The sequence below is a fragment of the Dermacentor albipictus genome, chromosome 6 (assembly GCF_038994185.2).
Source record: "Dermacentor albipictus isolate Rhodes 1998 colony chromosome 6, USDA_Dalb.pri_finalv2, whole genome shotgun sequence".
NCBI lineage: Eukaryota > Metazoa > Arthropoda > Arachnida > Ixodida > Ixodidae > Dermacentor > Dermacentor albipictus.
This window is the reverse complement of record NC_091826.1, coordinates 71,452,599-71,524,687: the sequence shown is the minus strand read 5'-3', so window position 1 is coordinate 71,524,687 and position 72,089 is coordinate 71,452,599.

Here is a 72,089-nt window from a genome sequence, read left to right as displayed (position 1 = left end):
AGGCACGTGCAGAGGCCGATTTGTGCGTAATGGAACAGATATGCGCACATTGGCTTGCTTGAAAAAAATGAAAAAATGGTAAGGCTATAGCCCATCATATTTTTGCTTCAGCCAGGTCCAGTCACTTCTCTCAAAAGCATTCTTTCAACGTATAGGCAGATGCCGAGGCATGTGCAGAGGCCTATTTGTGCGTAATAGAATAGATATGCGCACATTGGCTTGCTTGAAAAAAATGAAAAAATGGTAAGGCTATAGCCCATCATATTTTTGTTTCAGCCAGGTCCAGTCACTTCTCTCAAAAGCATTCGTTCGACGTATAGGCAGATGCCGAGGCACGTGCAGAGGCCGATTTATGCGAAATGGAACAGATATTTGCACATTGGCTTGCTTGAAAAAAATGAAAAAATGGTAAGGCTATAGCCCATCATATTTTTGTTTCAGCCAGGTCCAGTCACTTCTCTCAAAAGCATTCGTTCGACGTATAGACAGATGTCGAGGCACGTGAAGAGGCTGACTTGTGCGTAATGGAACGGATATGCGCACATTGGCTTGCTTGAAAAAAATGAAAAAAATGGTTAGGCTATAGCCCATCATATATTTGCTTCAGCCAGACCCAGTCACTTCTCTCAAAAGCATTTGTTCGACGTATAGGCAGATGCCGAGGCACGTACAGAGATCGATTTGTGCGTTATAGAATAGATATGCGCACATTGGCTTGCTTGAAAAAAATGAAAAAAAATGGTAAGGCTATAGCCCATCATATTTTTGCTTCAGCCAGGTCCAGTCACTTCTCTGAAAAGCCTTTGTTCGACGTATAGGCAGATGCCGAGGCACGTGCAGAGATCGATTTGTGCCTAATAGAATAGATATGCGCACATTGGCTTGCTTGAAAAAAAATAAAAAAATGGTAAGGCGATAGCCCATCATATTTTTACTTCAGCCAGGTCAAGTCACTTCTCTCAAAAGCATTCTTTCGACCTATAGGCAGATGCCGGGGCACACGCAGAGGCCGATTTATGCGTAATGGAACAGATATGGGCACATTGGCTTGCTTGAAAAAAATGGAAAAATGGTAAGGCTGTAGCCCATTATATTTTTGCTTCAGCCAGGTCCAGTCACTTCTCTCAAAAGCATTTGTTCCACGTATAATCAGATGCCGAGGCACGTGCAGAGGGCGATTAATGCGTAATGGAACAGATATGCGCACATTCCCTTGCTTGAAAAAAATGAAAAAATTGGTAAGGCTATAGCCCGTGATATTTTTGCTTCAGCCAGGTCCAGTCACTTCTCACAAAAGCATTTGTTCGAATTAATAGCAGATGCCGAGGCACGTGCAGAGGCCGATTTGTGCGTAATTGAATAGATATGCGCACATTGGCTTCCTTGAAAAAAATGAAAAAAAATGGTAAGGCGATAGCCCATCATATTTTTGCTTCAGCCAGGTCCAGTCACTTCTCTCAAAAGCATTCTTTCGACCTATAGGCAGATGCCGAGGCACGTACAGAGGCCGATTTGTGCGTAATTGAATAGATATGCGCACATTGGCTTGCTTGAAAAAATTGAAAAAATGGTAAGGCTATAGCCCATCATATTTTTGCTTCAGCCAGGTCCAGTCACTTCTCTCAAAAGCATTCGTTCGACGTATAGGCAGATGCCGAGGCACGTGCAGAGGCCGATTTGTGCGTATTAGAATAGATATGCGCACATTGGCTTGCTTGAAAAAAATTAAAAAAATGGTAAGGTGATAGCCCATCATATTTTTGCTTCAGCCAGGTCCAGTCACTTCTCTCAAAAGCATTTGTTCGAATTAATAGCAGATGCCGAGGCACGTGCAGAGGCCGATTTGTGCGTAATTGAATAGATATGCGCACATTGGCTTGCTTGAAAAAAATGAAAAAAATGGTAATGCTATAGCCTATCATATTTTTGCTTCAGCCTGGTGCAGTCAATTCTCTCAAAAGCATTTGTTCGACGTATAGGCAGATGCCGAGGCACGTACAGAGATCGATTTGTGCTTAATAGAATAGATATGCGCACATTGGCTTGCTTGAAAAAATTGAAAAAATGGTAAGGCTATAGCCCATCATATTTTTGCTTCAGCCAGGTCCAGTCACTTCTCTCAAAAGCATTCGTTCGACGTATAGGCAGATGCCGAGGCACGTGCAGAGGCCGATTTGTTCGTAATAGAATAGATGTGCGCACATTGGCTTGCTTGAAAAAAATGAAAAAAATGGTAAGGCTATAGCCCATCATATATTTGCTACAGACAGAACCAGTCACTTCTCTCAAAAGCATTCGTTCGACGTATAGTCAGATGCCGAGGCACGTGCAGAGCCCGAGTTGTGCGTAATGGAACAGATATGCGCACATTGGCTTGCTTGAAAAAAATGAAAAAAATCGTAAGGCTATAGCCCATCATATATTTGCTTCAGCCAGACCCAGTCACTTCTCTCAAAAGCATTTGTTCGACGTATAGGCAGATGCCGAGGCACGTACAGAGATCGATTTGTGCGTAATAGAATAGATATGCGAACATTGGCTTGCTTGAAAAAAATGAAAAAAAATTGTAAGGCTATAGTCCATCATATTTTTGCGTGAGCCAGGTCCAGTCAATTCCCTCAAAAGCATTCTTTGGACGTATAGGCAGATGCCGAGGCATGTGCAGAGGCCTATTTGTGCGTAATAGAATAGATATGCGCACATTGGCTTGCTTGAAAAAAATTAAAAATGGCAAGGCTATAGCCCATCATATATTTGCTTCAGCCAGACCCAGTCACTTCTCTCAAAAGCATTCGTTCGACGTATAGTCAGATGCGGAGGCACGTGCAGAGCCCGATTTGTGCGTAATGGAACAGATATGCGCACATTGGCTTGCTTGAAAAAAAAGAAAAAAAATGGTAAGGCTATAGCCCGTCATATATTTGCTTCAGCCAGACCCAGTCACTTCTTTCAAAAGCATTTGTTCGACGTATAGGCAGAGGCCGAGGCACGTGCAGAGGCCGATTTATGCGTAATGGAACAGATATGCGCACATTGGCTTGCTTGAAATAATTGAAAACATGGTAAGGCTACAGCCCTTCATATTTTTGCTTCAGCCAGGCCCAGTCACTTCTCTCAAAAGCATTCTTTCGACCTATAGGCAGATGCCGAGGCACGCGCAGAGGCCGATTTATGCGTAATGGAACAGATATGGGCACAATGGCTTGCTTGAAAAAAATGGAAAAATGGTAAGGCTGTAGCCCATTATATTTTTTGCTTCGGCCAAGTCCAGTCACTTCTCTTAAAAGCATTTGTTCGACGTATAGGCAGGTGCCGAGGCACGTGCAGAGACCTATTTGTGCGTAATAGAATAGATATGCGCACATTGGCTTGCTTGAAAAAAATGAAAAAATGGTAAGGCTATAGCCCATCATATTTTTGTTTCAGCCAGGTCCAGTCACTTCTCTCAAAAGCATTCGTTCGACGTATAGGCAGATGCCGAGGCACGTGCAGAGGCCGATTTATGCGAAATGGAACAGATATTTGCACATTGGCTTGCTTGAAAAAAATGAAAAAATGGTAAGGCTATAGCCCATCATATTTTTGCTTCAGCCAGGTCCAGTCACTTCTCTCAAAAGCATTCTTTCAACGTATAGGCAGATGCCGAGGCATGTGCAGAGGCCTATTTGTGCGTAATAGAATAGATATGCGCACATTGGCTTGCTTGAAAAAAATGAAAAAATGGTAAGGCTATAGCCCATCATATTTTTGTTTCAGCCAGGTCCAGTCACTTCTCTCAAAAGCATTCGTTCGACGTATAGGCAGATGCCGAGGCACGTGCAGAGGCCGATTTGTGCGTAATGGAACAGATATGCGCACATTGGCTTGCTTGAAAAAAATGAAAAAATGGTAAGGCTATAGCCCATCATATTTTTGCTTCAGCCAGGTCCAGTCACTTCTCTCAAAAGCATTCTTTCAACGTATAGGCAGATGCCGAGGCATGTGCAGAGGCCTATTTGTGCGTAATAGAATAGATATGCGCACATTGGCTTGCTTGAAAAAAATGAAAAAATGGTAAGGCTGTAGCCCATTATATTTTTTGCTTCGGCCAAGTCCAGTCACTTCTCTTAAAAGCATTTGTTCGACGTATAGGCAGGTGCCGAGGCACGTCTATACGTGCCTCGGCACGTATAGACGTGCCGAGGCACGTCTATACGTGCACGTGAAGAGGCCCAAAATATCTGCACGTGAAGAGGCCCATCATATTTTTGTTTCAGCCAGGTCCAGTCACTTCTCTCAAAAGCATTCGTTCGACGTATAGGCAGATGCCGAGGCACGTGCAGAGGCCGATTTATGCGAAATGGAACAGATATTTGCACATTGGCTTGCTTGAAAAAAATGAAAAAATGGTAAGGCTATAGCCCATCATATTTTTGTTTCAGCCAGGTCCAGTCACTTCTCTCAAAAGCATTCGTTCGACGTATAGACAGATGTCGAGGCACGTGAAGAGGCTGACTTGTGCGTAATGGAACGGATATGCGCACATTGGCTTGCTTGAAAAAAATGAAAAAAATGGTTAGGCTATAGCCCATCATATATTTGCTTCAGCCAGACCCAGTCACTTCTCTCAAAAGCATTTGTTCGACGTATAGGCAGATGCCGAGGCACGTACAGAGATCGATTTGTGCGTTATAGAATAGATATGCGCACATTGGCTTGCTTGAAAAAAATGAAAAAAAATGGTAAGGCTATAGCCCATCATATTTTTGCTTCAGCCAGGTCCAGTCACTTCTCTGAAAAGCCTTTGTTCGACGTATAGGCAGATGCCGAGGCACGTGCAGAGATCGATTTGTGCGTAATGGAACAGATATGCGCACATTGGCTTGCTTGAAAAAAATGAAAAAAATGGTTAGGCTATAGCCCATCATATTTTTGTTTCAGCCAGATCCAGTCACTTCTCTCAAAAGCATTCTTTCAACGTATAGGCAGATGCCGAGGCATGTGCAGAGGCCTATTTGTGCGTAATAGAATAGATATGCGCACATTGGCTTGCTTGAAAAAAATGAAAAAATGGTAAGGCTATAGCCCATCATATATTTGCTTCAGACAGACCCAGTCACTTCTCTCAAAAGCATTCGTTCGACGTATAGTCAGATGCCGAGGCACGTGCAGAGCCCGATTTGTGCGTAATGGAACAGATATGCGCACATTGGCTTGCTTGAAAAAAATGAAAAAAATGGTTAGGCTATAGCCCATCATATATTTGCTTCAGCCAGACCCAGTCACTTCTCTCAAAAGCATTTGTTCGACGTATAGGCAGATGCCGAGGCACGTACAGAGATCGATTTGTGCGTTATAGAATAGATATGCGCACATTGGCTTGCTTGAAAAAAATGAAAAAAAAATGGTAAGGCTATAGCCCATCATATTTTTGCTTCAGCCAGGTCCAGTCACTTCTCTCAAAAGCATTCTTTCAACGTATAGGCAGATGCCGAGGCATGTGCAGAGGCCTATTTGTGCGTAATAGAATAGATATGCGCACATTGGCTTGCTTGAAAAAAATGAAAAAATGGTAAGGCTATAGCCCATCATATTTTTGTTGCAGCCAGGTCCAGTCACTTCTCTCAAAAGCATTCTTTCAACGTATAGGCAGATGCCGAGGCATGTGCAGAGGCCTATTTGTGCGTAATAGAATAGATATGCGCACATTGGCTTGCTTGAAAAAAATGAAAAAATGGTAAGGCTATAGCCCATCATATATTTGCTTCAGACAGACCCAGTCACTTCTCTCAAAAGCATTCGTTCGACGTATAGTCAGATGCCGAGGCACGTGCAGAGCCCGATTTGTGCGTAATGGAAAAGACATGCGCACATTGGCTTGCTTGAAAAAAATGAAAAAAATGGTTAGGCTATAGCCCATCATATATTTGCTTCAGCCAGACCCAGTCACTTCTCTCAAAAGCATTTGTTCGACGTATAGGCAGATGCCGAGGCACGTACAGAGATCGATTTGTGCGTTATAGAATAGATATGCGCACATTGGCTTGCTTGAAAAAAATGAAAAAAAATGGTAAGGCTATAGCCCATCATATTTTTGCTTCAGCCAGGTCCAGTCACTTCTCTGAAAAGCCTTTGTTCGACGTATAGGCAGATGCCGAGGCACGTGCAGAGATCGATTTGTGCCTAATAGAATAGATATGCGCACATTGGCTTGCTTGAAAAAAAATAAAAAAATGGTAAGGCGATAGCCCATCATATTTTTACTTCAGCCAAGTCAAGTCACTTCTCTCAAAAGCATTCTTTCGACCTATAGGCAGATGCCGGGGCACACGCAGAGGCCGATTTATGCGTAATGGAACAGATATGGGCACATTGGCTTGCTTGAAAAAAATGGAAAAATGGTAAGGCTGTAGCCCATTATATTTTTGCTTCAGCCAGGTCCAGTCACTTCTCTCAAAAGCATTTGTTCCACGTATAATCAGATGCCGAGGCACGTGCAGAGGGCGATTAATGCGTAATGGAACAGATATGCGCACATTCCCTTGCTTGAAAAAAATGAAAAAAATTGGTAAGGCTATAGCCCATGATATTTTTGCTTCAGCCAGGTCCAGTCACTTCTCACAAAAGCATTTGTTCGAAGTAATAGCAGATGCCGAGGCACGTGCAGAGGCCGATTTGTGCGTAATTGAATAGATATGCGCACATTGGCTTCCTTGAAAAAAATGAAAAAAAATGGTAAGGCGATAGCCCATCATATTTTTGCTTCAGCCAGGTCCAGTCACTTCTCTCAAAAGCATTCTTTCGACCTATAGGCAGATGCCGAGGCACGTACAGAGGCCGATTTGTGCGTAATTGAATAGATATGCGCACATTGGCTTGCTTGAAAAAATTGAAAAAATGGTAAGGCTATAGCCCATCATATTTTTGCTTCAGCCAGGTCCAGTCACTTCTCTCAAAAGCATTCGTTCGACGTATAGGCAGATGCCGAGGCACGTGCAGAGGCCGATTTGTGCGTATTAGAATAGATATGCGCACATTGGCTTGCTTGAAAAAAATTAAAAAAATGGTAAGGTGATAGCCCATCATATTTTTGCTTCAGCCAGGTCCAGTCACTTCTCTCAAAAGCATTTGTTCGAATTAATAGCAGATGCCGAGGCACGTGCAGAGGCCGATTTGTGCGTAATTGAATAGATATGCGCACATTGGCTTGCTTGAAAAAAATGAAAAAAATGGTAATGCTATAGCCTATCATATTTTTGCTTCAGCCTGGTGCAGTCAATTCTCTCAAAAGCATTTGTTCGACGTATAGGCAGATGCCGAGGCACGTACAGAGATCGATTTGTGCTTAATAGAATAGATATGCGCACATTGGCTTGCTTGAAAAAATTGAAAAAATGGTAAGGCTATAGCCCATCATATTTTTGCTTCAGCCAGGTCCAGTCACTCCTCTCAAAAGCATTCGTTCGACGTATAGGCAGATGCCGAGGCACGTGCAGAGGCCGATTTGTTCGTAATAGAATAGATGTGCGCACATTGGCTTGCTTGAAAAAAATGAAAAAATGGTAAGGCTATAGCCCATCATATATTTGCTACAGACAGAACCAGTCACTTCTCTCAAAAGCATTCGTTCGACGTATAGTCAGATGCCGAGGCACGTGCAGAGCCCGAGTTGTGCGTAATGGAACAGATATGCGCACATTGGCTTGCTTGAAAAAAATGAAAAAAATCGTAAGGCTATAGCCCATCATATATTTGCTTCAGCCAGACCCAGTCACTTCTCTCAAAAGCATTTGTTCGACGTATAGGCAGATGCCGAGGCACGTACAGAGATCGATTTGTGCGTAATAGAATAGATATGCGCACATTGGCTTGCTTGAAAAAAATGAAAAAAAATGGTAAGGCTATAGCCCATCATATTTTTGCGTGAGCCAGGTCCAGTCACTTCTCTCAAAAGCATTCTTTGGACGTATAGGCAGATGCCGAGGCATGTGCAGAGGCCTATTTGTGCGTAATAGAATAGATATGCGCACATTGGCTTGCTTGAAAAAAATTAAAAATGGCAAGGCTATAGCCCATCATATATTTGCTTCAGCCAGACCCAGTCACTTCTCTCAAAAGCATTCGTTCGACGTATAGTCAGATGCCGAGGCACGTGCAGAGCCCGATTTGTGCGTAATGGAACAGATATGCGCACATTGGCTTGCTTGAAAAAAAAAGAAAAAAAATGGTAAGGCTATAGCCCGTCATATATTTGCTTCAGCCAGACCCAGTCACTTCTTTCAAAAGCATTTGTTCGACGTATAGGCAGAGGCCGAGGCACGTGCAGAGGCCTATTTATGCGTAATGGAACAGATATGCGCACATTGGCTTGCTTGAAATAATTGAAAACATGGTAAGGCTACAGCCCTTCATATTTTTGCTTCAGCCAGGCCCAGTCACTTCTCTCAAAAGCATTCTTTCGACCTATAGGCAGATGCCGAGGCACGCGCAGAGGCAGATTTATGCGTAATGGAACAGATATGGGCACATTGGCTTGCTTGAAAAAAATGGAAAAATGGTAAGGCTATAGCCCATCATATATTTGCTACAGACAGACCCAGTCACTTCTCTCAAAAGCATTCGTTCAACGTATAGACAGATGCCGAGGCACATGCAGAGGCTGACTTGTGCGAAATGGAACAGATATGCGCACATTGGCTTGCTTGAAAAACATGAAGAAATGTTAAGGCAATAGCCCATGATATTTGTTGCTTCAGCCAAGTCCAGTCACTTCTCTTAAAAGCATTTGTTCGACGTATAGGCAGATGCCGAGGCACGTGCAGAGGCCGATTTATGCGTAATGGAACAGATATGCGCACATTGGCTTGCTTGAAATAATTGAAAACATGGTAAGGCTACAGCCCTTCATATTTTTGCTTCAGCCAGGCCCAGTCACTTCTCTCAAAAGCATTCTTTCGACCTATAGGCAGATGCCGAGGCACGCGCAGAGGCAGATTTATGCGTAATGGAACAGATGTGGGCACATTGGCTTGCTTGAAAAAAGGTAAGAAATGGTAAGGCTATAGCCCATCATATTTTTGCTTCAGCCAGGTCCAGTCACTTCTCTCAAAAGCATTCGTTCGACGTATAGACAGATGCCGAAGCACATGCAGAGGCTGACTTGTGCGAAATGGAACAGATATGCGCACATTGGCTTGCTTGAAAAAAATGAAAAAATCGTAAGGATATAGCCCATCATATTTTTGCGTGAGCCAGGTCCAGTCACTTCTCTCAAAAGCATTCTTTCGATGTATAGGCAGATGCCGAGGCATGTGCAGAGGCCTATTTGTGCGTAATAGAATAGATATGCGCACATTGGCTTGCTTGAAAAAAATGAAAAAATGGTAAGGCTATAGCCCATCATATTTTCGCTTCAGCCAGGTCCAGTCATTTCTCTCAAAAGCATTCGTTCGACGTATAGGCAGATGCCGAGGCATGTGCAGAGGCCTATTTGTGCCTAATAGAATAGATATGCGCACATTGGCTTGCTTGAAAAAAATGAAAAAATGGTAAGGCTATAGCCCATCATATATTTGCTACAGACAGACCCAGTCACTTCTCTCAAAAGCATTCGTTCGACGTATAGTCAGATGCCGAGGCACGTGCAGAGTCCGATTTGTGCGTAATGGAACAGATATGCGCACATTGGCTTGCTTGAAAAAAATGAAAAAAATGGTAAGGCTATAGCCCATCATATATTTGCTTCAGCCAGACCCAGTCACTTCTCTCAAAAGCATTTGTTGGACGTATAGGCAGATGCCGAGGCACGTACAGAGATCGATTTGTGCGTAATAGAATAGATATGCGCACATTGGCTTGCTTGAAAAAAAAGAAAAAAAATGGTAAGGCTATAGTCCATCGTATTTTTGCGTGAGCCAGGTCCAGTCAATTCCCTCAAAAGCATTCTTTGGACGTATAGGCAGATGCCGAGGCATGTGCAGAGGCCTATTTGTGCGTAATAGAATAGATATGCGCACATTGGCTTGCTTGAGAAAAATTAAAAATGGCAAGGCTATAGCCCATCATATATTTGCTTCAGCCAGACCCAGTCACTTCTCTCAAAAGCATTCGTTCGACGTATAGTCAGATGCCGAGGCACGTGCAGAGCCCGATTTGTGCGTAATGGAACAGATATGCGCACATTGGCTTGCTTGAAAAAAAAGAAAAAAAATGGTAAGGCTATAGCCCGTCATATATTTGCTTCAGCCAGACCCAGTCACTTCTCTCAAAAGCATTCTTTCGACCTATAGGCAGATGCCGAGGCACGCGCAGAGGCCGATTTATGCGTAATGGAACAGATATGGGCACATTGGCTTGCTTGAAAAAAATGGAAAAATGGTAAGGCTGTAGCCCATTATATTTTTTGCTTCGGCCAAGTCCAGTCACTTCTCTTAAAAGCATTCGTTCGACGTATAGGCAGATGCCGAGGCACGTGCAGAGGCCGATTTGTGCGTAATGGAACAGATATGCGCACATTGGCTTGCTTGAAAAAAATGAAAAAATGGTAAGGCTATAGCCCATCATATTTTTGCTTCAGCCAGGTCCAGTAACTTCTCTCAAAAGCATTCGTTCGACGTATAGACAGATGTCGAGGCACGTGCAGAGGCCTATTTGTGCGTAATAGAATAGATATGCGCACATTGGCTTGCTTGAAAAAAATGAAAAAATGGTAAGGCTATAGCCCATCATATATTTGCTTCAGACAGACCCAGTCACTTCTCTCAAAAGCATTCGTTCGACGTATAGTCAGATGCCGAGGCATGTGCAGAGGCCTATTTGTGCGTAATAGAATAGATATGCGCACATTGGCTTGCTTGAAAAAAATGAAAAAATGGTAAGGCTATAGCCCATCATATTTTTGCGTGAGCCAGGTCCAGTCACTTCTCTCAAAAGCATTCTTTCAACGTATAGGCAGATGCCGAGGCATGTGCAGAGGCCTATTTGTGCGTAATAGAATAGATATGCGCACATTGGCTTGCTTGAAAAAAATGAAAAAATGGTAAGGCTATAGCCCATCATATATTTGCTTCAGACAGACCCAGTCACTTCTCTCAAAAGCATTCGTTCGACGTATAGTCAGATGCCGAGGCACGTGCAGAGCCCGATTTGTGCGTAATGGAACAGATATGCGCACATTGGCTTGCTTGAAAAAAATGAAAAAAATGGTTAGGCTATAGCCCATCATATATTTGCTTCAGCCAGACCCAGTCACTTCTCTCAAAAGCATTTGTTCGACGTATAGGCAGATGCCGAGGCACGTACAGAGATCGATTTGTGCGTTATAGAATAGATATGCGCACATTGGCTTGCTTGAAAAAAATGAAAAAAAAAATGGTAAGGCTATATAGCCCATCATATTTTTGCTTCAGCCAGGTCCAGTCACTTCTCTGAAAAGCCTTTGTTCGACGTATAGGCAGATGCCGAGGCACGTGCAGAGATCGATTTGTGCTTAATAGAATAGATATGCGCACATTGGCTTGCTTGAAAAAAATGAAAAAAAATGGTAAGGCGATAGCCCATCATATTTTTGCTTCAGCCAGGTCCAGTCACTTCTCTCAAAAGCATTCGTTCGACGTATAGGCAGATGCCGAGGCACGTGCAGAGGCCGATTTGTTCGTAATAGAATAGATGTGCGCACATTGGCTTGCTTGAAAAAAATGAAAAAATGGTAAGGCTATAGCCCATCATATATTTGCTACAGACAGAACCAGTCACTTCTCTCAAAAGCATTCGTTCGACGTATAGTCAGATGCCGAGGCACGTGCAGAGCCCGAGTTGTGCGTAATGGAACAGATATGCGCACATTGGCTTGCTTGAAAAAAATGAAAAAAATCGTAAGGCTATAGCCCATCATATATTTGCTTCAGCCAGACCCAGTCACTTCTCTCAAAAGCATTTGTTCGACGTATAGGCAGATGCCGAGGCACGTACAGAGATCGATTTGTGCGTAATAGAATAGATATGCGCACATTGGCTTGCTTGAAAAAAATGAAAAAAAATGGTAAGGCTATAGCCCATCATATTTTTGCGTGAGCCAGGTCCAGTCACTTCTCTCAAAAGCATTCTTTTGACGTATAGGCAGATGCCGAGGCATGTGCAGAGGCCTATTTGTGCGTAATAGAATAGATATGCGCACATTGGCTTGCTTGAAAAAAATTAAAAATGGCAAGGCTATAGCCCATCATATATTTGCTTCAGCCAGACCCAGTCACTTCTCTCAAAAGCATTCGTTCGACGTATAGTCAGATGCCGAGGCACGTGCAGAGCCCGATTTGTGCGTAATGGAACAGATATGCGCACATTGGCTTGCTTGAAAAAAAAAGAAAAAAAATGGTAAGGCTATAGCCCGTCATATATTTGCTTCAGCCAGACCCAGTCGCTTCTTTCAAAAGCATTTGTTCGACGTATAGGCAGAGGCCGAGGCACGTGCAGAGGCCGATTTATGCGTAATGGAACAGATATGCGCACATTGGCTTGCTTGAAATAATTGAAAACATGGTAAGGCTACAGCCCTTCATATTTTTGCTTCAGCCAGGCCCAGTCACTTCTCTCAAAAGCATTCTTTCGACCTATAGGCAGATGCCGAGGCACGCGCAGAGGCAGATTTATGCGTAATGGAACAGATATGGGCACATTGGCTTGCTTGAAAAAAATGGAAAAATGGTAAGGCTATAGCCCATCATATATTTGCTACAGACAGACCCAGTCACTTCTCTCAAAAGCATTCGTTCAACGTATAGACAGATGCCGAGGCACATGCAGAGGCTGACTTGTGCGAAATGGAACAGATATGCGCACATTGGCTTGCTTGAAAAACATGAAGAAATGTTAAGGCAATAGCCCATGATATTTGTTGCTTCAGCCAAGTCCAGTCACTTCTCTTAAAAGCATTTGTTCGACGTATAGGCAGATGCCGAGGCACGTGCAGAGGCCGATTTATGCGTAATGGAACAGATATGCGCACATTGGCTTGCTTGAAATAATTGAAAACATGGTAAGGCTACAGCCCTTCATATTTTTGCTTCAGCCAGGCCCAGTCACTTCTCTCAAAAGCATTCTTTCGACCTATAGGCAGATGCCGAGGCACGCGCAGAGGCAGATTTATGCGTAATGGAACAGATGTGGGCACATTGGCTTGCTTGAAAAAAGGTAAGAAATGGTAAGGCTATAGCCCATCATATTTTTGCTTCAGCCAGGTCCAGTCACTTCTCTCAAAAGCATTCGTTCGACGTATAGACAGATGCCGAAGCACATGCAGAGGCTGACTTGTGCGAAATGGAACAGATATGCGCACATTGGCTTGCTTGAAAAAAATGAAAAAATCGTAAGGATATAGCCCATCATATTTTTGCGTGAGCCAGGTCCAGTCACTTCTCTCAAAAGCATTCTTTCGATGTATAGGCAGATGCCGAGGCATGTGCAGAGGCCTATTTGTGCGTAATAGAATAGATATGCGCACATTGGCTTGCTTGAAAAAAATGAAAAAATGGTAAGGCTATAGCCCATCATATTTTCGCTTCAGCCAGGTCCAGTCATTTCTCTCAAAAGCATTCGTTCGACGTATAGGCAGATGCCGAGGCATGTGCAGAGGCCTATTTGTGCGTAATAGAATAGATATGCGCACATTGGCTTGCTTGAAAAAAATGAAAAAATGGTAAGGCTATAGCCCATCATATATTTGCTACAGACAGACCCAGTCACTTCTCTCAAAAGCATTCGTTCGACGTATAGTCAGATGCCGAGGCACGTGCAGAGTCCGATTTGTGCGTAATGGAACAGATATGCGCACATTGGCTTGCTTGAAAAAAATGAAAAAAATGGTAAGGCTATAGCCCATCATATATTTGCTTCAGCCAGACCCAGTCACTTCTCTCAAAAGCATTTGTTGGACGTATAGGCAGATGCCGAGGCACGTACAGAGATCGATTTGTGCGTAATAGAATAGATATGCGCACATTGGCTTGCTTGAAAAAAAAGAAAAAAAATGGTAAGGCTATAGTCCATCGTATTTTTGCGTGAGCCAGGTCCAGTCAATTCCCTCAAAAGCATTCTTTGGACGTATAGGCAGATGCCGAGGCATGTGCAGAGGCCTATTTGTGCGTAATAGAATAGATATGCGCACATTGGCTTGCTTGAGAAAAATTAAAAATGGCAAGGCTATAGCCCATCATATATTTGCTTCAGCCAGACCCAGTCACTTCTCTCAAAAGCATTCGTTCGACGTATAGTCAGATGCCGAGGCACGTGCAGAGCCCGATTTGTGCGTAATGGAACAGATATGCGCACATTGGCTTGCTTGAAAAAAAAGAAAAAAAAATGGTAAGGCTATAGCCCGTCATATATTTGCTTCAGCCAGACCCAGTCACTTCTTTCAAAAGCATTTGTTCGACGTATAGGCAGAGGCCGAGGCACGTGCAGAGGCCGATTTATGCGTAAGGGAACAGATATGCGCACATTGGCTTGCTTGAAATAATTGAAAACATGGTAAGGCTACAGCCCTTCATATTTTTGCTTCAGCCAGGCCCAGTCACTTCTCTCAAAAGCATTCTTTCGACCTATAGGCAGATGCCGAGGCACGCGCAGAGGCCGATTTATGCGTAATGGAACAGATATGGGCACATTGGCTTGCTTGAAAAAAATGGAAAAATGGTAAGGCTGTAGCCCATTATATTTTTTGCTTCGGCCAAGTCCAGTCACTTCTCTTAAAAGCATTCGTTCGACGTATAGGCAGATGCCGAGGCACGTGCAGAGGCCGATTTGTGCGTAATGGAACAGATATGCGCACATTGGCTTGCTTGAAAAAAATGAAAAAATGGTAAGGCTATAGCCCATCATATTTTTGCTTCAGCCAGGTCCAGTAACTTCTCTCAAAAGCATTCGTTCGACGTATAGACAGATGTCGAGGCACGTGCAGAGGCCTATTTGTGCGTAATAGAATAGATATGCGCACATTGGCTTGCTTGAAAAAAATGAAAAAATGGTAAGGCTATAGCCCATCATATATTTGCTTCAGACAGACCCAGTCACTTCTCTCAAAAGCATTCGTTCGACGTATAGTCAGATGCCGAGGCATGTGCAGAGGCCTATTTGTGCGTAATAGAATAGATATGCGCACATTGGCTTGCTTGAAAAAAATGAAAAAATGGTAAGGCTATAGCCCATCATATTTTTGCGTGAGCCAGGTCCAGTCACTTCTCTCAAAAGCATTCTTTCAACGTATAGGCAGATGCCGAGGCATGTGCAGAGGCCTATTTGTGCGTAATAGAATAGATATGCGCACATTGGCTTGCTTGAAAAAAATGAAAAATGGTAAGGCTATAGCCCATCATATATTTGCTTCAGACAGACCCAGTCACTTCTCTCAAAAGCATTCGTTCGACGTATAGTCAGATGCCGAGGCACGTGCAGAGCCCGATTTGTGCGTAATGGAACAGATATGCGCACATTGGCTTGCTTGAAAAAAATGAAAAAAATGGTTAGGCTATAGCCCATCATATATTTGCTTCAGCCAGACCCAGTCACTTCTCTCAAAAGCATTTGTTCGACGTATAGGCAGATGCCGAGGCACGTACAGAGATCGATTTGTGCGTTATAGAATAGATATGCGCACATTGGCTTGCTTGAAAAAAATGAAAAAAAAAATGGTAAGGCTATATAGCCCATCATATTTTTGCTTCAGCCAGGTCCAGTCACTTCTCTGAAAAGCCTTTGTTCGACGTATAGGCAGATGCCGAGGCACGTGCAGAGATCGATTTGTGCTTAATAGAATAGATATGCGCACATTGGCTTGCTTGAAAAAAATGAAAAAAAATGGTAAGGCGATAGCCCATCATATTTTTGCTTCAGCCAGGTCCAGTCACTTCTCTCAAAAGCCTTTGTTCGACGTATAGGCAGATGCCGAGGCACGTACAGAGATCGATTTGTGCGTAATAGAATAGATATGCGCACATTGGCTTGCTTGAAAAAAATGAAAAAAAAATGGTAAGGCTATATAGCCCATCATATTTTTGCTTCAGCCAGGTCCAGTCACTTCTCTGAAAAGCCTTTGTTCGACGTATAGGCAGATGCCGAGGCACGTGCAGAGATCGATTTGTGCGTAATAGAATAGATATGCGCACATTGGCTTGCTTGAAAAAAATGAAAAAAAAATGGTAAGGCTATAGCCCATCATATTTTTGCTTCAGCCAGGTCCAGTCACTTCTCTCAAAAGCCTTTGTTTGACGTATAGGCAGATGCCGAGGCACGTGCAGAGATCGATTTGTGCGTAATAGAATAGATATGCGCACATTGGCTTGCTTGAAAAAAATGAAAAAAAAAAATGGTAAGGCTATATAGCCCATCATATTTTTGCTTCAGCCAGGTCCAGTCACTTCTCTGAAAAGCCTTTGTTCGACGTATAGGCAGATGCCGAGGCACGTGCAGAGATCGATTTGTGCTTAATAGAATAGATATGCGCACATTGGCTTGCTTGAAAAAAATGAAAAAAAAATGGTAAGGCGATAGCCCATCATATTTTTGCTTCAGCCAGGTCCAGTCACTTCTCTCAAAAGCCTTTGTTTGACGTATAGGCAGATGCCGAGGCACGTGCAGAGATCGATTTGTGCGTAATAGAATAGATATGCGCACATTGGCTTGCTTGAAAAAAATAAAAAAATGGTAAGGCGATAGCCCATCATATTTTTACTTCAGCCAGGTCAAGTCACTTCTCGCAAAAGCATTCTTTCGACCTATAGGCAGATGCCGAGGCACGCGCAGAGGCCCATTTATGCGTAATGGAACAGATATGGGCACATTGGCTTGCTTGAAAAAAATGGAAAAATGGTAAGGCTGTAGCCCATTATATTTTTGCTTCAGCCAGGTCCAGTCACTTCTCTCAAAAGCATTCGTTCCACGTATAATCAGATGCCGAGGCACGTGCAGAGGGCGATTAATGCGTAATGGAACAGATATGCGCACATTCCCTTGCTTGAAAAAAAATGAAAAAATTGGTAAGGCTATAGCCCATGATATTTTTGCTTCAGCCAAGTCCAGTCACTTCTCACAAAAGCATTTGTTCGAATTAATAGCAGATGCCGAGGCACGTGCAGAGGCCGATTTGTGCGTAATTGAATAGATATGCGCACATTGGCTTGCTTGAAAAAATTGAAAAAATGGTAAGGCTATAGCCCATCATATTTTTGCTTCAGCCAGGTCCAGTCACTTCTCTCAAAAGCATTCGTTCCACGTATAATCAGATGCCGAGGCACGTGCAGAGGGCGATTAATGCGTAATGGAACAGATATGCGCACATTCCCTTGCTTGAAAAAAATGAAAAAATTGGTAAGGCTATAGCCCATGATATTTTTGCTTCAGCCAGGTCCAGTCACTTCTCACAAAAGCATTTGTTCGAATTAATAGCAGATGCCGAGGCACGTGCAGAGGCCGATTTGTGCGTAATTGAATAGATATGCGCACATTGGCTTGCTTGAAAAAATTGAAAAAATGGTAAGGCTATAGCCCATGATATTTTTGCATCAGCCAGGTCCAGTCACTTCTCTCAAAAGCATTCGTTCGACGTATAGGCAGATGCCGAGGCACGTGCAGAGGCCGATTTGTGCGTAATAGAATAGATATGCGCACATTGGCTTGCTTGAAAAAATTGAAAAAATGGTAAGGCTATAGCCCATCATATTTTTGCTTCAGCCAGGTCCAGTCACTTCTCTCAAAAGCATTCGTTCGACGTATAGGCAGATGCCGAGGCACGTGCAGAGGCCGATTTGTGCGTAATTGAATAGATATGCGCACATTGGCTTGCTTGAAAAAAATGAAAAAAATGGTAATGCTATAGCCTATCATATTTTTGCTTCAGCCTGGTGCAGTCAATTCTCTCAAAAGCATTTGTTCGACGTATAGGCAGATGTCGAGGAACGTGGAGAGGCCGATTTGTGCGTAATGGAACAGATATGCGCACATTGGCTTGCTTGAAAAAAATGAAAAAAATGGTAAGGCTACAGCCTATCATATTTTTGCTTCAGCCTGGTGCAGTCAATTCTCTCAAAAGCATTTGTTCGACGTATAGGCAGATGTCGAGGAACGTGCAGAGGCTGATTTGTGCGTAATGGAACAGATAAGCGCACCTTGGCTTGCTTGAAAAAATGAAAAAAATGGTAAGGCTATAGCCCATCATAATTTGGCTTCAGCCTGGTGCAGTCACTTCTCTCAAAAGCATTCGTTCGTCGTATAGGCTGATGCCGAGGCACGTGCAGAGGCCGATTTGTGCGTAATAGAAGAGATATGCGCACATTGGCTTGCTTGAAAAAAATGAAAGAAAAATGGTGAGGCTATAGCCCATCATATTTTAGCTTCAGCCTGGTGCAGTCAATTCTCTCAAAAGCATTTGTTCGACGTATAGGCAGATGTCGAGGAACGTGCAGAGGCTGATTTGTGCGTAATGGAACAGATAAGCGCACCTTGGCTTGCTTGAAAAAATGAAAAAAATGGTAAGGCTATAGCCCATCATAATTTGGCTTCAGCCTGGTGCAGTCACTTCTCTCAAAAGCATTCGTTCGTCGTATAGGCTGATGCCGAGGCACGTGCAGAGGCCGATTTGTGCGTAATAGAAGAGATATGCGCACATTGGCTTGCTTGAAAAAATTGAAAAAATGGTAAGGCTATAGCCCATCATATTTTTGCTTCAGCCAGGTCCAGTCACTTCTCTCAAAAGCATTCGTTCGACGTATAGGCAGATGCCGAGGCACGTGCAGAGGCCGATTTGTGCGTAATTGAATAGATATGCGCACATTGGCTTGCTTGAAAAAAATGAAAAAAATGGTAATGCTATAGCCTATCATATTTTTGCTTCAGCCTGGTGCAGTCAATTCTCTCAAAAGCATTTGTTCGACCTATAGGCAGATGTCGAGGAACGTGCAGAGGCCGATTTGTGCGTAATGGAACAGATATGCGCACATTGGCTTGCTTGAAAAAAATGAAAAAAATGGTAAGGCTACAGCCTATCATATTTTTGCTTCAGCCTGGTGCAGTCAATTCTCTCAAAAGCATTTGTTCGACGTATAGGCAGATGTCGAGGAACGTGCAGAGGCTGATTTGTGCGTAATGGAACAGATAAGCGCACCTTGGCTTGCTTGAAAAAATGAAAAAAATGGTAAGGCTATAGCCCATCATAATTTGGCTTCAGCCTGGTGCAGTCACTTCTCTCAAAAGCATTCGTTCGTCGTATAGGCTGATGCCGAGGCACGTGCAGAGGCCGATTTGTGCGTAATAGAAGAGATATGCGCACATTGGCTTGCTTGAAAAAAATGAAAGAAAAATGGTGAGGCTATAGCCCATCATATTTTAGCTTCAGCCTGGTGCAGTCAATTCTCTCAAAAGCATTTGTTCGACGTATAGGCAGATGTCGAGGAACGTGCAGAGGCTGATTTGTGCGTAATGGAACAGATAAGCGCACCTTGGCTTGCTTGAAAAAATGAAAAAAATGGTAAGGCTATAGCCCATCATAATTTGGCTTCAGCCTGGTGCAGTCACTTCTCTCAAAAGCATTCGTTCGTCGTATAGGCTGATGCCGAGGCACGTGCAGAGGCCGATTTGTGCGTAATAGAAGAGATATGCGCACATTGGCTTGCTTGAAAAAAATGAAAAAAAATGGTGAGGCTATAGCCCATCATATTTTAGCTTCAGCCAGGTCCAGTCACATCTCTTGAAAGCATTTGTCCGACGTATAGGCAGATGCCGAAACACGTGCAGAGGCCGATTTGTGCGTAATGGAACAGATGTGCGCACATTGGCTTGCTTGAAAGAAATGAAGAAAATGTAAGGCTGTAGCCCAGCATTTATTTGCTCAGGGAGGACCAATCACTTCTCTCAAAACCACTAGTTCGACACAACGGTGGCGTCCCAAGCATGGTAAATGTAAACTGATAGCGAAGCTTCAATAGAAGCCCAGATGCCAAGAAAATGGGGCACTGTCGCCATCTACGTATCGTGGGAACAACTATCAGCAAGGAAAAAATAAAGAAAAGGAAGAAGTGACGTGCAACCAGAAATGGCGGTGACGTCACGATCTTATGCTGCTTGGCGCGAATGGTAGAATCTTTTCCGTCGGGCATTACTTGCGCTACGACAACAGTGATTTTTCTTTTGAGGCTTAGGCTAGCGTGCGACTCGCCTTAGCTGAAACGCCAGCGATTCCTTTAACGATTACGAATTGATTATCTCTTAATGTGAACGTAGTTGGGCTGTTAATGACGGCGATTGCTCCATTAGCTTCCTCAGGACGGTGAGCGAATAGGATGTAAATAAATGACACTGCCAAAGAGCTCTCGAAATCAACTTCAATTTTATTTGTCTTGAATAATGCAACCAGTGTAACTGACCAAACAAAAGATGTTTCAATGATTAAAACACTATGGCCAGCAGACAGTCGTAATGCATAGCAAGCCATGCGAATCCTTTTCACATTATCACTTGCAATTCCGCGCCACACCATGTATACATATACACGAGTTATCAGACAAGACAACACTGACGCACACTATCATTTATAAAACATCCCACTTACTAGTTTTGCTGCCCGTAGGACACTCAGAGGCTGTGTTATGGAGAGTAAACGAACATAGCTCGACATTTCTTCACGGGGCGTTCCATAGGTATTGTCACGGGGAGACAAGCACGTCGGATCCGTGAACTTGCACGATAACCAAAACCTGCACTCACACCTTTCGCCAATGAATGCAGTGCATTCGGGCTCGCAAAATTTGAACTGAAGCGCACGCCACGCTTTGAAGAAACACGCAACAAAATAATCGTAATAAAAAAAGCTCGGAGAAAACTACCGCGTTCAAGTGAGCAACGACATTACTCGCGACGTAAAAGCTGGCTTGCACAGCCTTGACAAGTCTTGAGCCAGAATCGCTGCTTGGTCGGGATCGCCAAGAAGAAACCAATAAATTGTTCAATAGAAAGAAAAATAAACATTTGTTCTTTTAGGGCAGCCAATATATCTGAAACGGAAAATTTACTCGTATGCCAGTATTCTCATTAAAAATTTTCAAACATTTTCTTTTTCGCACAGGTTTTCTAGTTTCATTGTTTGTCCCCCTCTCACCTAGTCGGACTTTAATCGTGCACCACGAACTGATATCTCTGGCCATCGGTTTTGACAAGCTTTTTGTCACAATCTTCGCGACTTATTTAGATGGACCATGGCCCAAGTACGTGCAAACGCCTATTTATTCAGTAATTAAACAGATATGCGCTGACTGGCTTGCGCGAAGAAAAACAACGAAGATAAGGTAATGCTATAGTCCATTATAATTATAATGCCCGGGAGGACGTTTCTAGTCTGTACTAGAAGAAGAATAAACTTGAACTTGAACTTGTCCAAGCGAGGTCCAATCAGCTCTCAAAAGCGCTTGTTCGACGTAAGGGCATGTGCCCATGTACGTGCAGACGGCTATTTGTTCGGTAAATAAACAGATATGCGCAAATTGGCTTGCGCGAAAAAAGATAAGATTATAGAAGGTTATAATTTTTCTCCATCGTGGTCCAATCACTTCTATCAAAAGCATTGGTTCAACATATAAGAAACATAGATCGCTGCCCAGGCATGTGCTGACGACGATTTGCGCTGTCAATAATCAGCTATCCGCAGATTGGCTTGCACGAAAAAAAAGGGAAAGCAAGGTTATACAAGATTATAATTTTGCTCCACTGAGGTCCAATCGCTTCTATCCAAAGCATGTGTTCGATATATCTGAAATATAGGTTGCTTCCCAGGTACGTGCTGACGTCGATTTCGTGGCAAATAATCAGATATGGGCAAATTGGCATGCCCCACTCCCTACATAAAAAGAGATAAAACAAGTAAGGCTATAGTTCATTTTAATTTTCCTCCAGGTATATGCTGGAGATACGCACTGACGTCGATTTGCGCGATAGTTAAACAGGTATGCGCAGATTGGCTTGCCCGAAATAAAGTGAAACAAGGTAACGTTAAAGAACATTAGAATTTTGCTCCATCGAGGTCCTATCACTTCTATGAAAACGATTGGTTCGACATATTTGTCGTTGCCAAGGTATGTGCTAACGTCGATTTGCGGGGTAATTATACAGATATGCGCAAATTGGCTTGCTCAAAAGAAAAAGAAAATGAGGTATGGCAACAGACCACCATCATTTTACTCCAGATGCGTGCTAGAGGTACGTGGTGACGTGGTTTTGCGCGGTAATTAAAGAGTTTTGCGCTGTTTGGCTTGCTCGAAAAGAAAGAAAATACGTAACACAATTTGAGCAGCTGACTTTATGATTTGAAAAGTTATGACGCATATCTAAACGTTATGATTTCAAGTTAGATGAGTTTGTCTGGCTCGTTGTTGAAATGGGGCATCTTATTCTTGGGCGTAACAAGGCCTGGAGGCGTCTGTAAATAAATAAATAAATAAGTAAGTAAATAAATAAATAAATAAATAAATAAATAAATAAATTAATAGCGTTCTTTTCTAATCTAAAACAAGCTTTGCCTTTGTAGCCCGCGTAGATATCAAATTGTATAACCATATTGCGGAAAATTATTAAAATTTACGCAGATTCAACGCACATGTTTGAACATGCGCAGCGTATCTCTAGTTAAGCGGTTATTTAAAGCGTGTGCAACTGATGGCGATGCGTGCAATTCATTCAACATAAATCATTGTTCACGTTCAAGAGCCGTAATCTACATTGACTTTAAGAGCATTTCTTCCGAGTTCATTGGTGAACGACTGACTCAATGCAAAGGGATGGGAGGCATATCAAAGAGGAGAACTCATGGGGACGGATAGCTGTTATCCTTTCTTTAAGCAAAAATAATGATACAAATGTTGAATTGGATCGCGAGTTGCTTGAAAGTGGTGCTCTTGGCGAGAATTCCGGCATCCTGGATTTCGAATACGTATCTTCTAAGCAAGATCAGTCCTTAAACCCGTACATTAAAAATCGCCACAGTCGTTGGCGATGACACGGCAACATCGCGACGTTTCCTACGTAGCGGACTCACGACCGAATCCATGTTGGCGACGAAACTTCTTTTCTGTTGGCTCTCTTAAGTCTTGATAACAAGATTGCGGCAAATGTGAGCATGATATCTGTAACAGATGCCACAAAATTGCCAATGTAGTAACTTTGTGAGGTAGCAGCGTAACACTTACGTGAATCTGTGAAACATCTGTAAATATTAATCCAAGCCTCCTTTAAGGCACGGTAACAAGGAATAATACGTTCACCAGATTGAGATAAGCGTGCTTTTACAATAACGAAAATAACAGCGGTAAAACAACAGACAAATAACTTTAGCCGCTCCGGAGTTCCCGCACAGGCCCGCATTGACGCCATGGATTTCTACCATATCTATTCATTGGTGAAGAAGTACTACATTGCATTCTATAGGAATGAAAGATGTCAACATGGGACGGTTCCGGAGTCGTTCTTTCGACGAAACGAACCAAAGTACAACGAAATACTTTGCTATGCATGACGTCATACAGCACGTGTACCTCTTTTGAGGCATTGTCGCTTAATTCAAGAAAAGGGTGTTTGACCCTCGCATTTCTCACGTAATATTCGAACATTACCAGCCAGATGTATAACAATGCAGTTTTGAAGGGATGTATTACGAGGCAAAGCTTCTTCAGTGTAGACTTTTAAACAGTGTCGCAGGAGTTTTTGAGTTAGTTGGTCAGACGGGCTGTTAGAATGATCGAGTAGTCGTGTTGATGTGTCTTCTTGGTGTTCGTTTTTTCGAGCCATAATTCTTCTAGCAGCCTTCGTCGCGGCCATTTAAATAATAATAATAATAATAATAATAATAATAATAATAATAATAATAATAATAATAATAATAATAATAATAATAATAATAATAATAATAATAATAATAATAATAATAATAATAATAATAATATAATAATAATGTTTATTGCCACACAATATACAAAACAACACAAGCAGGCCGGTCTAAGCCTTAGTTGGCTTGTAGGACCGTGCCAATGAATATGATAGACAAGGCAAAAGATGTACAAAAATTGATGAGAGATGAATAAAAGAAAAAAACAAAAAAATTAAAGGCAAAAAAAATTAAAAAAGAACAAGATAACATTTGTTTATCTACATATACCAAAAATTGAAGCGGTAAATATTGCGATGCAAAAAAAAAAAACAAAAGCAACGTACAAGAGGGTACTTTTACTCTAGATGTTTTAAGATGTGTTTGAGCGTTCTTCTTGATGTCGCGTTAAATATCTCTTCTGGTAGTTTGTTAAATATGTCAGGCACATAAGCACAGCGTCTGGCCGCGCCATACCTTAAGGCTGAACGTGGAACAACATAACGGACGTGTTTTCTTAGCTCCCTTGCGGCGGCACGTTTTTGTTTGAAATCGGAATTCCAGAAATGTTTAACGACAACTGTTTCTATAAGTAATAAATGGAAGTTTGGTAGTCCAAGTTCACGGAAGATGTTTGCAGATGTTACTATTGGGGAATTGTACGCAACGTTTTTAAGAATGTTTTTTAGAATCTGGTCAACCCTACATCTCCAACGATCCGAGCAAAAGCCAAAGACTGTAATGCCATACCTTAACACACTGTAACCTAGTGCCTGTGCTATAATCTTTTTTACAGACAAGGGTGCAATACTTTTGATATTAAATAACAGCCAGGCTACTGACCTCAGTTTGGAACAAATAAGTGATAAGTGATGTTGCCACGATAAATTACTATCGAAATAGATTCCGAGATATTTCACACAATCCACGTATGGAATAGGGGCGCATTTACAATGAACACAGTCTGACTGATGCAAGTAGAGAGGCAAGTTAATAACCGTAGTCTTAAGTGGGGAGCGAAAACAAACAAGTTTTGTTTTTTGGGAATTTACAACAATTCCATTATTAGAGAACCAAAGTATTGCCTTGTGCACGTCATTTTGCAACATTTCAGTGGATGTTTTATAAGAAAGGTGTTTCGCTAATAATACAGTGTCGTCAGCATACTGGAATACTGAACATTTCGAAATTGCCAAAGGGAAGTCGTTAACAAAGATATTAAACAACAATGGCGTCAAAATGGACCCCTGAGGAACTCCAGCTTTTACCGACAGCTTAGAACTAAATATGCCCTTATCATCGGTAGAGACCACCTGAAATCTGTTGCTCAAATAATTTTCGAGAACTTTGTAAAAAGGCCCACGAAATCCCCAAAAATGCAGTTTACTTAACAAGATTTGATGATTCAGGGTGTCAAACGCTTTCGCTACATCTAAAAATAGCGCACATGTGAAAAGATTCTGATCAAATGCCGAAAACAGTTCATCTGAAAATTCCTCAAGCAGTGCCACAGTACCACGCCCTAAAACAAAGCCAAACTGTCGATTGGTCAGGATAAAAAATTTGTTAGGAAAAGAAGACATAGTGTGGAAAAGAAATTTTTCTAAGACCTGAGCAATAATCGGCAATATTGAAATTGGCCGATAGTTTTCAATACTATCTTTCTTCCCTGACTTGTGTAGTGGTACAATAACTGCAGTTTTTAAGCATTCTGGAATTTCGTCGCCGTCCAAAAAACCATTCAGTATATGAAGGATAATATCTGACAGCGCATTGAAATTCCTCCTGATGGTGTGTAAAGAAATTCCATCATATCCAGTGGGCTTGTTAGGACGGAAACTGAAAATAATTGCCTCCAGATCACCCTTCAAAATTTTCGGAAGAAAAGCCGACGCAGATACGGAATGCCCTAACGGTGAAGCGCTTGTATATGGAGAGAGGGCCCTTTGGGACGCTTTAACAAAGTGCCTGTTCAAAGCATCAGCCACTTCTGTGGGAGGTCGTTGAAAAACACCGAAAATAGAACGGCTATTGGAACTCACTCCTCTGAGATGATTTACCAAAGACCAAGTTTTGCTTACATTATTTGAAGATTGTTGGAATTTATAAAAAAAGTAACGGCGTTTGGCGCCACGCAGAAGAGCAACAACTCTATTTCTTGCCGACTTGTATTCTAATCGCAGTCTTTGGTTTCTGGGATTTCTTTTGCAGCGTTTCCACAAGTTGTCTCGATACGAAATGGAAGCAAGAATTTCCGTGTTCATCCAGCAGTGACCCTTCCTTATCGGCTTAGCTATCAGCCGTGTGCAACGCAATTCAAAATTTTTCATTTGCATGCAGAACCTTTCATACACTTTGGCCGACGAATCTTCTTTGGCTAAGGATGACCAGTCAAACGAAACGATAAGGTTATCAAGCTTGGATTGATTAACAGTAGGGACAAGGCATTTACGCTGCCCAGATCCAGTTTCCACCGATAACGTTCTAGACGCGTCTGGTGGAACTAGACGACATGCTACGAAATAGTGGTCCGCCATGCGTTGTAGAATAGTACATGACCTAAATGAACAGCAGGGAGCTCTGACCGCTATGTGATCTAAACAAGATTGCACTAGGCTATTATTAACTAATTCCGCTCTAGTAGGAGCTGCAATTGTACATTCCAGACCATAAGCGGACAACGTAGATAAATAATCACAAACAGTCACTTTTTCAGGGCATAAAATATTGATATTCAAGTCTCCGATCAAGCAAAATTGGTCCACTGAGCTCCACTGCCGCAGAGCTTCTTCAAGCTTAACAAGAAAACGGGACAGGCTGCATGAGGGTGGTCGATATATCGATAATATATGGAGAGAAAATGACCTTTTACAAACTTTGACCATCATAGATTCGGCATGTACAAAAGATGCATCAATAGAAGAAACTTCACAGTTGTCGTTTACATAGAGAGCAATGCCCCCGCCACGACGCCCGCTTCGTGTAACAAAATGTGCGGAAAAGCCCTGTAAGGTAAACGTATCAAGACAAGCCTGGGAAACATTGATGTCTGTAATCACAAATGCGTCTACAAAGTTAGCTGCCGATTCAGCCTGAAATTTAAATTCGTCCCAGTATTTACGAAGACTTCGAATATTAACGCTCATAATGGTAAAATCTTCATCAGAGCTGCACAGAAATTCTGTTTTAAATGAACTGAAGTCTGGTAGTTCAGTAAAAGAAAAAGGCATGTTGGCTAAGCAATGTTTTCCAGGTCTGCTTGTTTACCAATTCGAACAAGAGACGCTGTTTCATTCTTTTTCACGAAGATCTTGCCTCCTTTCGTCCAACAAAACTGATAACCCTCCTCTTTTGCCTTCGTTCTCGCTTTCCAGAAGAGATCACGGTTAACTTTGGTCAAGTTATCATTGAAGTAGATCTTTGGAAAAGATGCACTTTCACGTAGTTTCTTCAGCTTTCCCCGCGCCTCAAGCCACTTTTCCTTCCAAATTACAGATTTAAAGCGCACCAAGACCACAGGTGTACCACTGATTTTGACTTTTAAGCGGTGTACGGCTGCAATATCGTCAGATGAAAACCCCGAGAGGTCCAGATTTTCTGCCATTTGCGTGATGGTTTGTGTTAGGCTTTCATTACTTTTCACTGGCAAACCATGGATCTCAAGATTCTTTAGTCTGCTGTACTGCTCACTTTCATTTTGCTTTTCTTCTAGCTTTTGTATTACTGCTGCCTGAGTTATCACCGTTGTTTTCAGAGCTTCAAGTTTAGCGCAATCAGACATTTGACGTTCCTGAATGTCCTTTTGTTGTTTCCAAACAGAATCATACTTCTCAGAAAAAAACGACACCGATCCTACGAGTTCCTTACCTGTTTTCGATACAGCCGTGAATAATAATAATAATAATAATAATAATAATAATAATAATAATAATAATAATAATAATAATAATAATAATAATAATAATAATAATAATCCAATTCTATGTCCACTGCAGGAAGAGGGCCCCATCTATAGGTCTCAGATTACCAGCGTCTTGGGCAAGCTCTTAACCTCTTATGCCACACATTTCTTAACTTCGTCACGCCACATAGTTCCCGGCTACCCTGAACTGCGACTCGCTTCACTTGTCACCCATGCTAAAACACTTATAGAGCGCTGGTTACCTGCCTTGCGCTTTACACAGGTTGCCCAATTCCACTTCTTGCTCATAGTATCAACTTCAATATCGGCTACTGCCGTTTGTTCTGCAACCGACACCACAGTTCTCCTGTATTTCTACCCTTCAAATTTTCTGCGTTCACTGAAATGTTGGCTCGTAGCGATGTAAGCTTCGTTTCGTGTTCAGACAAGCTACTTATAGCACATAAGAATGCTTCGACTTTAAAAGAAAATACAGCAGCCTTCAGCGATTGCTTCATCTCTGAATACATTTACTGTGATCGTCGCATTTTCTCAGAGTCGGGACCATCAGGTTGTTTTCAGTTTTCTTCTTTTTCGTCAAATAATTGCACTGGCCCACTGCCGGGCAATGGACAAGAATCCAGTGGTTACGGGGTCGTGGATCGAAAGAGGTGCGGGCGCAAAAACAGTGCATTAAAGTAAAAATTTGAAGAAGAATGAACCGAAATATTTCAAGTACAAACAAACTTGCACGAAAACCGACAGAGAGCCCGCCACAAAGTCTACGTGCTCGCGCCCGTAAGTTCCCGGCTCCGCGCCGACAGGCCACAAGTTAGCCGCGGTGGCCGAGCGACACCGTTACCGCAGCGCGGCCAGCATTGCGTCGCACGCCCCGTTCCTCCGCTGTCCGCTGACAGGGGAAGCGAGCAAAGGGGGGCGTTCGCCGAGCCGAGCCCGTGTTTGCCGCAAGCAAACAAGCGGCTCCTCCGGGCCAGGTTTCGCCCAGAGCCGCCGGGCACGACCTGCGCCGGCGTCGCGTCAGTCGTCGCCGTCGTCGGCTGCGTGAAGCTGTCAGCAGCTGTCACGCGAGGTGCGAACCCTAGGACGAGAGAGAGAGAGCGTGTCACCGCTAGAGACGCGGCTGCTACCCGCGCGCAATTTCGAGGCAGCGACGCGTTGAACGTGCGGCGCGGACAGCGTAATGCGCGGACACCGTACAGCTGCACGCATGAGCGTGTGTGCGTGTGTGTGTGTGTGTGTGCGTGTGTGTACGTGTGTGTGTGTGTTTGCGCATGGGCTCGTGTACGTGTGTTCGTGTTAATGTGTGTGATTGTGAGCAAGCGTGTGCGTGCGGGAGGGGGGGGGGGGGTAGGTGCGTGTGTGCGTGCGTTTGAAAAATGGCAGATGGATTTAGCGCAGCTAGATCTGCAGGCAATGGTGCCGCCATTACAGTGCAGGTGAACAAAAAAATAATCAAATGGAAGCGGTTTAAGATACCCTAAAACCAAAATGAATGCCATGCAGAATGACTTTGCCAAGTGTGAATTAAGAAAAAGGCCTACATGTAGCTCTTCAGAAACTTTAAGAGAGAAAGAGAGACAAGAAAAGAAACTAGTAAGCAAACCACGAGAAGTAAAAGGGCAATGCGCAACTTTTATCAAAATTGCTAAACTACACGACGTCTTTGGATGATCCAATACATCTCATTTTGACGAAGTTCTTAGGCACAAAGCAATAAATCCAGCAAAAGTAATGGTGAGCATGTCTGTGTATAAACTACAACAAATCAGCATGGTTCATTAATTCAGCAGCTTTCCACTCGCCAGGACGCCACACGTACCATTGCAGCTGTTTCTATAAATGCTGTCTTTGACAGCTTGTGATCATTTCGTGCACTCTCACGGTTTCCGTAGAGAAGTTCTTTTCTTTACGTGACGGGGTCCGCCAGTTAGAACACACATGAAGTCCTCCTCTATAGAATGCAACAGCAGCTGCTAGGACAGTTCGCCAATTGCCTTTTATGGAGTTGCTGATTAGATCGAGGTGGAAATTCAAACTATATTGCTCTAGAAGTGTGAGCCGTTGGGCTAGTTGGTGTGACATTTGAAGCTATAGAAGAGCGCTGAGCACCTTTCCTGTCCGCATGCCTCTGTTTTTTCCGTCTTATTTCAGCGCTCTTCTAAAGGGCTAGCAGCACCGAATATTACTGAGTGGCCTTCCTCGCGAGTACTGACAGAAATTTCAGCGCTGCCTATAAGCGTACGGGCGTATGATTTGGGAATTGCATAGACCTTAACGTAGCTCTCTTACGTAAACGGGTGATAGTTCAAAATTACGAAAGTCTGGAAGCAATGACAAAATAGCTTATTTTGATGCTAAAGTTGGTGTCTGGAAACACCGGAGCTGGCGTCACCAACACTATCGTGAGACCGCGACAATGAGCAAAATTCACCTACGTTGCGTAGAAACAAGGTTACTTACGTTGATCCGGCTGAGAAAAAATCCGGCAGAGTCCATCTCACGATGAATATCAACGTTAATGCAATTAGCGCTGTAGAAATTTAGCGACACGTCGGATTTCCACCGCGAGAAGGTGGTGGCAATTCATGCGCCACCTAGGGGCATTGCCGAGAAGTCCGCGCGTGCCCTCCGAGACGAGAAGCGTGGCGCGCCAGTGCGTGTGAACGCTTACAATTCTTCCCTTTATAGCCGCACAGTCAGGGTACAAACTCAATGACGTTGGTAGTGAGAGGCTAATTGAAGAGCGGCACGTATCCGGTGGATTCATACAGGGACGTGAACTTCTCTCCAAAACGTGGCGACCATGAAGTGTTTTTCTGCTCGGCAATCACTTCCAGTGCATGCAGCACAAAGAAAAATCTCAGTGCGCTTCTACTCTGAGCAGAAGGATGACCAGCGAAGCAATGTATGTGGGCCCCTTAATGGCGAACTGCGCCTCCGCCGCGGGTCAGCCCGGCCTTGCACTATCTTCGGGATCGGCCCACGTATGGGGGGTGCTTAATGCCTACTTCACCTCCGCCGCGGGTTGACCCAGCATTGCACTATCTTCGAGATCAGCCCATGTATGGGGAGCTTCTTGCTTATCACGCCAACGACACGAAAATTTCCTCGGACGGTACAGGTATACAGCTTCGCTGCGAAGACGCGGCCTTTGAGAACTGTTTCGGATACTGAGAGGTAACCGTCCCTGGCACGTGGATTCTTACACTGCCAATCGTAGGAACAGAGTGAGCACGTGTACGACGAGGTCATGGCGCGTCCGCCTCCTGAATACCGAAACTGAAGCCCTATAGCGTAAAACTATCCCAATGTGTTTTTATTACGATCTCCTGACGTCACATTTACGTAACCGCCAACGCAAGCATCGGGTGGTGACCCGCAGCGTTGCCTGAACAGCCAAATCAAACGCTCTCCTCGTTTATAGGAGGTCACTCTTGTTTGCTTTCAAAACGAATAACATTGCCTACACTGAGTGGTTTTTTTTATCTAATTGGCTGACAAAATGCGAGCAGCACGTTCAAGTGGAGGCGGATTCGATGGGGCCGAGCCAGCGCAGTGAAAATAGATAACTGGATGAAGAGGGAGGTGTCGGCGTCTGCGATTGGCCCGCTTTCCTTTACTTAGCTTGCGGTGGCTTGCCGGTCTGCTCTGATGCTGCTAGGACGACACTCTACCTTTCTCCCTCCTACCCTCTCTCCTTTACTTCCATCTCCCCCACCCTGTTGGCGCGGAGCCGCGCTCTCGCATGGGTTGCAGAAGATAGTGCTAGCCTTTCCTCCTTTCCCACAAGAACCACTTCTCTCTAAAATCGCGGCGGCGTGCAACGGACAGATAAGAATGCCTCTAAAACAGATCCTCACCAAAGAAGACTTGGCAGAGCGATGTCGTATACGTGCTGAAAGGGCTCGATAACGTTATAAGGCCACGCAAAATGTTTTATTATACGCACATGCGAGTAGCCCGTGCCTGAGTGATCGGAGGGCAGTCTTCTTCTATTCCTTTCGAAACGGGGCATTCGCCGGCTATTCCGAAAAAAACAACCTTTTGTTCGGCATATTGTTTAACGCGTACATGTCACTCTCAAGCAGTGAGTTTTCGCGGTTTTGTGGCGTCGAGTGACAGACAGGTGAAGTGGATGCAGCCTCAGACATTTTGACCAATAGCAGAGGGTTAATGATGAAAAGGCGTCAAATCAGAACTAATAATTTTTCTTTTGTTTGGTCAAATCATGCATAATCAGTGTGTACATGTCATGTCAGATTGGGAGCTATCGCGGTTTTCGTGACGTCACATGGCCTACAGGCGAAGTCGGGGTGGTCGAAAAAAGTTTTTGACCAATCGCGGATGGCTGATTGCAGAAATGGAATAGGAAAGTTTAGAATAGCTTTACGTTATATCGCCCCTGGTTTGAAAAAGAAAACTTAGGTAAATAATTAAGGCACCCTTATGCTGCTCAGTAACATTGTTTTTTAGTATTTAGGAGGCTTGGACTCATTCAAAGCAAAATTAAACTGAAAATGTCATCTCCACGCTGCTTCAAGTGCGTTGATATGGCTAGAACATGTTGATTCCACGAGAGTCCATTGGTTGGTTTTTGTTATTTCGCGGGGTAGAGATTCCTGTTCGCAGTGCTCAGACTAATTGTGTCATTTTCTTTCGTATTTTCTCCGTAGGGCACGCGGAATGTATCAGTAACGAGCATAATCCATAATCTAGAGTACCGCATTTCAAGCTTACCACTGGACGATACCACCAGTTTACCAAGAAAATGTGATAGCACAAGACAGCATGGTACGCTACTTTCAAAAAGTTTAGCACGAAAAACAGAACCTCATGCGATGTTCTTTTTCTTTTTGATGTGAACGCATCAAATGGTCTATTGAGCCAAAAGGCCGGCGTCTGTCGTTTGGGGGAAGCCCCCGAAAACGCCACCTAAAGTCTCTTTGGCCGCGACGCCACGTCATGAACGCGCGTCGACAGAGCAGAGTGGGAGAAAGGGAAGGCCCGTTGCAGCAATAGCGCGCCAGGTGTTGCGTGAGGGAAGAGAGCACCACCGTGACGTCACGTCACCCTCACTCTCGCTCTCGGAAGGCTGTGTTACCCGCGCGCTCCTTGTACGCCCAAGCTCTCGCCTACGTTCTAACTGCGCTTCGTCAAGGCCAAATCAAGACGTGCCAAGTCAAAGCAGGCCCGTGCACTCTACTTTATGACGTCATGATACAAGGAACAAAATTTTCGTTGCCAAGCCCGACGTGAGTAAAGCGGTGACGTCAAAATCACCACGGCTTACTCGGGAGCGTCCTCATTAGATTCAATGGCAATCGGTTGAGGTAGCATGACGTCACGGATCGAAGCGAATCGGCCTTGTGCTAACTAGGAAGCGTTGGCCAAGCATCTCAAGACGCTCGTTTGCTGGTGAGGAGCTCGCAACTCGAAAGACCGCTCAACGGCGTTCATTTAGGCATTAGGGCTTTCGCATTCACAACTCATAAGAAGTGCTTACGTGTCCTCGGATTTTTATTTTAGTCAGAACGCGGGAAAAATTCACAACAGATAGCATAATTTAGTGCCTCAGTATATCACACGAAGATGTACACGTTGATTTTATAATAGGTATTTCTAAATACTAACCTATTTAGTAAAATTAACGCTTCCGTTCTCCCGCCTGGGCACAGGTTGCAATGCTGTGTGGAAGTCGGTGATTTCGCAAGCCATGTTCATTTGCAGCGAATTTCGAAACTTGCATCAATTTTCAAATAAGCACAGCCCAATGCACTGTTGTTCCACTTATTTTCTTAAGAAAGCGCATTTTTAAGCAGTACAGTAAGAACTTTTCTGAAACACAGGGGCATTACGTAGTTCATCAAAATGCGACCGCGTTTAGATGGAGGCGAAATGCTAAACGCGTGGGCTATGGGTCGCCAACAAGCCACAAAAAAAAAGATGACAAAAAACGTGTTTTGCTTTATTTGTTACACCGCAAATCTTTGTTACATTTCTATCGAACTCGGTGGTTAATCTTATACTTGGGGCGATCACTTACAATATGTCTTCTTTCAATCCTTAGGGACCACAAGCTTTGAGTCGAGATAATACCTTGTCGAAGATTGTCTTTATATTAGAGGAGGGTCGAAGAACGCGCTCCCAGTTTATGGCCGCGTCATCCACAAGAACGAAGGACAGGAATGTACAAAAAACAAAAACAAATTATAGAATAAGGCCCATTTCCAGCTCCTGTTATCCGAAACATCTTAGTCTGCTTTCGACAGCAATACAGAAGCACTCGTTGCCACGTCGCCGCACCTATAATCTCCTGTAAGTGCACTGGCCACGCCACTGTCGCGTCGCGCTTATCTATATTTCGAGCCACGAACGCTTCTCCCGATCGCAGAACGGCCAGAGACCACGCGCCACTTAAGTGGTTCGCGTCACCACTGCGAAAAGTGTGGGAGGAGGCACCGGCGACATGTTTGAAAGCTGCCGCTGACAGGGTTCCCGGAGTGTGGATTATTTCGCGATCTCGCACATTAGGCTTAGCTGCGGACCTGCGCAGCACGGGCATCTGGCACGCCACTTGTCGGGCTTCCTAAAGCCAAGCGAGGGCGTCTTAACTAAAAGCCACCGTCGACGGCACACGAGGCTTCCGATAGAGAAATTAGAACTCGAAGGTTTGTTCAGCCCTGTGAGCCAGGCGATCTTGGGGTGTCCGAGTTATTGCGGGACCGGGTCTAGCTGTGACTCTGAAATCGCGTTTTACTGGCAGTACTGTCACAGGCTCATCGAAATGTATTGAAGGAGTCTATGTTAGGCTATACATATACCACATGATGTTGTTCCACCGTGTATGCCGATCTACCGCACCCTTCTCCTAACTCTCGTCTCTGCGTTTAGGCAAAGAAAAGCAGTCTTTAGGACAAGAATCATGAAGAGGCGATTGCATCATCCTGGATATGTTTGCACGGAGTTGTATTCAAACATCACAAACGGGGGTTTTCAAGCCGGTGACGAATGAGTCGGTCATAAGAGCCGTCTTGAAAAGACATCACTTTTCTCAGGTGTGTTCGGGCCCTAAGGATGGTGCAATATCGGGGGGGGGGGGGGTGGAGGGGGGGGTGCACGATGAGCCCTTAGCCGACTATTTATTTCGGCTGCTGATGAAGAGCTGACTGACTGGTCTGGGGCAGCAGTCAGAGGGAGATCGATGCCCCAATCTGCAATAAGCCTGCTAACTCGTACTGATACCCTTATTTTTTTATTCAATCCTTCAGCCTGCAAAGGCGAGCATAGTATCAACTGAAGCACTGGCAGATATATACTCCGCACAGTCTGACGGAAATATCTTGTCACATATTAGTGACGGTGAAGAACACAGTAGCGAAAACTGCACTTCACGAAACTAACTCTTTATTGGGCCAACATAGACCTACAAAAACAACGAGAAGAAAGGGTGTTAACCAAGGGGCCCGATTTTTATTAGTCATGTCATTAGTCATTAGTCAACCCCCTTTCTCCTCGTTCATTAAATAACGAGGGTCTCGAATGCGGCAACATTGATGCCTTCAGGTAGCATATGTGGGTTTATTGACCAGTTGCCTTCACCCTAAAAGATCACGTTCTCGTGACGCCTGCGGCAAAAAAGACGTTCCACGTCCGCCGCCAAGGTCTGTGAGTGGTGGCGCTGGCTAACACTCCCAGGGTTCTACTAGGACACATAAATACCCAAGAAAGTGGATGGGTCCTATTCTCTCGAGTGATGGCGCCCATGCGCCTTGTTCAAACAAGCAAATATCACACGCGTGTAGCAATACCTTGTGGCCCAAGTACCTGTTTACTCGGCAAGACAGCTGCCAGCAGCAAGTTGTCTATTCGGCCGCATATCCATTTGCACAAATCTAGCTACAGTAGTCACACTTTGCAAGGCAGCAGCGGCCAACACCCGCAAAGCTTATAGGAAGGATAAAGAAAGTTTGGCTTTAAAATAATCGTAATCGTAACAGGAGTCTTGGTCGTGACGTATTGTCTCTAGTTCGGAGTGCGTATAGATTTTAGTGCTTTAATTCCTCCACGGTTGTGTTCACGTCACCTTGAATGCAGAGAATACAGACGTGCAGACACATGTCCCATTTCTGCACCCATGCTTTCGCAGATTCCACCTAACTATAGAATGATTGCCATTTAACCCCGAAGAGGGCCGCCGATTCATTATGCATACACGTGGGGCGTGAGCCCTTACCGACAAAGACGGATGTGGAAACAATGAGTCGAATTTTGCTTCTTAATTTTGCTTTCTAAAAAGGTTGCATGCTGTATGGACGTATCAAACGCTTGAAGCCACGCTGGGAGACACGAACATGTCCTGCATGTATAGAGATGCAAAAAGTTGTTCCGCTACTTTCTTAGGGCCTTCTCAGGTAAAGACTGAAAAAGACGAGATCACACGCCATACTGATGACCGTGAAAATAACTAAGCTCCTTGACTTTCCGATTCCAAGCAGCTAAAAGAAACGGTAAGCATAGCTTTTTCCCACACGAGTCATATTAGTCAACTTTTAAGCTCTACATTTGACAATTATTAATCCATGATGAACGAAGGTTGCGGTGGTCAAGAATGAGACATTCATGCACCAGACAAGAACGGCTAAGATTTAAGCCTGATTTCTTATGCGGTATTGCTTCAGGCTTCCTTATTGTATTTTAGCTGCGACTTAATAAAATTACGAAAAGGAAATCATTACAAACTGATTACATAGCTCAATAAAATGATCTCAGTAACATTTATACTCGAGCTAAAGAGGTTGGCTAAAGAAACTCTCGTTTTAATTAATACAGTACATCCCGCATTTTATTTCTCCAGTGTTCGCGTGTTTGAAACTAATTATCCTGCCTTTTGGGAATGCACCACAGAAACTTGCTAAAGCCCGTCTCCGGTGCCGTTTTCGAAGACCTGATTGTGCCACTGACCAGGGCAGGAGGGAATGCTTGGTCCACAGACAGGATTCAGTGCGACGGGCACCTCGAAAGCAGGCGAATGAGGCGAGCATTGACGCATATTCGCAGCATTCTGAAGCAAGTGAAATATACAAAATATTGTCACTGCAAATGCTTTTACGGGAGTCTTACCTTAGATATCATTGACCTTGTATGTTAGGGAATGCTCTAGAAATGGGGTGTAAAAGCGAGGCGAGCATGGGCTATGGCTATCGACAATGATATCACTAGTTTGAACACGAACAAAGTAGCACAACTTCTGTCCTTGTGTATTTCGCGCGAGTCCTTGGAGCTGGGCAATTTGTACCTCCGCAGTTTCGGTATTTTAGAGCGCAGCTCTTTGGCGTCCGTTCCTGGGTTTCGCGTCGTCGTCGGCGTTGTCGTCGGCCTCGTAACCAGCTCCGCCCCCCTTTCATCCCCCCAGCGCTAGCAGCGACCGACTGATACCACTGGATGCCGCTGACGCCGCTAGAGAGTCAAGATAACGTGACTGCATAGAACACCGTCGCCGCCATGCAGAAAGAGGAGGAAAGGGTCCCCCCCCCCCCTGTTCTTGTGTGGCGGATATGGTGCTCTTCAGTTGCCGACGCGCCGGTTATTTCACGTAGGCCCCGGCACGTCGACGAATACGTGACCACCTTCCCACGGCTAGACCTGGTTCTTAGCGCTGCGGAAGCGAGGGTATCATATTGTTTGTGTCGGCATCGGCGGCGTTGTCCCTGAAACCAACTCCGCAGCTGGGGTTGACTCACTAGAGACGTTTAGCTTGTACGCTAATCCGGTAAACGGGAGCGGGTTGGGCGGGTTACCGGATGGTCGGGGCGTAAACGTGAGCGGTGAAGCCGCCTGGTGTTGTAGAGCTCAACCAGACAAACGCATAGCTAAAACTGCAGTAACTCACCATATCCTGCTTCGCCACTCGTGCAAATTTTTGGCAGCGGCGTAATTGTGAACACGATTACGCCACTGTCGAATATTTACCCCAGCAGCTAAGCAGAATACAGTAATTAGCTCTGTGGTTGTGTAGTTGAGCTTTGCGCCACCAGCTGGCGCCACCGATCGGGCCGCTCACCTTTACGCCCCCGCTAAACCGGAAAACCGCCCGTGCTTTCCCGGATACCGGACGCGCTAAACGTCCCTACTATCGGCGTCAGCGGCATCAGTCAGTCGCTGCTATCTCTTCCCTCCTCCCTTTATCGTGTTGTCCGCTTGCTGCGCGCCCTTCTGCCCCCATCGTTTGCCGCTGGGTGTACACGCCGCCCCCCTCCCCCCTCTTCCTGCGAGTCTCCGGTTGTCAAAGCGCCGGCTCGAACTTAATTCCTTTCTTCGCTCCTCCTCCAATGCAACCCCTGTGCGGTGGCAATCAGAGAGCCAGATCGGTGGCGGCGGATCTGTATATGTGCACCACCCGAGCCGAAATTGCCGCTGCCGTTCGCCCTGTGCGGTGGCAATCAGAGAGCCAGATCGGTGGCGGCGGATCTGTATATGTGCACCGCCCGAGCCGAAATTGCCGCTGCCGTTCGCCACTGCGAAATTATCTGCCAGTTCTTTCTGAGCCACGAGCGAGACGACTGATGGAAGTCCTCCGTCTGCTGCTGCTGCTGCTGCTGCTGCTGCTGCTGCTGCTAAACGAGCTGCCAGAGCAGAGGCCCAGTGCCGTCGCCGTCAGAATCCAGAGGTGCGTGCCGCCGAAGCAGAAGCTTACCGTCGCCGCCGTCGAGATGATCCAGGAGTACGCGTCGCCGAAGCAGAGGCTAAGCGCCGCCGCCGAGAAGACCCTGCCGTTCGCGCCGCCGAAGCGGAGGCTCATCGCCGCCGTCGAGAGCAACCAGCAGTAAGCGAGGCTGAAGCAGAAGCTCATCGCCGCCGCCTTATTTGCTGCGCTGAAATTTCGCATTAGGAAGTAACGCAATCGTCGGTAATTTTTTTCCGTAATGTTAAAGTATAGCCGGAGAGACGCTACGCCGCCTTACTGTTGTGTTTTTCTGTTGTACCCTTTTCCAGTAGTTGTAATGTTTGAGATCTGATTCCGCGGATAGCTAAGCCGAAAGCCAGGTGAACTTGTTTCTTCCATGCAAGGAAAAATTCGCAGTTCCGCCCGAAAGGCGAATCACCAATTGCGATAGCAAATTAATAGGTAGCTGTACGAAGTAGGGATAGTAGCTTTATCAGCCGTATAGACTTGTGAACCTTGTGAACATTCGCCTATTACCTAAATTAACAGTGATAGAATATGTAAGCGTCACTCAACGAGGATGTAGAAAGAAACAGACACACAGAGACAGTGCTGTCTTTGTGTGTCTGTTTATTCTATCATGGATTCAAACCAACAAGTCCGTCAACGTGTTTTAACTAAATTAATCAGTTCGGTGTCACCCTCACACGCTTTCACTCATGCCGAATCTCACGGCGACGACGACGGCAAGGGCGACAGTGACGGCAGAAATGCGCCTGGAGTGTCCATAAAATTGCTATAGCAATAAAAAATGAACCCAACTAATAAACTTGAATACTGAAAGATATTTGTGGTAACAAATTACCTTTAAAATGTTTAGATAATTTACAGAAGGTTTTTAACAAATCCGACCAGCTAGTCTATAAACAGTCATTGTACTCATGCCCTCATCCATTTTACGACTATTTGGCATAAGCATGCCTATAGACTATTTTATATAGCAGTCAATAGATTTACGACCTGACACTTTTTGGTTATTAGTGTCTTTGTGTACAGAAAATTCCTATTGCATAGTTCGTGGACAGTCTTAAGCCTTGCGGCCTGCCATTGTTTGTAAGCTACTCTCGGTAGACGCTATAGTGTGTATACGAAGAGTCGCTGCGGGGGCTCCATATATAGGGAGCCCATAGAAAACCTCTATGAATTCAAATTTTTTGATTAGTTGAGGTGCTTCATTCTTTCAATTTCCAGTAGAACAGTCTTTCGAGGTGAAATTTTGCTAATAGCTCAACCTCAAATAAAGTAGCGACCCTCCTCCTTCCCTAGAAAAGAAATTCAAGGGCACTTAGATATCCCTACGTGGGTGAATGCGAAAGCACTGGGATGTCTTCCCGATGACGACTGGTTCTACGGAACGTAATGGTATTGTTCTCAGGTTGCCTTGTACCATTCCTCGCATCACGTGCTACAGCCTCGTTCGCGTATATGAGTGAACGTCCAAGGGAAGCGGGCGCAGCTACTGACTGAGAAGTCGAAGTCGAAGGTTCGTCCATTTAAGCGTATGCCAGAAATGACCGAAATCACCGTACCCAATGTCAGCGCCGTGACGCGTAACGCAGTACAGGGTGTACCCCGTAACTTGAGCCAATAATGTAAAAATGAAAGGAGCGTCGGAAGTTAATTGAACCGAACGCATATTATTCGCGATAGCGTATAGTAACTTACACAATTTTGTTTGTTTTCAGCTTAACTCATTCAATAATTAAGTTTGATTACACAACCTTTAATTATTGGCTGAGGACTTCATCTATGACATGCACATTTGTAGAGCACCTTCAAAAGCCACCGATCGAGTTCTTTCTGGTAAGATACGTCTCACGTAATCCTTTGTTTTTTTCGGGTTGCAAAGAAAGCCTGTGAAATACGAAAAAATCCACGTGACAGTGGTATCAGCAGTGGTATCGTGCTGCTCTGAAGTGTGCGTTCGGTAAACGAGGTCAGCAGCGCGCATTCGCGCGGACATCCGACCGGAGCCGCCGGACCAGCTGCCTACAAGCATGCGCCAGAAGAATGGCTCTAAAGCATGCACTCAGCGTCCAGGACACCCATGCCCGAAAGAAGCGTCGCACGGAACAGGAGCGTCTTCGCTGCGGAGCGAAACGTGGTGCAAATCGCAAATGTATGCACACAATATGTACGCATAGAATTTTATAATAATGAATTTTATTGCGTACAGCCCCATGATTCAATTAAAGCTTAACACTTCCGGCACGACGCGATGAATCATGTGAGGCAATTACGCTGATCAACTCTTAGACATTGTGAACAATGACGCACAACAGCGCCTCAAGCAAACACGTCTCCCTGTGTGTTGTGGACTACGCTAACAAACAGCAGTGGTGCATGCAAGGTAACATTTATGAACGAACCACTCTCGTATAGAAATAAACGCTGAAGAAGTTACACACTCGCCGCCAGCATCACGGCTATTTATCGCCAATCAATGCAATTAGCATACAAAGCTGTGCTTACATCAACTCCCACAAAGTGTGGCATCCGCAAATTTTGAAAGTGAAGCTTGTATTGACTCACAAATTTAAGTGGTGGCCTGGGCACGCAAAAATTGGCCGCGGCTTGCCTCAGCTCACCCTGGATATGCAAAGCGAAAGCTTGGTTTAGCCTGGTTAAGTCTTCGTTTCACTTGGTTAACCTTTGATTTACCTGTAATTATTATACTTAGGTAAAAAATCATCGTTAAGCCAGGTATGGCGGCTGTGCACAGGTCAGTGGCTAGGCATGACTGTGATTAGGCTTGGGTAGAAACATCGTTCGACGGTGCGATGCCTGTTGTGCCACAGGGAAAGCGCAAGTGCTAGATATGCAAAGAGACGCCGCGAACATGCGCAGCGTCGAAGCGCAAATGAACTTCGGCCGTTACACGGTCGTTACATTGATATCGACGATATACGCCTGTTGCAAGCCGGACACTCTCCAGTGAAGCAGCTGGCGGGGCGATATCCGCGGGATGGTCAGACGCCGCTTGGAGACGACGGCTCAAAGCCTCCCGCTCCCGCGCAACGCTCAGAGGAGACGGCCCGACCTCGTTCTCATCTATGGCCAAGCCCGCACGGTGGCCAAGGCCAAGGCGCGTGGCTAAGGCGCGCGGCGTGTCACGTGGTCATGCGGCGACCCAGTTGCGGAAAGCGCGTGCGCCAAGCCGGCGGTGGCCGCGGCGGCTAGCGCACGGGCTACAGCGGAGCTCGGCGCGGCGAGTCACGTAATGCCTTGCTAAGGCGATGGCGCATCTGCGGTTAAAGGAAAGTCAAATTCATGGCGCCGGTGAAAGTAGGCTTGACGAGGTTTATAAAGCTTTCGCTTTAAGAGGAAGCTTTAGCTCGGGTGCGCCTATCTAAATACATGTAAAAAAATTCGTTTATCTCGGCAACCACTGCGACAAATTTGACGAAGTTTGTTACATTTAAAAGAAATACTTAAAATCTAGTGGCTACTGGTTTCGAATTTTTGATTCAGATTGTTAATTTTTTACTAAAAATCGGCAAAAATCGTAAATTTTTAGAAAACAAAACTACCAAGTGTACAACTCCGTAACTAAGCGAGGAAATATTTTACACCAATTCTCTGAAATGCGTATGAAAGTACACCTAAAGCGGACAAATTTAATATGTTGCACATATGAATCTATAAAAATTCAGTAATATGGAAATACAACTTTTGCAGAGCCCTTGTACACGACGTAACAAATTCACGTAAGATATAAACTGACATATCGAATTTGTCCCCTTTGAATGATCGGATGGATGCCGTTTACGAAACCACGATATCTGTTCTTGGCCGAGAGGTATGAATTTGTAAACTTCGTGCTTCTATTTATTCGAACTTCCGAATTTCCGAAAATTATTTCAACAAAATGCTTGCCCTAAATCGAAATTCCGTTTCCGACAGTCACTAGAATTTAGAGCTCTCTCTCAAATGCAACAAATTCCAATAAAATCGGTCGAGGGGTTATCTCAGAAAACGTTCTTGCGTTTTAGATGTATTTGAATAGGCCACGTCGGAGTTGGGCCCGAGCTAAAGGTTTCTCTTAAAACCCAGTTGCTCCCAGAGTGGAGCAGCTGCGAGAAAGGGCGGTTTGATGAGTTGTCAGCTGCGCCGGCGCCGGAGCGTGAGTCATCCGCAAGGATTCCAGCTGCATAGGCGCGCCTCAACCCACGCGCTCAACCAATCAGAGGCGTTTCGCTTGCGCCGGGTATGGAAAGAGAAGGATAGGGTACCGCGTGCGCTGCTCTCCCCCCTCCGGTTTCGTTCCCATTCAGTTCATTTTCGGAAAACTGATTTTGCATCCTTCCGAGAATCTGGCAACGTTCGACGAGTGGCAGTGAGAACTCGTCCATGAAAGAGTTCGCAGTCGGCGCGCCAATCCAGCCACCCGAGCTCAGGAAATCCGACAGGAACGAGAATAGCCCGAGCTGAGGGAGCGGGAGGTCGAAGCAAACCGGCACCGTTACGTGTAGGTTATTTAACCATGACGAAAGTCAGGCGCACGCAGGACAAGCTTCGCTTGTCCCCATTTTCCGGTAGAGGAAGGGTTCATAATTTTTTTCTACCATCATCATAATTTACCATCATACCATCATAATCATACCATCATACCATCATACCATCATACCATCATACCATCATAATTCTACCATCACAATTTTTTCTACCAAATGGGGACAAGCTTCGCTTGTCCCCATTTTCCGGTAGAGGAAGGGTTCATAATTTTTTTCTACCATCTTCGCCGAAGGTTCACCCATCGGACGGAGCACAAGACAGAACTCATGGAAATCATAGACTGGCAGTGGCCCAGTGCCGTGAGAGCCTTCGCAGTGGGAGGGGTAGTATGGAAACGCAGCCGTGTTGAGCGGCATCGGAGTCAGCTGTGGAAGACGACGGAGGAGACGACGAACGCATGAGCGGTGGCATGAGCGCGTGCCTGGGACCATGTGCCTTTTTGTACGATCTCTCGCCACGCCACCGAATTTCGCGTTTTATGGGCCAATAGAATGCTTCCGCATCAGAAACCCTTAAACAAACCAATAAAAAGATGGACAAGCATATATAACACGTTTCCCGATCATTTTTTGAGCTATTTATGTTTATCTACTAGAACTAACCCTGCCTTCACCCAAAATGATCATCTTTTTTGCCTGCGACAAGAAGGATGTTCCACGTACACCGCCGAGGCCATGAGTGGTGGCGCTGGCTAACACTCCCAGGGTTAGTTCTAGTAGATAAACATAACTACCACAGAAAGTGTATGGGAAAATAGTGCCGCGGTCGCTTAATAGGTAAGAGCACCACACGCGTAAGGCTAACTGGTGGGTTCGATTCCCACCTGCAGCCAGTTGTTTTTTCATCCACTTCCATTTCTATTAATTATTGCGATAGCAATTAGATGGACACTCCAAGCGCATTTCTTCTGTGGCCGTCGGTGTCCCCGTCGCCCTGAGCTTCCGTATGAGTGAAAGCTTGGGAGGGTGAGCCGTCGAACGCGGTTCAATCTCGCGTGCGCGAGCGAGGAATGCGGCCCGGATGCGTTCCTCGCATATATATATACATATATATATATATATATATATATATATATATATATATATATATATATATGAAGTGTGTGTGTGTGTGTGTGTGTGTGTGCGCGCGCGCGCAAATGAAAGGAAACCGGCATGTGCGTTTTGCATTCTGCTCGCCGCGTCAAAAATTTTACGATGCGGTCACCGCCCATGTAAGGTCGGTTCTTCCTGCCCACACGTCTCTGACGTCGTATAGGTCGTAACAAGCCTCCGAATGATTAAGAAGGATGGCAAGGCGCAAATCAGGAAACGAGGTGGCGCGATATCCGAAGGGGAGCAAAGGCCGTGTGGTCCCTCTCGTTCAAAGTGCACAGAATACGGGAAGAGGAGGGGAAAGGGAAGCTGCAAGAAAACCACAAAGTTTTGGGGAAGAGATACAAGAGAGGCAGGCAGGCCGTTTCCTCGGGATATTCGGCGAGCGTCTCAGATGAGGCAGGAAGAGGAATAGGAAACAAGAGGCTGATAAAGAAGAAAAAACAACCTTACGCGGAAACTCCCGCGCGGTTTGTTCCGAGCCCTAAGGTCTGCTGCACTTTGGAAGAGGCGTCCCACGAATTCATGAAAGGTCGCGGTGGGAAGACGGCGGATGGGGCGAAAGGGGTGAAAGATGCAGTAGAATGTGCGGCGAAAACTAAGGAAAGCGTAGGGAAAGAGGCAAGGAAGGGATTTTCTGAAAGGGGAGCGGAGGAAAGGATTAGTGTAGGCACGCTCGTCCGCGAAATAACGTCGCGCGCGACCACTGCTAGGGTACACGAGAGCAGGTAGGGGTGGGGGGGGGGGCGTTCGGGCAAGCTAGAGCTACAGAGGGAGACTGGAGGGTCGGAGGGTGGAAAAGGTGGGTTGCCCGGGATCGACCAGCGACCGGCGGGATAGAGGAGAACGGTCAGAGAAAGAGGAAGGAAGGTAGGGAACTGGCACACATGCCCGAGGGAAGAAAAGTGGGCGGCAAAGGTGGCCCGAGGGGATGCGAGGAAAGGATGATCAGGAGGAGGAGGAGGACGTTTTCGGGAGCCTCGGAAGCGATGGAAAGAAGACCGGCCGAGCGAGCGGGAAGGAGAGGGACCGCGCCGTGCGACGTGAAAGGGGTCGATAGGAATTCGGGAGCGCTGTCAAATGAACGGAGCGGAAGGGAAGGCTGCGAGAGAGAGCGGAGGAGGTTTGGATTTCAACCACGCCGGCGACGCTGACGGGGTTTCGGCCTAGGGCAGTGTGCGTGTGTGTGTGTGTGTGTGTGTGTACGTGCGGGAGGAGGATAGCAGAGGCGCGTAGGGAGCGTAGGGACGCGCGAGATACGGCGGCGGGCGGCGAGAGGAAGGAGGAGAGAGGAGGAAGTGGAAACTAGCGGCGCTGCTATGGTCTCGGTCCGGTGGTTATGAAGCGGCGTTCGCCAGGGATTGTGGACGCAGAGACGCACTGCAGCCGGCACGGAAACGATACGCGTCGCTCGTTCGCCCGCCCGCTCGCCGCCGTCGAAATGGAGGTCATCCCTACGGATCAGACTCGGCGACGCTCTCCCGCGCTGCTGCGCTCCCCTTCGAATGGGATGAAGGAATCTGGTGGCGGGAGAGAAGCCGTAGTGTTCTACTGGCTGGTATATGCGGTGCGCCTCGCAACGCAGCCGAAGGGAATCGGGCAAGAAGGAGGGAGGGACGGGAATGGGGAGGAGAAACGTGGAAAGGCTCGAGACCCGTTTGATCGCCGTGGTTTTGCGCCGAAGCCCCCGGTCTAGTCGATGGGAAGTTCGTTTCGGGTCTTGTTTGTCTTTACTTCACGGGTCGCAAAGGGGGCGTTTTCTGTATCGCTCCTCGGTTTTTTTTTTTTGGCGAGCCGTTCGCTGGTTTATCAGAGTCGCCCCGGAATATGGAAGTACTGGACGGTTTATGACTGTGTAGGCGTAGACCAAGTCCCGCGAAAATAGGTGCTGTTGGCCGCACGTCCGGGGCATGCAGGCTCTCTTTTATATATTGTTGATAACGGCGAAGCGGCTGCGGCGCTATGCCACTGAGTGCGAAATAGTGGATTCGAATCCCCTTCGCGCTCCTCCAACTTTACTGTTGGCTGAAATGCAGCGAAATATGTGCGTCGGGGTTTAGGTGCCTGTGATCAGGCGCAGGGAGAACGGAGTAATTCGCAGTTTTCAGTGACGACCTCGCACTTCTTTGCCGGTGATGCCAAGGACAGTATTGAAGTGGCTGATCAAGGGACAAGATGTGCAGTTGTGTGGACAGTTATAACCAAGTGTAATAATTATGAACTGAAGCGAATGCACGGGGGCACACTTATTATCTGTGTTAACGGATATTATTATTCGGATTATTTTCTTGAGTGACGTAGTCGTGAACGACGCTGAAGAATGGTCGAATATATTGTTTCGTTTTATTGACACGTAACTTACAAAGTTGGGAATTAGGCTTCTAATACTGCTTTCCATTTAGAAAAAGAAAAATCATTCTTCGAGCTGGATCACCTAATTAATAGCTTAAGCAAACCGAAAATAAAGGATTTAAATGGGCAGCGAGGTCTCCACTATAGGAATCCAACCTAATAAAAGGTGAAGTACAAACTTGATAACAATAACCCTTTGCAGTCTACAGTGTTTCTCCTCTCTTTGTCGTCGAAGAGCTTGTGCTCCTGGTTTTGTATAAGCGCGCTTCGAAGCTAGGAATTATTTAGGCTAAACAAAGCATTGAGTATGAAAGGAATGCAATATGGAGCACATTTTCTTTAACACTTATAAGAAGCCCAGTTCCTGGAAGTACTAGAAAAATGCATAGAACGACTCTTGTATATCTATATGACGAACGAAGCAGGGCTTTCTTCGCGTGTTTTTGATTTGTCCCGCCTATTTAACCCTTTCCATGCAAGCGCATGCTAACCATGCCACTTACGCTAGTCTTTCAACGAAACATCGCAAAAGACAATACACGGCGACTGGCAAATCGACGCACAGAGATCTTAACGTTTGCCACAGAGCGTTAGCCCCTCGCCGTGTACCGTCTTTTTGCTGTTTCGCTCAAAGGCGTTGCTTTACTGGGTAGCTCGGAGCTTAGCGCTGTCTCGCTACCCGTTTCGCTTATATTTGCCGATGGCCCCAAATTATAACCACAGGGGTTACTGTCCAAGATGTATAATTTGTCACTCGGAGTTTTAATTGGCGCTGTTGTTAAGTGGTAATAATGATTAAAAGAAAGAAAGAAAGTAAGCTGATCTGAGCACACGAAGGGGGCATTCGGGCTGCACCTCTAATCAGGATGTGCGAAACAATCCAGAAACCGGCCGTCCCTTGCCCCACCTTCGAACAAATCCGCCTCAAATCCAGCGCTCAACAAAAAAAGCGCGCGCTCTTTGCCTCTGTCCACAGAGGCTCTCGTGCCTCTCGAAAGCACTAGCAACAGCAGCGAGTGAGCCTGCGCGGTGTGTTGCGACGGAGCCGATTGTCGCTCGCGCGGTAGACGGCCGAATTGATCTCGACGCCGCCGCTTCTGGGCTGCCGCGACGTGCTCCAACGGTTTTCCTTCTTTCCAGCTCGCTTTCCCGAAGACGAATGCGCGCCACCGAAAATGAGAAGACCAAAGTCCTCCCTCCCCCCCCCCCTCTTTTTCCCCCAAACCGCCGCCTTCTTCTCCGCGGCATTGTGAGAGAATGAAGGCCTTCGAGCTTTGCGACCAGAGATAGAAGGTTGCGTTGGCGCCGTCTTAGTGGCAAGAGGGGTTGGAGGTGTCTATACTGCGGCGGCGTCAGAGACAGAAGAGGTTAAGAAACAGAGACAAAGAAAGAAAGAAAGAAAGAGAGAGAGAGAGAGAGCTGGTGGCGATAAACAAAAGTAGAAGAAGGCGACAGAACTAGGCTATGCGAGTCGGAATGAGGGTGGGAGGGGGGGGGGGGGGGGGCAAGTCGCCTCTTCGTCGGCGTGAGTGAAAGAAGAGGTTAAGAAACTAAGAAATGAGTGAAACATAGAGCTGGTGGCGGCAACCAAAACAAGAAGAAAAGGAAAAAGGTGACAGAACTGGGCTATGCAAAGGTACGAATCAGGAGTATGGAGGTAGGTGTCTTCTGCGGCCGAAGAAGTCGAAAATAAAAATGGACCACGGAATTGAGAGGGGCTGAGGATATTCGCAGCGATAAGAAAGAGGAACAAAAGGAAGAAAAGCTGCAAATAAGAAGCGGGTTTGTTTCGGGAACGGCTCAGTCAGGCGCGAAAGAGGGGAAAGATAAAGAGACCGACGAAAATTGTCGATGACGAAGAAAAGGAGGAGATAAAGACTCGGCACGGAGTAAGAATCGTGATAAAACGCCTCGGAAGCGCCAGCGAGAGGACTTAGTCGAAGAGACAAAAGCGGCGAAGAAAGAGCGAGAGAGAGAGAGCAAGAGCGGTGAGAGGGGCTGAGAAGGGGTGCGGGGAATGAGAGAAGAAGCGGTCGGTGGCCCATTTATTCCCGTCCGGGATTCTAGATTGGGTCGCCTGAATGAGATGAATAGCGTTTCGCGCGCTCCTCGTCTCGCCACGGTGCGCTGAGCGAGCGCGCAGCACTTTGTACCAGTGCGGCGGCCGCGCTCGGAGCTGGGAAGGATTTGGACTCGATTCCACTTCTTACGGAGAGGAAACCGCTTCCATCCCCCTCCAGCCTCCGTCTCCTCCCCCTCTCTGTCCCTTACTTCACCCCCAACCATCCCCACTGCCCCTCCCCTCCCCACCCCCACCCCGCCAGCGCCAACCGACATCTCCCGGTTTCTTGTCCCGAGCGACCAACCGACAGGCTGATTCCTTATAGAGCTTCTCGTACGCCGATTTAGTGTTCATTGTTATTTTCATGCTCTCGAATCAATGCTATCGGCCACCGATTCAGTTGTGTTCCGCACTGGCCGATAGCGCGCTCTAGATTCTAGGGCATGATCTGATTTCTTCTTAACCCTTTATTTTTCGGTTCGAAGGTACTTCTTGCTGCCCTTGTGCACACTGTCTGGAGACACTTGAAATTTCGCAAGCATCCTTTTCTGCCCGAGTATTGGCTCGATTGTAAATTTCCTCTGGACACGTAATCTTTTCGCGTTTAAGCGGGTGCCTCAACAATGGCATCCTTTAGTGTATAGAAATGGGAGCGTGGGTAAGAAAAAAACGGAAAAGCCTATGTGCAGGTACTTTCGGCATTCGGATATTTCACCGTGCGGCGGTTGTGACGCAGCCGTGCCGCTGATTTCACGGTGTTCTTGACGCAGCAATCCTGCCCGCAGCTCTCATCCGTTTCTAGGGAGAGGTGGCTGCCATATTCAGGGTGCTCAAAGAAAAAAACAAAACGGTGGTTAGAAAGCGCGAGCCGCACCTACAGAGGGTCGCATGCTACAAACATGCATCCAGTAGCAACTTCCGTATAAAAATGGCCTCCCAAAGTCGTGCCTTTATCTCTACCCTGGCAACAGTGTCAGAACGAGAATCTCTGTATAAAATATTGTCCAGCGCTTCCTGGCTACAATCTTCAGTATAACTGATTCCTAACAACACCTCCTGTAGGAAAGAATAACTAGTTTTATCTTATTTGACTCAGTTGTAGAGACTTCTGGTACCCTGCGATGGATTATACGTTCCCTCAAGCACGATTCAAAGAATGCTCAAATCTTTGCGGATCCCGCGGTTTTTAAGCATTGATTCTGGCAGCTCTTTGCCCTGTTGTGTACTGATGGGCAAGAAGAACATAATAATTGCGGCGGTTGTATCGTGTAAGCGCTGTACACTTAGGCTGTTAAACTGTCGGCAGAAAGTGCAGTCAGGAGCAAGTAAAATGTATTACGCTGGTGCGACCACACTGGTAGCACTATAATTGTTACTCAGATAGAAGACGAAACTTTGGAATTTGCACAGACCACGGGACACCCAATCATGACACCTAACTGATGCCTAGTAGAGTTCTGAGGGCTGAAGATATCATTGACAAAACCGGTGATTTCTGCTGTTCGTCAGGAGTAGACCTCTGCGAGGATATTGGAAAATCCCGTTTTCTGAGGAAACAAGTAAATACACTATGTTTATTATATCATTCGACATGTGTATGAGCACTATCCACTGCTTATCTTATGAAAGTGTTCCTCGTACTTCAAGATGATGAAGCTCAGTCAGAAGTCGTACGCACCTGCAGACATATTGTTATGATTAGAATGATGACATTATTGCTTGCTTAAGAAAGAAAGAAAACGTCAGAAACAACTGTTACAAGTTTTGCACGCTTTCAGCTTTCAACAGATCATGCACGCAGGGATAGAGAGGTAAGTGGAGCGGTCATTTTGTTCAAATTGCGACAAAGCTTCTCACTAATAATAGAAACGGCGGCTCCGGTGTCAATAGATGTGTGTACGGTGACGCCGTCTACGGGCATTTCAGTTTCGTTCGCAGGGAAAAAATAAGGCCTTGAAATGCTTGACGTAAGCGCAATTCTTGCCTCAGGAACTGCGACTGGTAATTTTCCTCTCGGGTGGGGCTGGATCGGTGAACCATCGGAGAAATGTATAGGCGACATGGGGAAGGCGATCGGCGTGAATCTAAGGGGTGGCAGCTGGAAGACCTGTCCGGTGAAAGATTACACGAGTTATAACGCCGAAGTCGAACAGATACGTAGCTTGAGGCAGGTAAACAAAAGCTGGAATGGCGGCAGAATAGTGCTACGTGGCCCGGACAACCGCGTGAATGGCATGTTGGCGGGTTATCAGCTATTTGCCATGTATTGACGACAGGGGCAACAGCGGCCGAGTAAGTGATGGGAATCCAAGGTGAAGATGACGGCGGCACACGGAAGGTGCTGGTGGTCCGGTAGGCGTGAGGTGCCGGAGGAGCGTATGACCGGGCGACAGCGTTAGCGTAACTAAGCGATCCAGCAGCTGACTGCGGAGGAGGGGCACATGCCAGCACCTCGGCAACTTTCTGAGTTACTTCCGAAGTGAAGGAGCTACAGTTGTCGACGTCTCGGATGTGCTAGTCGCCAGAGGATCTTGGCGGCCGACTTCCTGGCAGATCAACTACTTTCTCTGCCAACCGATATGTTGGCAGGATCGCGGCTAAAATACAAGGGGGACAGATCCGCAGTGTCCTGCTGAGTAGCACAACGTGCTGAGGCCCGCTGCTTGCGCAGCTCATCGTACTGATGACAGATCTGTGTGACCTCGGCAATCATTCGTGGACTTATGGCGACGAGCATCTGGAAGGCATAGTCATCGATATATTTCTTGCCGTGCTTGATCTTGTAAGCTTTGTCCTCAGATGAGTTGATGCGCATAGATAAGTTGATGAGCTGATGCAACTTGTGAACTTCTCATCCTTGCGTTGAGCTCGACAACGCAAGCGTTGCTCAGCGCGAAGCCGGTGAATGGCGGGACGGCTGAAGACCTCTGTCAAAGCTGTAGCGAAAGCCGACCAGGTGGTAAGTTCGGATTGATGATTGCGGAACCATTGCTTTGCGACGTCCGTCAAGTAAAATATTATATTAATGAGCTTGGCGTGGTCGTCCTACTTATTATATGCAGGTAAACGGTCACATTTGCCGAGCCGGTCTTCCATATAGTGGCTGTTTCTTCCACTAAATGTAGCAGGATTACGCTGCCGGATGACGCCAGGGCAAACGATGGCCGGGGGTACGGGAGCAGCAGCCTGCGACGGCCCTGGATCATCCATTTCAAGAGCTAGTGGCAGAGTCCGACTGCGGAGTTCCAGGATGCAGGAGAAAAAAAACCAGAACCTCCACCGAATATAATGGGGGTATTTGCCTGAATTATCCATGCAAGACCTCCACTCGCCAGTTCAAAAAGCCATTCTCAAACCGGCACCCATCCGTGCGACGAGAACCATACTCGGCCTTGACATTCACCAAGTCTTCGATAACGTTTCGCGCAGCGCCGTGATCGAAAACCTTTCTAGAACGAACGTTAGCTATAGGGCTTATAGTTATGTCTCTACCTTCCTCAAGGGGCGCACCATTACTCTAGATATGGGGGAGATCAAAAGCGACATCATGGAACTAGGAACGCGGGGCATGCCACAAGGCGCCATGGCTTCTCCCTTTCTTTTTAATGTGCCTATGAGAGATCCGTCCCCCCGTCTTCGCATGAACACCCCCCCCCCCATTACACATGGAAGTTACGCCAACGATGCCCCAGTCTGGACCTGCACTAGGTTGGACGGTGAAATCGCTGAGTCATTGCAGGCGGCGGTGGATATTATCCAAGAGCACGCACGCTGAAACGGCTTAACCTGTTCGCTGAAAAAGTCCGAGTGGCTCATCACTCGGAAAAAAAGGAAAACGAACTCAGACTTTCATATGCCTTCTGACATTCACGTACAAGTAGGCGCGAACCCGGTCCTGCCAGTACCCAAAATTCGGATACCCGGACTATGGGAGCAACAGAATATGCACAGTCACAAAGTCATTAGTAGGCTTTACACGACTGCCAGGCATCTAAATAACCTCATCAGAAGGGTCTCGAGTGGGCGGCATGGTGCAAAAGAAAATGAAGCACATTACCAAATACAAGCCTTTCTAATCAGCAGGATAGCTTATGTGTGTCCATAACTCCATCTTATGAACGCTGTTCTGAACAAGAGCAACAGCGTCATCCACATAGTCTATAAACAGGCCCTTGGACTGCCAAAATGGGTCAACAACAATCGACTGCTAGCTCTTGGCATTCACAATACTGTAGATGAAATTATTGAAACGCAGAAATGGTCACAAATGGTCAGACCACCCGGAACTGTCACGGACAAAGAAGTACTTTGCGCCTGTGGGTACAATTTCGTTTTAGACATTCCACGTCACTTCTGAACGCACATCCGTGAAAAAATTATCACTACCCCTCTCCCCAAAAACATGGGAAAGGACCACACAGATCGACGTAAAGCCAGAGCCCATGCTCTCTGCCGAGGTCTTAAAAACAAACCGGCCATGTACCTGCACGACGCTTGCGCGGCAAATGCTCTTTGCGCACTCGCGGCCTTTGATGGCTGCGGCCGGACCATTCGCTCCGCTATGGTCCACAAGTCTTCTATTGTGGAGGCGGAAGAGGCCGAAATTGGAATGGACGCTGTCAGGATTGGGGGCTCAATCCCATCGTCCGTGGTCCTTTGCCAAGATTGCAGTACGGCATGAATTCGAAGGTAGCTGGCCCATGCCGTCGTCCAACTTATTTACGCTGAGATCGTTGATGAAGTGAAGAACTGTTTCTCATCGAGAACGAGGAAAAGGGTTTATTTACAGAAATTAAATCAGTCTAACGTGACTGCTTGAGAAAAAGAGTATCAGTCCAACAAGACTGCATGAGAGAAGTGAATCAGTCTAACATGACTGCTCAAGAGAAGTGTCCTCCGCATTCGCACAACCACAGTTTTATACACTCGATCCGCCGGTCATACGACGCGGCGACTGTTCGTTTACTCATCACCAACTCGCCGCTGCTCTGCAGATCAGTTTACGTACACAAAGGCAACCGCGCTCTGATGCCCGACGACGGCGTTGGCGGGGTGCCGTTCCGAGAACTATCGGTGCCGATCGAGGGTCGCTCGTTGTTCCGTGCCACGCCGAAGCGTGAGACGCACCAAAATACGTCGTCCCCACGGCAGCTTGTCCATGCGTGTCAAATCAGCTCCGCGTTGGGGAACTCCGGAATCATTGTTCACACACGCCGAACTAGTTCCGTCACAATGTCGATGGGGCGGGTGGAAGGCGGCGGATTCCAGCGCAAAGGCCGCTTCTTTGAACGCCTCCCAGCTGCAGCTACGGAGAGGGAGAGGTGCGCGTCGTGTCGCCCTGTCGTAACTGTGTGGCAATCATGTTTCGCAGCTCGCCATTCTTGACAGCGCCTCCATGGCCCGGAAAGTCTCGACTGTCTAGCGCTGACAACCGCTAGGCAGGAAGAGAACGGCTGCTGGTCAGGGGGGGATTGATGTCTTGGCTCGCAGCGACCACTTGTGCATTGATGTCACCGCCCCAAGACATTCAACAAGGACAGGCAACTGCAAAATGAACCCCACAACACGGCTCTGCGCCGAGATGACGTGCATTGGCTCTCACTTTAGACTCGCTAGGCTTCAAAAAAAAAAACAACATAAGTGCAGAAACAAAAAAAATGCTACATTTCACTATGCCAATTTCTGAAGCAAATTCCTGCTGACAAATTCAGCAATTATTGGAGGGAATTCTGCCAAATGAGAGGGGATTTTCTTCGCCTAAAGAAAAGCTAACACTAGTAACCCTAAAATTTAGGCGGGACCCTCAAACGCAGAATTCAAATTAGCCTGCTCAAACCATCCGCATTGCTATGCAACTTTCCCTTCTTATATCTAACGGAGAAGTTGTACTCTTGGAGAGTGAGGCTCCATCGGAGCAAGCGGCCGTTTTTGTGTGACATTTGATTGAGCCACGTCAGAGGACAGTGGTCGGTCTCGAAGATGAACTTCGCTCCGTACAAGTAACACGACAACTTCTGGGCGGCCCAAACCAAACAAGCGCATTCTTTCTCTGAAGCGCTGTAGGCTTCCTCTCTTACATTTAGTTTACGGCTGGCGTAGAGGATAGGATGCTCCTCGTTATCGTCGCCGACCTGACTAAGTACCACGCCCATACCTCTGTCGCTTGCGTCGCATTGAACTATGAATTCCTTTGTGTAGTCTGGCGCGCGAAGCACAGGGCGAGAAACCAACAGCGTTTTCAAACTTTGGAAAGCGTTCTCTTTGTCCTTATCCCAGTGTACGTTACTCGGTGCTCCCTTTCGGAGGGCGTCTGTTAATGGACTTGCCAATTGCGAGTAATTCGGAATGTACTGTTGATAGTACCCCACAAGTCCCAAAAATGAACGAAGGTCCTTTTTCGGGCGCGGCTGAGAAAATTTGCCAATCGTAGCTATTTTCAGCTCAGCCGGCCGTCTCATGTCCTGACCGACAACATGGCCCAGATAAGTAACCTGCGAACAACCAAACCTACACTTTTCCGCTTTCATCGTTAAGTCGACTTTAAACGTACGAAGCCTCGCACTCTTGTCGTAATAGACTTTGGCGTTCTTTTGAGCTATTGCCATGTTCTTTCCGACTAGTTCTTGGTTTGCGCTTAGCCGTTCCAGTAAATTTAGCACGTATTCAACCACGGTTGGACTCTCCCCTCTTTCCTCCCACATCTCTCTTAACATTCTCAGTGGAGAACGGAGTGTCCTCTCATACACTAGTTCTGCTGGTGAGAACCCTGTTGCTTCACGTGGAACCGTTCGCAAAGCAAACAAAGTTGCCGGCAGACAGTTCTCCCAGTCCTCCTTGTGCTCGTAACATAGCGCCCGCAAAACTCGCTTAAGCACCGAATGCCACCTCTCTACACTGTTTGACTGAGGGTGATAGACAGAACTGTGTATTAACTTTACCCCGCACTTTTGCAAGAATGTGGAAGTCAGTGCGCTCGTGAATACTGACCCTTGATCTGCCTGAATTTCGGCTGGAAACCCAACTCGTGCAAACACTGTCAAAAGCGCGTCTACTACTTCGGTGGAGCTGAGCTCTTTCAAAGGGATTGCTTCTGGAAACTTGGTAGCCGGACACAGCATGGTAAACAAGTACCTGTAGCCTGATTTTGTTTTTGGAAGAGACCCTACCGTGTCTATTGCAAGTCGTCTGAAAGACTCTGTTATTAAGGGGACTACCTTCAGTGGAGCTTTCCATGTCTCTCCTGGTTTACCAGAACGCTGGCAGGCGTCGCATGATCTTACAAAGTTTTCTACATCTTTGAAACAGCCAGGCCAGTAGTATTCCATAAGCAATCTTTCCTTTGATTTGTTTCTGCCTAGGTGGCCGGACCACCCATTTCCATGACAAAGACTCAAAAGGTCCTCCCTATACTTAGTAGGTATGACTAACTGATCTAAAATCCTACCCTTTCGATCTCTGTAATGCCGATACAACAGTCCTCCTCTCGCATGTATCGTTACGTTGCGCCTAGCAATGCCTTCTTTAGCTGTGTCACGTAATTTAGCTAAGCTCTCATCATTCTTTTGCTCAGCTGCCAGTGACTCTCTATCCACGCGTAAGAGTTGATCAAAGTTCTTTGAGGCCGGTGATAATAACGACCCTGTCTCGCTTGTGAGCGCGTCTGCTTGCTCTTCCTGCAGGCTAGAACTCTGACACTCTAGTGCTACGCTCTCATTGAGCTGGTCAACTGGCAGGCTCTCCTCAACTGTTCTTTTGTCCCTCGGGCCTAGCTCGGATTCGGGTATTTAAGCTATTCCCTTTTCTGCTTCCGCTGGAGGAGCTTGAGCATTTTCAGCCGAAAGCGCCGCGATCTTACGAGCTTGGCCTCGGGTCAATGCCTGTACTATGCCCTCTCCCAGTTTGAGCCCTCTGTCACGCAGTAACTGATTCGAACGATTCGAAAAGATGTACGGATACTGCAGTGACAAAAATTTGGAAACTGCAGCCTCAGTCTCTAGCTCCCCGAATGGTCCACTGATTTTGACTTGGGCCATGGGCAGACACACGCTGTGTTTTTCTACAACCTGTTTTATCCATGCTACTTCTCCGGTGAAGTCATCTACCATCACGTAAGACGGATGGACAATGTCCAGCGTGGCGGCACTGTCTCTTAGCACTCGGCATGGTTTTCCATTAACTTGCAGGTCGTGGAGATATGGACTTAAAAGTTCCATATTCTCATCTTTTTCCTCCACGTAGGAAAAAACTACGCTAGACTTCTCGCAGTTTACAGCTATATGTCCCAGTTTGTGGCATTTGTAACAGCGAATTGGTCTAAAAGATCCGAATTTTCTTTTTTGTTCTTTTTGTGCGGTTTCTCCGTTAAGTTTCTCCTCGCTCTTTTCTGCGGGCTTTTACGCCATGTCCACAGGCTCTGATCGTCTAGTTTGCGCACCCTTTTTGAACGGAAATGGTTTCCGCGGTCCATTTCGACCGTCCCAGTTTCCCTCTTCGGCGTTCAACTTTCTACGGGTTGCGTACTCTTCGGCTAATTCAGCCGCCCTTTCCACAGTGTTTACATTACCTCTGTCTTGCACCCACAGTTTCATAGCTTGGGGGATGGTTTTGTAAAACTGCTCTAGACACATGCATTCAATGATCATGTCTCTGCTGTCGTACGCTTCCGCGCTTTTAAGCCACTCGACTAGGTTGGCCTTTAAGCTATATGCAAACTCCGGATAACCCTCGCTATCTTTCTTGCCTGTGCTCCTAAACCTTTGCCGAAAAGCTTCGGCTGAAAGGCGGTATTTCTTCAAGAGACTAGCCTTAACTTTTGCATAATCATATGCATCCTGCACACTCAATCTGGCGATTACTTCCGCCGCCTCACACGGCAACATAGACAGCAACCGCTGCGGCCATGTACTCGGGCCGAAGTTCATCTTTTCGCAAGTCCTTTCAAAATTGCTCAGGAACAAGCCTATGTCGGTCCCGACCTCAAATGGCTTTAATAGCCTGTCCATGCGATACGATTCTGCCTCACTTGATCGACCCAGAGCGCCTTCACTTCCTTGAGACATCTCCAAACGTTTGCTTTCAAGTTCCAGTTGCATTTTACTTCACTCGCGGTCTTTATCGCGTTGCTCTCTCTCTCGTTTTTCTCTGTCCCGTTCTTCTCTTTCTCTTTCCCGTTTCTCTCTTTTTTTGAGAAGTTCCATTCCCATTTCAATATCTGCCTCACTGGCCTGATTGGAAATTAGCTCCAGTAATTCCGATTTGAGCATTTCCTTACGTACATCTAGGCCCAGTTCCTCACCAACAATCAACAACTCGTCTCTCAGCAGTGTCCTTAACTCCATGACTGCTGCTTTACTGCCTTGATTCTGCTCTCTAAATCTAGCTAGGAAAACACAACCTAGCTAACACACAACAATCTAGCTTCCCTACTGTTCTAAACAGAACAACCAGAAAATGAAGCCTAGAGAGTCAAAGCAAAAACCAAGCACTCACCGCAGATACAGCACCATGTCGCAAAGTCCATCTCACCGCTGTCAGCCAGTTGTCAGGATTGGGGGCTCAATCCCATCGTCCGTGGTCCTTTGCCAAGATTGGAGTACGGCATGAATTCGAAGGTAGCTGGCCCATGCCGTCGTCCAACTTATTTACGCTGAGATCGTTGATGAAGTGAAGAACTGTTTCTCATCGAGAACGAGGAAAAGGGTTTATTTACAGAAATTAAATCAGTCTAACATGACTGCTTGAGAAAAAGAGTATCAGTCCAACATGACTGCATGAGAGAAGTGAATCAGTCTAACATGACTGCTCAAGAGAAGTGTCCTCCGCATTCGCACAACCACAGTTTTTATACACTCGATCCGCCGGTCATACGACGCGGCGACTGTTCGTTTACTCATCACCAACTCGCCGCTGCTCTGCAGATCAGTTTACGTACACAAAGGCAACCGCGCTCTGATGCCCGACGACGGCGTTGGCGGGGTGCCGTTCCGGGAACTATCGGTGCCGATTGAGGGTCGCTCGTTGTTCCGTGCCACGCCGAAGCGTGAGACGTACCAAAATACGTCGTCCCCACGGCAGCTTGTCCATGCGTGTCAAATCAGCTCCGCGTTGGGGAACTCCGGAATCATTGTTCACACACGCCGAACTAGTTCCGTCACAATGTCGATGGGGCGGGTGGAAGGCGGCGGATTCCAGCGCAAAGGCCGCTTCTTTGAACGCCTCCCAGCTGCAGCGACGGAGAGGGAGAGGTGCGCGTCGTGTCGCCCTGTCGTAACTGTGTGGCAATCTTGTTTCGCAGCTCGCCATTCTTGACAACGCGTCCCTTCCTGGTGTTAAATTCATTGTGTCAGACTATAAATCGGCCGTAGGAAGCTACTCTATTGGGTCAAGCACCCCATTCAAGCAGACTTCTCAAACCTCAGGACACTGTCCATCAAATGTCGGTGCCAGCTCATGCCGGCAAGCTTGGCAACGAAGCAGCTCGCCTAGCCAGCTGTGCAGCAGATAACCAGGAGGCGGGATCGTCCTACCGGAATGGACGGCTTGAACGCAACTTCACATCACGAATTAACTGAATTTTGGACGGATTCGCGGAAAGCGTGTCCGTTCCCGAGAACGGTTCTCTCCCGGGAGCAGGCGACGACTCTACGGCGGGTACAGACTGGATCCGTACTAAGCCCCAGAAGGTTGGGTGAAATTTCTAAGCAAAAGTTACAGCCTAACTGCAGGCACTGCGATGCACTAGCCGAAAGATCACATACTTTGGGGGTTCTCATCCAACTCACCCCCCCAAGAACGGTTCTTCGGCAAGCTCCCATGCTCGAGGCCTGGGAGCCTACTATCAAGACTGATGACCCAAAATGCTAAGTCATATGGCACAGTGGGCGAACCGCGTCGCGACCACATCGCCTCCGCGCTAGCTCCTCTCCCAGTGTCTCAATAACTAAGATGCCTGTAATAAAGTTTACTTCTCACTCTCCTACCCAGCAGCACTTGTAACTTTGCAGTGGTAGGCCGTAACACGTGAGTCGGTGGTATGGTGAAGCGGGCCAGAAAGCACTTCTCGTCGTCTTCTTTCCAAACTTGCAAAGTTCATTGCTTCAAAATGGTTACCTGTTTCGATACATATGAAATACAAAAGGAGGTCCCACAGTCAAGGACTGTACTGGGACCTCCAGGCTAACCCACGGTCCCAATACCAGCACCATGCTCAATGCCTTCAGTACAATATGTATTGTATGTGGATGTATATAACACATACACATGCATATTATATATATATATATATATATATATATATAGATATATAATATGCATGTGTATGTGTGGTCCTCAGGATAACAGCAGAAATCAATTTTCAGCTTGCCAGCTTGCCGCCACGCTTCTCCTTACATTTGCTTTCTCCTTGACTTACTCTGATACGGCGAACAGCTCCCACGCACGACTGCTCATTAAAGGTTCATTAAACACGATGCTGCCCTCGTCAAGCACAGCTATTCCGCAGAGGGCTTCACTGAAGAGCGAATCGATCTCGCTGGAATCAGTCACCGAGCGAGAACCGCAGAGCGGACGCACAGAATAAATAACGCACAACCAGGAACCAACTACACCAAGAGGTGGCCAAAGAACCGAAAGAGAAATATAAAAAAGCCGTCTCAAAATCGCGAAGCCACGCCGCATCCCATTATGCTCTTCATTTTCTTTCCTTCGCTTACAGCGGGAACTCGTCGCGAGCGTTCTCCCAGACATTGCCGCAAATGGAGAGAGAGAGACACACCCTGGGAAAACGGCGTTAACCCGAACCGGCATTCTTGGAGTCCCGACGCCGAGCCAGCGGGGGCACTCCGGCTAAGCACTGTCATCGCATCGCGTGCCAGCGCCACTGACCGTTCTGCCTCATTTGGGCAGCAGAAGAGCACGGCTAAGTTGTGCTCTTTTGCCACCACTGGGTGGGGTTGGCTGCCGCCAGTCCACTGTACTCCGCGTGCCACGCAGTGCCGAGTCAAGACCGGCCAAAGCCGAGCCAAGTTTCGCACCCCTGTTCTTTTTTTTTTCTCGTTTTGTCTCTGGCCGCGGTGGCGACAATTAAGATAGTTGTGTCCCCGGAATTGGAATAGTTCTTGCGCCACGGAACGCAGTCCCGCCACCCCCCCCACCTCTTTCCGCAAGAGTTCCTCGGGTATGGGCGTCATTGAGAGCGTGCTGTCTCGGTCTCTGGCGGTCGAGCGGGCACGACCGCAGTGTCCGCATTTAGGGTCGCGGGGATCTTTTGCGTCCCGCGTTCTTCTCTGCTACGATGTGCAACGAAGGGTCATACGGGCGCTATTTACACTTCGGTCTATGCTCATTGTATTTTGTCGTTGTTACTCTAGTTTCCCATACCATTATTCCTATTGTTTTGTTGGTCAGCTTTTTTATTACAGGATGGGGCGAGATATTCGCGCGCACCAGCTTTATGAATGCCAGTGCGGACCATGCTAGTTTGGACCGGGGTTAAAGGGGAGGTAGCTGCCGGAAACTGTAGTGATTTGCTTCGCGTAGGTAGTGGGACAATAGTAGGCGCTGTCGCGTAGTGCTAAGCGAACGTCGACTCAAGCACATTGTATTATTCGTTGTCTGTATGCTCTTCTGTTGTTTTGTTTTGCTTGTTTTTCTTTTTTCGTTCTTTAGCGTACCCATAATGAATCGTTTTTGTTCATCGTGATAAAGTTTGTCAAACACTCCCTTATTGCTTCGTTCCAGCATTATATTTATGTTCAGCTTTCAGCATATAAATTATGTTTTCGCTCTTCACACGAAACAATGAGGTTAGAGCTGGAGGAATATTTAGCGGAGTAATTTTGTCACACTTTCGCTTAATTTGAGCAAGCATGCGTAAATTCCCACGAGCAACCTGTTTTCGAGAACAAGACACCTTTTTCAATGTCAACTCTCCCAACGTTAGCAGATTAGTTTATTTAGTAAAGTTGGAGTTACCGCGGACTTGATTTCTTAGCATATGGCAGGTAGTAGTTATCATAGGGATTGGCCGAGGTACGCGATGGTATCATAATGCAATGCCTTTCTTCTGACTAAACGAATAGTCTTAGTACCTATATTTTAAAAAAAATATTTAAAAAAACAATTCAAAAGTGATCATGCCAATTTTTCCGAAATTACAAGAGAACAAAAAATAACACAAATAAAATGCACAATAATAATGACGAAATAATTCGGATTACTCATATCAAGATGACTGCCGATGGTACTGCGATTAGTTACTGGCTATGTAGTGACACACTGCATTTATTAAGTCCCTTCTCTGTAACATCTGTAGCGGTCATTCTAATGCATCCGTTGCTTCGACTATTCGTGACATACTCCGGTATCGTCCTACGTTGTGTGAAACTCTCTTGCCAAGATCGCCCATGAGCATGATGACATGACGACGACGACGATGCACGACCACGATATAACGACAAACTTTGGACGTAGCTGAAAAGATGACAATAGCACGATCACAAGGTACGACAGCGACAGTATGACAACAGATGCATGATAGCGACTGTTCGACTACGACGAAATGGCTGCGATCGCCTGACAACGGCGGCTTGTTTACAGTTGAATGACGACAGCATGATCACAGTTGAGTCACAAGGAATGAATGATATCAATCGATCGACGAAGACTGTATGATCGTGACGGCATCACGACACTGGGATGACGTTATGAAGTGATGACGATGATAAGATGACAGCTATGACGACGACTCTAAAAATTATGGCACGACGGTGACTGTGTGACGAGGGTCGGACTTCGAAGTTATACTGAAGACGAGGAACTGACCGTAACGCCATCACGACTGCGGTATTACAACAAATGCATGATGACGGCTGTAAGATGACGATGCCTTGAAAAAGGTCTATTGGATGTTAACGTGTCTACAAGAACGATGGAGGGATGCCGACTGTATCACAAAGCCTGTGTAACAAAGACGGCATGATGAAGCCTGTGCGACGACGATGGCGTGGCGCTGATGGAATGACGACGGCGGTATAAAAGCTGATTCATAATAGGGACTGTGTGACGACAACAGAATGACGACGATGACGTGAAAACGCGGACTGAATCACAATTGAATGATGACAGCTTCATCATGATGGAATATGACGAAGAACTATAGACGTCGATGGAACGTCCAAGGTGGTATGACGACGGCGACATAAGGACAACGGGATGATGACGATACCGTGACGACAACTGCATGAGGAAAGTCGAATGTCGAAGTTATAATCATGGTGGAGGCAAGACCGCAATGGCATCCCACCAATGGTACGACAACGAAGGCGAGATGACGGTTGTATGAAGACGACGCAATGAGAACGAGGACATTACAACAATATATGTGTGAACATAGAAAGCGTTACCACGACGGCATGACAAGAACCAAATGACAAAGCTGGAATGAAGACGATGGAATGATTACGACGGCATGCTGACGATGAGCATTTCGAAAGTGGTATGACGACGACTGTGTGACGACGATGAATTGAAGACAACAGAATGACGAGAGTCGGATGACGAAGCTTGTACGACGACGATGGAAGGACAGCGTTGGTAAACAATGACGGTATGACAATGAATGCATCACGACGATGCAATGGCAGCGATGGGGTGACGGTGGTGGCATGGCGAGACTAAGAAGACGAAGCTCAAGTTATGTCGATAGAACGACCACAATAGACTCAGGATGATGATATGACAAGGCATGTATGCCGAACGTATGACGAAGATGGCATGACGACAACCGCTTGACGAAAGTTTGATCACATAACTGGAATGACGAAAATGCAACTACTACAGCGGCATCACTACCGCGAGCACATACCTAGTGGTCCAAGCTATTTATACAGCTTCGGCTACTTTGTGGACGTAGTAGGCGCGACGACGACGGCATGACGAGAGTCAGACGACGAAGCTGAAATGACGACGATGGAATGAACACAACGGCATCGTGTGTATGAACATCTCGTGCCCATAGAGGGCGCGAATCAAGCCCGGCAAGCATCCTCCACGCCGATCGGGTCGCAGCCACTCCCGGTCCAGGGGGAGATCCAGATCTCGTAGCCGCTCGAGCAGTCGCACCAGGAGACGCTGCGTCTCAAGGTCCCGGTCCAGGTCGAGATCCCGGGTCCGATCCAGATCCAGTTCCAGATTCCGTTCCAGGAGCACCCGGGTTCCAGAACCCAGCCAGCATCAGGACCTCAGCGCGCCTCTACACGTAGCAGAAGGCAGCCGGGCCTTGTTTGGGCAAACCATTCCCGTCCCAATCCCGGTGCCAATACCGGGGCCGCTCCGCACCTCGTAACGACCCGCCTGCACAGCATGCTAGGGACGCGGAGGTCATTCGCTTACGCAAAGAGAACGACAACCTCAACACTATCAACAGGCTACTTAACGAAATGGCAGAGATCAGGAAACTCGTTTCGAATGTGTCGGGCAATGGTGCGTCAGTCAGGGCCACCAAGATTCCAATCCCAACTCCAGTAGATGGTACTCCGACGTCTGTGTCGGGAGCTTTGTCCGCAGGAGTCAGCGAGATTAAGCAAAATCTCACTCTACTGGCACACGGCCTCAAAGAGGTCACTGCTAGCGTCAGTTTCATCACCGGTAGCATTCGCAAAATTCAGGCTTCGCTCCGGCACCAGAACGGGGGCCTTAGAGCTCTCGCAGATCGCATCGACTCCTTCGAGACGCAAATGGCTCCACCCGTCACTGTCGTAGAACCGCTAACCGTTTCCGCCATACAGAAGGACGGTGAACTTCAGTACCCTACCAGCGCGGTGACAGGAGGTCCTTGCGCAGTTCTAACTTCCCCATTAGGTGGTGGTCCGTCCGGTAAGCCTAATATGGATAGATCGAAAGAGAGAGTTTGCATTTCGAAATGGAACTGAAGGGGGTATTCTAACAAGAAAGCCCCACCTGGAGCAATTTTTCAGGTCTTTCGCTGTCAGAAGATTTCCAATAGCACCTCGATTTGCAATTCAGACACCGAAGTCACCAAGCAAGCCATCATCGCCCTCACCCTGCTACACGGTCGTGGGTCCCAGATCTATATCGATTACAAAACGGCAGTTAGGGCTTTTCTGAAGGGTTGCATCGCCAAGCAAGCTGCTCGTCTTCTTAGCGTCTTGAGTCCGTATGTTCTCACGCATCATTCGAATTGCTGGTTTTCCGCTCACGTAGGGTCGGTCGAGGGTGCTCCCCCGAACCTCAATGAGTCGGCTCACGAGGCTGCGCGTGACCTCGACGACCGCACTTCGTTTGTAAGGAGCGCCGACTCCCCTCCCCCCTATGGCCACAGCGACGCTCCCGCTACTCACAACGAGGTGACGAAATTCTTATACATGTGTACAAGGGGTCTTTCCACTTCACCTTTACTTCCTCACCGCAAGTTGAATAGGGCTCAAGCATTTCTCTTAGGCTCTTACAGACCAATACATATCTGTGTCTGGCCGTTCTACAGGAAGTTTACCCCGACGTATATCGCGACGACGCCTGCCCGTCCTGCTGGCAGACTTCCACTCTAGCACGCAAGTTGTGGGCGGGCGGGTCGAGATACCCTAAGTTCAGCTAGGAGGAGTGCGATTCGCTTCTGCGTAGCCCTGCTCTAGACAAGCAAATCCTGGTCGGCTAGACCTCTCGGTCCCGACGTGGGACTAGCGGGGTGCGCGATGAGTTCGCCCCCCGTCCTCGCCTGACCTACAATAAATTTTATTCAAATCAAAATCAAAATGATCACACCCACTTGTCCTAGCTGGTAGATAGATAGATAGATAGATAGATAGATAGATAGATAGATAGATAGATAGATAGATAGATAGATAGATAGATAGATAGATAGATAGATAGATAGATAGATAGATAGATATATATATATATAGATAGATAGATAGATAGATAGATAGATAGATAGATAGATAGATAGATAGATAGATAGATAGATAGATAGATAGATAGATAGATAGATAGGCAGGCAGGCAGGCAAGCAGGCAGACTCAAAACACCTGAAGTATGCAAGGAATGATGACCACATTAAAAATTGTTTTCATTTCCGAATAATCATTGATATCGTCCTTATCATCCTCCATTGTGGAAGTGGCGCCACCCGGTGGTGAATTGGAGGCTATTATTTTCTTTTTTCTCTTTTCAATCCTGCCTTTCACATTTTACTGCTTCTTCGCTTAAATGCTTTCACCTCGTGAAGATGGCGGTAACCCACCTGTTTTTAACAATTTGGGGTCCTCGTGTGGCTACACGTACTTGTCTCCGCCAAGCCTAATACGCTACTAAGCATGCATGTAGACGTTGCGCAGAAACGGCGGACTGTGCAGATGTTATCATCATCTTCGCCGCGTTACCTTTTCAAATCGAGGCTTTCTTTGCCTCTTACTTCGGCTTTCGTCCTTTGGTAATTCATTTATTTCAGTTTTCATTGCCTGATTATTTATTAACAAATTTATTTCATTTTTCAATCATATCTTACTTCGGCTTTCGTCCTTTGGTAATTCATTTATCTTACTTTTCATTGCCTAATTATTAACAAATTTATTTCATTTCTCAATCATATTACCACCCGGTTCTTGGCCCATCCCCCACAAGGTGTTTGTGTCAGTAATTGAGGCTTCATCATCATCATCATCATCATCATCATCATCATCATCATAATTTTCGTCCTCCTCCTCCCGCTGCTTCTGCTGCTGCTGTCCAGCCGCATAGCTCTTGCCGAATGCGTTGGTCATACAGAAACTAATGCCATCATCGTGTTGCCGTTCTCGTACCACTTTCATCCCCGCTGGCTCCTGCTATAGACCAGAACACGCTAGTCTCGCACCCAGACTAACCGAACGCATACTCTCGCACCCGGGTTGCCCGGTCGACCGGCGCCGTTTTGTACTGGGCTGCCAAAGTGTGTTCGCCGGCGACCAGCAGACATGGCAAGCGCCAACTCTAGGGCTCCAAAGTGCGGAAATGTGCCCGTTCACACGGATCCAAAGTAGAAGAAGTCATCTGGGCATCATTGCGTCGTGTTTGGATGCCAAAACAACCAGCGGAAAAGGAGCAGGTTGTTTAGCGCTGTTTGCGAGGAGCAGCAACACGTAGAGAATCGTGCCGGTGCGGTGTTTTCAGCCTGCGCCGATTTCCATCCGCAACGAAGAATGCCAAGCTGCGCCACCGGTGGATACCTGCAGTGAATAGGAAGAACTACCAACCCAGTGAAAATGCACGAGTGAGTATTCGATCTGTGTATATTTTGGTGCCACGTTCAACTTTGCGCCCTACGAACGTAATACGTGTAACACGCAGGTTTGCTCCGAGCACTTTCTGGGCAACAAGCCTACAGAGCAGAATCCCGCGCCGGTGCTTCGCCTTGGCTATAACAAAAAGGCAAGCCTTTTCGTGTTTTCATTCAGGCAGAGCTCCCGACAATTAAGCGGAACAGTTGAGTTTGCGGTTAGCGATACTTGCAGCTGGTGCACGGAATGACCATTAAGCGTGAACAACAAGTTGTAGGCCTTGCTGGTGAGCGTTATTGCTAATGAAAGTAAACCGAAATCTGCTCGTCACGTAGCATGCGTCCACAAAAACGTAAACGACGACTACTTGTCGCCGAAGGTGTTCTTGCAGCGCACCTACCTTTACGAGCTGGTGTTGCAGGTGTCATTCGTAACGAATTCATTTGAGCCTCCTGAGCTCTAAACTGCGTGCGGGCTGTTATGCGGGGCAAAGCGCAAAATATTTCCGTTCGTATGGCGAGGAAAATAAGGTGCTTAATTATTCTTGTATTTTGTAACAAAATTTTGATCGTTCTCACTAGTTTTTTTTTTACTGTTTTCTTTTCTAAGGGAGCGCCAACAATCCGATGGCCTCGCACAAGCGAAACAGGTCTGGTACCAGGTAGCTACAGTTGGTTGGGCTAATTTCTTGGAATGCAGGTGCGGTTGTTGTCTTGTACCAAAGGTGTCCTGATGATGCAGCTTTAAGTAGGGATGGTAATTTTACGTGACCTGTCATGGTTTGTGCAACTGTACAACACCTGCATCTGTCATGCTCACCCTGTTATACGGGCTTTGACTGCACATGTAGTTGAACATTATAGCTACTGTAGTACCTCATTTTCCAATGAGTGCAGGTTTAGCATCATATGCTGCTTGTTCGAGTGCTGTAGGCTTTTGTTTTGAATGTTGTACTCTTAAGTGGTTGCACGATACAATTGGCCTGGTGTATTTTCTATTTCATTTTGAGAGGACTTTATATCTTCGCAACAGTGATGGCATGGGAAAGAACTACAACCCTTCTTACTATAACATCTATTTTGTTTTCAATGTGCAGGTGGTGAAGGGCAGGCGTCTGCTAACCAGGCAGTCAAACGACCTCGCCAGTTGGTTGCCAAACGCGGCCAACCCAGTAGAGACCATGACAAACAAGACCAAACTGAAAGTGCAGATGATAGTGTTCTGCGTGCTTTAATAATATATGGCACCAACACAGTGCTGTGAATTCCTTGACAGGTTACGTGCCAAAAAGCTCACACGTGTTCTAGCATATAGCGCGCGGTTTGTACAAACGTAATAGCGTACCTACCCGATGTATTCGCTTCTGCAGTCTGCACAGCCCTCAGTGTGGCCATTGCGGACTTGCATGAGGTCTTGAAGTTTGATTGAATCCAGACAGCGAAAATGACAGGTTAGAAAAAACGCGAAACACGCCTTCCGCCCAGCTAAAAAGCCCAAGTTTCGCTTTCGCGCCGGGTCGCATCTCCCGGCGTGGCAGCCCAGGCCTGCTACTTCGCGGCGCTTGGGATAGATGGCGCGACCGGCGCTCATCAATATGGCGGCGCCCTTTGAATTCACGGTGTTCTGGTGTATAGAGTTGGATGGTTGACCTGTACCGGACATGGCGCAAACACCGGATATAGTGCGGAAAGGAGGCGGCCCGTTGTGGCAAGTCATGTATGTGATAGCGGACGTGAGCTCCAACGCCATCGCGATGTCCTTGTCATGTCGTCATCGTCATTTAGTCATGAGTTTGTCGTCGTCACAGCGTCGTCATCACAGAGTCGCCTCCAAGTCTATGTGGTCGTCTCAGCGTCGTCATTTTGTCGTAGTGATCCCACTGTCGTCATCCCACTGTCATCATGCTTTTGACATCATATGTCATCGTCGCCATTCTAGCATCGCCATACCATTGCCGCCACAGCGTCGTTGATATACCGCCGTCCACATACCATCGGCATTACGTCATCAACACGTCGTCGTCGGCTTGCCATCGTCGTCACTCGTCGTCATCCAATCATCGTCGTCATCCAATGGTCGTCATGCCACCACCTTGACATCGCCGTCATCCTGTCGTTCTCATCACTGCATCCTGCTCATGCTGTCGTTGACACACCGTCGTCTCGTCAATCAAGCACCGTCATGTCAAGGCCGCGATGTCGCTTCCGTCATACCATTGTAATACGTTTATCAGCGCCCTCCAATTTTCGTCGAGCAGTCCTTCTCATTCCTGTTTCGCAATTCCCTCCGTCGTACTTTCATCGTCCTTCAGTTGTCCTCATACCATCGGCATGGTTCCGGCATACGCACCCCGTTTTTGTCACGCCGTCGTGATCACGTTGTCTTCGTAATACCACCGTCGTCACTCCAGCATCGCCACGTCATTGTCATCGTGCCGTCGGGGAAGTTCCATCGTCGTCATGCCGCGGTAGTGATTCGAGTGTCATCATGCCAGTGTCATACGGTCGTCGTGGCGTCTTTGTCATGAGTCATGATTCCGTCGTCGTGGTCGTTTGATCGTCGCCATTCATTCGCCGGGATGTGCCTGATCGAGTGCGACAAATTTGTGTTCATGGACGCGGTTTCCAGTGAAAATATATCCATCTGGATCGTGTGGACTACTTGCAGTAGATTGCTTAGCAGTAAGAGAATTTGCACAAACTTAAACCGACTGCCATAGGGTGTGGTATCTGCACATATTCTTCAACTTCTTTCCCAGTCTCTCTGCATCCCCCATTATACCATTGAGTTCGTGGCTTAGCCCTTACAGTGGCTTTGTGTCATTGTTAAAGGAACCATCTTAATAATCATGAAATTCCTTCTACAGCATGGGGTAGAAGGCTAGAGACACGTTACTGAGTCCGACATCTACTGTCTACACCTTCGTTTTTCTCTCTGTATTGTTGTCGCACACATGCTGCCTTCAGTTTATTTCAACGTGCCTGCCAAAGTCTGGAAAGGTGGCGTCGCTCATTGATTATTTTGTGACGAGATGTTACAAGCTACAGCGGATTCATGGGAATAAACCAACAGTAATGTATTCGCGGCGGCATTGTGGATGGTCAGGTTGCGCCAAATATGTGTTCTGGGAGTACTTATAGCATTTCATGCTCTCAGAAGCAGTCAGAAAGAGACGATTGTTCATTACGTCTATCTTGAGCTAACCAGCCAACAGCGGAATTTCTGGACGCTTTGTCATACGATGGTGATGGTAGAGGGTGTGTTGCAACAGGCAGGATTATGCTTTCTTGCTTGGGCTGGCTATTGTTCCACCTGGGTACTTCTGACTTTCATACCATGAGCTTCCGCAAACGTCTATCAAATCAGCGTCTCTGAATAAGACGATCAGCAGGCATAGGAATACTTTCCGACAAATTCGAGCTTCTCGCGAAACACTACATTTTCGAAGCTGGCATGGGGAAGAATTTCTCTTTATAAGTTGTGTCCGCTGAAAGTTATGGTAAATTTTGGCAGTCGAGCACACTAAATAGTTGTTAACGCTTTCAGGGCGGATTTTTCCTTTCCTTTGATTGACACTCTAAAAAAGTCAGAACCCAAAAAGGTTGTGCATCGTGGTTTTGCAACAACCAGGTAGGCTTAGTTTGAAGTGTTCTGACTGGTTTATTTCCGCATCTGTCCGACAACACATGTTTTTCACAAAACGTTTATGAAGTACTTGTTTTACATGAGTGGCAAACCAACATATGTAAACATGGCTGATCACTACGGGCTTTTAATGGTAGTTCGTGTGGAGAATACCATTAATCTGTAATCTTGTGAAGCAGCATCCTTCTTAAAATGCAGTAATTCCAACTAAGTCGGACACAGCCCTGATATTTAGGTAATACTGCTTACAAACGCAGCGTTCTAAGCCTTTAAAAACGCAACAACGTACTTGAATAAGGGCGCCCTTGAAAGAAGGCTAATGACGAGAGCATCTCGTCCAGCACTGTTGTATTTTCCATGCAGGCCTGAAGACGTTCCGAGCTTTTCTCTTGCTTTATGCTTCTTCCAGATAGCGCGCATTTATTTTGTGCATGTTGTACATAAAATCGGAAGCTGCAATGAGCAGTTGAGGAGTGAAGTTGGGAGCGTAGACTCACGCTTGTGCTGTGAAGTTCACTTTCGTTACTGTGGAATCTTCTTCCCCCAGTAATCTTCACCTTTCTGACAAATTTTTTGCATTGTTTTGCTTGATATGGTCATAAGAATCGTTTGTATGCAAAAAAAAAGAAGACATTTCTTTAGCCGTTCTTAAAAGAATAAATACACCCTTGGGGAGTGTGATGCGCGGACAAAAATGTATTCTTCACAGGTGCTCATGAAAGAGAGGTATTTCATCGAGCTAACGAATGGCTAACAGGTCTGGATTTGTGGCTTCAATCTAACAGACTTCAATTAAACATCAGCAAAACGAAATACTTACTCTTCCGGCCGCGAGGACACCACCCGACTATAAACTTGGATTTAAAATTTCAAAACGTTACTATCGAACAATATGTATCAGTTAGATTTTTGGGGGTGACATTTCAAGAAAACCTCTCATGGACGCCTCCCTTTGACAAGCTCCGAAGTGAGCTAGGGCGAGCTGTTGGAATCTTAAATAAAGTGAGATATTATATCCCGTCTGCGGTGAAAAGGCAGATATACTACGCGCTATTTCATTCCCGGTTATGTTACTGTTTCTTAGTATGGTCAACAACGACTAAGACCAACCTAGACAGTCTTTTTTGTTTGCAAAAGCGAGCGGTGCGTGCAATCGGAAATTTAGAACTTTCTGAAGACACTACACCCGTTTTTAAATCTAATAAAATACTGCCTATTCATAAATTGTATAAATACAACTTGGCCCTGAAAATATTGCATCAGCACCAAACAACACCTATTCAAACCAAATATCAAGTGAAACCTGGTCCGTACTGCCTACGAAAGAATTTAATACCCAGGCCACGTTCTCGTACAAAATATGGCGATCAAAAACTAAGCTTTATGATACCAGACCTTCTCAACGAATATCCGGAAATTGCTGAAGCGCTCGTTACAGCTACCTCAGTGCACATTTTCAGAAAAATGCTCAAAAATTTTTTCCTTAACACAGACTAAAAATCCTGCCGGTCTGATCCCAGTTGGTTTCCTCTTACTCTGTGTCTTGGCTTTTCATTGTTAAAGTCCGATATATTTTCTGTACTAGGACGATAGTTGCGACATACCTGTACAATGTATCTAATTATATGTGTA